The 57810-nt window shown below is 33.6% G+C and overlaps 4 protein-coding genes and 1 non-coding gene across 6 annotated transcripts; 4 read left to right on the top strand and 1 right to left on the bottom strand.

Moving 5' to 3' along the window:
• The first annotated feature begins 7731 nt into the window (after nucleotides 1-7731).
• LOC127120882 (protein EXPORTIN 1A) lies at nucleotides 7732-22555 on the top strand. Its single transcript, XM_051051464.1, has 32 exons — nucleotides 7732-8004; nucleotides 8472-8588; nucleotides 11405-11497; nucleotides 11613-11684; nucleotides 11960-12067; nucleotides 12140-12222; nucleotides 12609-12747; nucleotides 12830-12898; nucleotides 12982-13059; nucleotides 13228-13290; nucleotides 13382-13426; nucleotides 13980-14087; nucleotides 14321-14422; nucleotides 15117-15314; nucleotides 15516-15575; nucleotides 16244-16354; nucleotides 17754-17851; nucleotides 17934-18042; nucleotides 18430-18495; nucleotides 18621-18719; nucleotides 18816-18896; nucleotides 19024-19113; nucleotides 19786-19871; nucleotides 20002-20082; nucleotides 20167-20349; nucleotides 20517-20583; nucleotides 20756-20866; nucleotides 20994-21101; nucleotides 21333-21470; nucleotides 21545-21682; nucleotides 21753-21857; nucleotides 22055-22555. The coding sequence occupies exons 1-32, from the start codon at nucleotides 7906-7908 to the stop codon at nucleotides 22175-22177; spliced, it is 3228 nt and encodes a 1075-aa protein (XP_050907421.1). The 5' UTR covers nucleotides 7732-7905; the 3' UTR covers nucleotides 22178-22555.
• A 2313-nt stretch (nucleotides 22556-24868) lies between these two features.
• On the top strand, nucleotides 24869-29974 carry LOC127123922 (uncharacterized). The gene is made up of 15 exons (XM_051054097.1): nucleotides 24869-25087; nucleotides 25172-25262; nucleotides 25385-25500; nucleotides 25658-25717; nucleotides 25823-25888; nucleotides 26126-26299; nucleotides 26387-26419; nucleotides 27998-28056; nucleotides 28196-28293; nucleotides 28695-28765; nucleotides 28859-28949; nucleotides 29035-29156; nucleotides 29262-29321; nucleotides 29407-29472; nucleotides 29572-29974. The coding sequence occupies exons 1-15, from the start codon at nucleotides 25031-25033 to the stop codon at nucleotides 29734-29736; spliced, it is 1329 nt and encodes a 442-aa protein (XP_050910054.1). The 5' UTR covers nucleotides 24869-25030; the 3' UTR covers nucleotides 29737-29974.
• A 17492-nt stretch (nucleotides 29975-47466) lies between these two features.
• LOC127120880 (uncharacterized) lies at nucleotides 47467-50093 on the top strand. 2 transcript variants are annotated; one of them, XM_051051462.1, is made up of 5 exons: nucleotides 47467-47688; nucleotides 47771-47948; nucleotides 48036-48108; nucleotides 48805-48970; nucleotides 49603-50093. In XM_051051462.1, exons 2-5 carry the CDS (start codon nucleotides 47795-47797, stop codon nucleotides 49708-49710), a joined length of 501 nt encoding a protein of 166 aa, XP_050907419.1. In that variant the 5' UTR covers nucleotides 47467-47688; nucleotides 47771-47794; the 3' UTR covers nucleotides 49711-50093. The 2 variants fall into 2 exon arrangements, with proteins under 2 accessions (XP_050907419.1, XP_050907420.1); XM_051051463.1 differs by having other exon boundaries at nucleotides 47469-47628.
• Nucleotides 50094-51150: 1057 nt separating this feature from the next.
• Nucleotides 51151-51224, top strand: TRNAT-AGU (transfer RNA threonine (anticodon AGU)). Its single transcript has one exon. It is a non-coding gene; the product is annotated as a tRNA-Thr (tRNA).
• A 50-nt stretch (nucleotides 51225-51274) lies between these two features.
• LOC127120879 (hypothetical protein At1g04090) lies at nucleotides 51275-53482 on the bottom strand. The gene is made up of 2 exons (XM_051051461.1): nucleotides 53127-53482; nucleotides 51275-53022 (listed from the first exon to the last, which is right to left on the bottom strand). The coding sequence occupies exons 1-2, from the start codon at nucleotides 53305-53307 to the stop codon at nucleotides 51416-51418; spliced, it is 1788 nt and encodes a 595-aa protein (XP_050907418.1). The 5' UTR covers nucleotides 53308-53482; the 3' UTR covers nucleotides 51275-51415.
• Nucleotides 53483-57810: the final 4328 nt, after the last annotated feature.

Genomic DNA, 57810 nt, shown 5'->3' with positions numbered 1-57810 from the left:
CAATATAATTTTTTTCTCGTATATAAACATTATTTTTTAAAAATATTTATAAAATTATTTGCAACAATAGTAAAATTGTTTCGTTTAGCGAACCTGTACATAAGTACGGGGTACGTTTTAGGGAGGGATATGATATTGGATGAGCATTTGTTTGTAGATTGTAATACAAATAGAAAGTTGAAAAAAAATTAAAAATTATTGTAAATTTTAATTGAAATAGTAATACATGTAAAAGACTAAATATAAACAACAATTTTATAAATAATATGATAATACAAATTATAGAAACTTTTATTTAGTTTTTTATAAATAAGAGAATTATTTTATAAAAGAGAATACAATTTTAAAATATCAACTCAATCCTATTTAATAGACTCCCTAAATTGTTTTCACATATTTTTAAAAAATAAATAATAAATTTCTATTATTCAATATTTGAAGCAATAGTAAAGTCGTTCCCGTTTATAATAATAATATTTTTTTCCGTATATAAAATATTTTAATCAAAAACGTATTTTTTCCCACGTATAAGTATTATTTTTGTTTTGATATTATTTATAAAAATATTTGAATCAATAGTAAAATTGTTTATATAAAAATATTTGAATCAATAATGTTTTCTTCCCGTATATAATAATTATTATTATTTTAAAAATGTTTATAATTTTTTTAAATCAATAGTAAAATTGTTTTCGGTTATAACAATAACAAATTATTTGTATAAATTTGTTTCCCGTATAAAATTATTTGTATGATACGCGTAGATAAAGATGATTGAGTAAATATTGATATATCTAAAAAAACTTATAATAATTTTAATCTTTACAATGTATAATACAATAAATATTTTATGTATTATGCATTAGTCATAATCATTTGTTCTATAATAAATCAATTGTATTTTTTTTGTCTCTAGATAAGTTTATACATATATTAAGCATAAATATTTGTTCTATTTCTTATTAGATCGATCTATATGAATATTTGTTTGATATATATATTTTAGCAAACAGTGACTTTTAAAATTCACTTTAAAGTTTCAAGTTATAATATTTGATTCAAATTGAATTGTCATTATTTATTTTTCTTTGTTTTATCAAACTCGAATTTATTTATCTTTAATGCATAATAAAATGTATTGAATCCAAGGTTATGAAAATGAACCTTAAAATTCAAATATAAAAAATATTCAATGTTTCATTAAATGAAGTCATTCATTTTAATTTTCTTTTATAAATAAGTCAACTATTTTTTTTACACAATAAGTCAATAATTTTAGAATAGAGATAATACAATATTAGAATCGAGACTATCTTCCTGGTTCATTCACACAAAATTTATAAAATCATATGATTTTTCTTAAACATAATTGAATTAATTTTAATTTCAATTAAAATAATTCTACCAAAGTTCCACTTCATATTTTTTTACTTACAAATAAAAAAATAAATTTAATAATTTCAAGTTTATTTCAAATAAACTAAGACAAACGCTACATCTTCTTTATTAATAAATAATAAATTCGCAAATTATATAACAATTTTAAATTGTAACATTAATTCGACAAATAATTATTAACAAAAACAATACATCAAAGAGAGAGAAACATGCATCAAAATCAATAAATAAAAGAAATTTTAACATTAACCAATGAATCAAAAGAAAGGTTAGACCTATTGCAAAAATAGAAAAGAAATATTGTGATAAATTGTTTTATTAGTGTAGCTCAGTCTGAAATTACTATATTAGGTCTACTGCAAAAATAAAACATTAAAGTGTATTAATTGATTGACATGAGGATGGAAAAGGTACATTATTACTAACTTAACCATTAATCAAGCATAATAAAAAATACATGAAGATGAAGTTACTCTACCATCTAGTCTACCGTCATCATTAAGAAACTAATTTATAAAAAATTTGAAAAGAGGAGGGAAAATTTTGGGGTCCGACAACAACAACTCCAATCCTCTAGGAAATCTGATAGGAACCAATAAAACGAGGAGTCAACTTCTTAGACTTCAAGGCCCTTCCATTACCAATCATATGTGTGACTCTCAGAACACACATGATTGCCCTCTCAGAATTCAAGAGTCTTCCTACGCTTATTGTGATAACTCTTTTCCCTACTCTGTGATGCTTTCATCTTCTTTGGGATGACCTTCACTTTCTCTGTAGTTTGTTGCACAATCTATGGTCCAAGTATAACACTCTCTCCAGACTCATACCAGCACATAAGAGTCATACACCTCTTCCCATATAACGCTTTGAATGGTGTCATTCCGATACTTGAATGATAAATGTTATTATGTGTAAACTCGACCAATGGAAGAAAATTGTCCCAAGCACCCCTTTGCTCTAAGACGCAAGCCCTCAAAAGATCCCCTAAATATTGGATAGTCCTCTTAGTCTGACAATCGGTCTATGGATGATAAGAAGAACTCAACTTCAGCTTGATACCCAAAGCCTCATGTAAGCTCTCCCAGAATCTGAAGGTGGATCTCAAATCTCTGTCCGACACAATACTTGATGGAATACCGTGAAGCTTCACAATCACAACAATGTAAAACTCAACCAGCTTATGTAACGAAATATTGATCTTAATCGGAATGAAATGTGCCGATTTAGTCAGCCTATCCATGATCACCCAAATCACATCAAACCGTTTAGGGGTATTTGAGAACCCAGTCACAAAATCCATCGTTATATTGTCCCACTTTCATACGGGAATATCCAATGGTTGCATCAGTTCATAAAATTTTTGGTGCTCAATCTTCGACTTCTGGCAAGTCAAACATGAATAAACAAATTGTGCACGCCTCTCTTCATTCCTGGGCACCAAAACATTTTCTTGAGGTCTAGGTACATTTTAGTAGCCCCGATATGAATACTTAAACTTCTTTGGTGACTTTCCTCCAAAATGGTCTTCTTAAGTTTTGGGACATCAAGTACACAAACTATATTCTGAAACTTTAGGATCCCATTCTCGTCAACTCTAAAATCTCCATCTTCACCTTGGTTAACTGATGACAGACGATCAACTAAGGCTACATCCAATTTCTGACTTTCTTTGATCTCATAAAGAAAACTACTACTAAACTTCAACATGCCCAATCCCACACTATCTGCAGTCACCTTGCACATTAAACTGAAGTCTCTAAATTGCTTGATAAAATCCAATTGCCTAACCATCAACGTTGCCATGTGCAAGGACTTCCGACTCAAAGCATCTACTACAACATTGGCTTTGCCGATATGGGAATTTGACCCAAAGTCGTAGTCCATCAAAAACTCTAACCATCTCATATGCCTCATATTCAGCTCCTTCCGATAAAACAAATACTTTAAACTCTTATGATCGCTGAATACTTCGAATCTAGAACCATACAAATAATGTCTCCATAACTTCAGTACAAATACCCCAATTACCAAATCTAAATCATGAGATGGGCAGTTCTTCTCATGAACCTTCAATTGTCGTAAGGCATAATCTATAACTTGCCCATTCTGCATAAGCACGCCACATAATCCCATCTTGGATATATCATAATATACTACAAAAGGCTCCTTCAAACATGGCGATATTAATATTGGTGTTGTAGTAAACTTCTTCTCCAGTTCCCAGTAATTCTCTTCACATTGTATATCCCACACAAAGGCTTAACCCTTTCGAGTCAACCAAGTCAAAGGTATAGCTAACTTAGAAAAGCCTTTGATAAATCTTTGGTAGCAACCAACCAATCATAAGAAACTCCTGCTCTCGGTAACTAATTTCAGAGCCTCCCACTGTAGCATTGTATCTAGCTTAGAAGGATCAACCACTACACCACCGTTGGAAATCACATGACCGAGAAAATTCACTTCTTACAACCAGAACTCACATTTGGATAACTTGGCATACAAATTATTCTCTTTCAAAACTTGGAGTATAGTACGAAGATGCCTAACATGATCTTCACCCGATTTTGAATACACCAGGGGCATTTGACACACTAAACGACATCACTTAATACTCACAGTGATCGTATCGTTTCTTGAATGTAGTCTTCAGAATATCTTTATCTTTCACTCAGATTTGATGATAGCCCGACCTCAAGTCAATCTTACTAAAAACACAATCCCCCACTAACTAATCCATAAGCTCATTGATTATGGGAAGAGGATACTTATTCTTACTAGTTACCTTGTTTAGTTGATGATAGTCAACATACAATATCATATTGTCATCCTTCTTTTTCACTAACAACACTAGAGCTCCCCAAGGTGACACAATTAGTCTGAAAATTTTCTTTTCAAGCAGGTACCAAATGGCGCCATCGACATTGACACATACATTCTATATGGTGCCATCGACACAGGTTTAGTACCAGGTACCAAATTTATGGCGAACTCAATCTCTCTCCCGTGGTAGATCAATAATGTCATTTGGAAACATATATGGAAATTCAAACATTACAGGAAGATCAATCATTGTCGCTTTACTTTCAACTTTCAAAGAAGCAAACATCGCAAACCCTTGGGCTTCATCTTTCAAGAGTTCTTCCACTTGGCTAGCAGATATGAACTTCAATTTTTCCTCTTTGAACTCAGGAAATTGCATTGTCTCATCCAACAACCTGCATCTTACAATCAGCGGTATGCTGAATCCACCCTCCATACACGAACCATCTTAGAGAAGCAGGAGCTTCTCCACCACTTATTTCAACCCGCTCCTGTGGGAAAGTAGTAAGAAAATAAACGAGCACTGATAGTGTGTCACATGCCAGGGAACAAATAAAAAAAACTGGTCAGACGTACTAACTTGCTCAAATACCACTATGTAACACCCCAAACCCCGACTTACACTATAGAAGGAAAAATTGTATTATTTAAGAATGTTACTTCACACAAAAACAAAATAAAAACGCACTCGTTCCCAATGTTACAGACCAAAGTAGACGACAACCAACTAAAAACAATAAAAGAAAAAAGGAAGAAAACTCCACGAAGTCTCCCATTCACAAGTGACTACTCCTGCTGAGTACTTGTACATTAATTTGCACACAACCGTCAAAACAAATAAGAAATGGGTGAGAATAAAATCTTACAAATGTTAACAGTGAAATTTAGCAAGATAGTAAAAACGAGTTCATAAACACATCATTGACACTCGACAACACAATCAAAGTTAAATAATAATGTGAATGATAATGAAAATTTCACCAACTCCTCATCAAAATGCAGTTGGTACCAAGTCTTTAGGATCAGATGTATCTAACTAATTTACCCATGTCTCCAATTCCCATTGAACTGTGTCCCTCTCTAGATGTGAGACCACCATAGTCTCTCTCTGAACCAGGCCATCACTGGACCGAAGTCCTACCTAATTCCGAAATAAGTGCATACATGATCATGTACAATGTAAACATGCAACATCATCAACATCACCAACATCGTAACTTCAAAAAATCACAAACAACAAAAACATCATTAAAAAGTTCCCACTCTTGAACCTATAGATCGCCAATCATAAGCAGTCATTGTAATCCTTATGGATTATTATTCATCATAAATCGCCAATTAAGGTCATTATTGTAATCCCTCCGGATTACTATTAATCAAAATCGCCAATTTAGGTTGTCTTTGTAATCCCTCCGAATTACTATACTAAAAAATATGGTTTAAAATAATTTTAATCATTTTTCATCAAAAAGGGAAAAGTTATATCATTACCCCTAACCCTCGACTCATCAAAAAATTTCAGGGAAACTCAAAATATCTCAAACCTCACAATTCTAAAAAAACAACCCTAGAGTATCCCAAAAGTACTTTAAGGTACCCAATTGCTCGAATGGTAAAGGTTCACAAGTGATAACTCTACTAAGCATAACATCGAGTTATTTTACTCAATTTAGTCAAAAGTGACCCTAAGGTCACCAAAAGGTTTTTAACATTAAAAGTTACTAGAAAAAACCACTCACGGACTCCCAAACTCGGAAAACTACCAAAAATGCTCGAACCCGAAAAAAATGCTGAAAACGCTTGAACGCTCAAAAACCGTCATCGAAATTGATCGATCACCGCTGGCGGAGCGTGATGCGACACCCCTTGGCCTCAGCGGCGACAACGATCCTGAAAAATCTTGGGTCACCGCCCTTCCGGCGCGGTGCGACTGTCGCGCGACCCCTTCATATAGCGCGACTCCTCCGCCGCCACCACCACACCAGTGTCGCCCGACAACCTAACCTTTCTGGCGTCGCCGCGACTTTGCGGCTATCGACTTCCCCCGCCCTAGACCGATTTTTGATTTTTAAGTTTTTGTTAATGGGGTAGTATGATTTAAAATATTTTCCTATTACATATATTTAAAGAAACACTCGTAAATTATTGTTTTGATAGGTAGTAGTTTAATTTCCTTCCCACTATATTTTTAGTTCCTCAATTCTCTATTTTAAGTATTTTTACTATTAATGTATTTTTTCTTTTTGTAAATTTTAATAAAGAAACTGAAGATTCGTGGAAAAGACCAAACTATGTGTAAATCATCCTAATGAGACGAATTTCATAATATTTATTGTGAAAATTATGATAAAGACGCAAGAAGAGAGGTAAAACACAAAGAAAATAGGGAAATCAAAGAAAACTACAAAAGACATGCAAATCGCAACATACCTATATCTTAATTTTTACATTGACATAAATTCAACTTCAAATGACCAAAACGAAGTAAGCACAAAACAACGATGTGATTCAAAGTTTATTTCTGAAGTGCAAATACAATTACGATATCAAATTCATAAACCAAAATTTAACGACACAACACCATAAGAGAAAATAATATCTTTTAATAAAAACCCACAAAACCTAATATATTCTTCAATTTTCATCCCCAAAAGTTCAATATTGTATTAATCTAATTCAATAATTTTAGTTAGTTTCACGCAATGACCAAGAAATTGAAACAATGAGCGAAGTATTGAAAAATTTATATACCGAAGAAATTGTGTTTTGATTTATTTATGTAATACTTTTGATAAATTTTTTTGAAAATTTCAAACTTTAGGTATATTTTGTCTTGGTTTTGCAGTTAAAATAAGAATTCTATAATTTGAGTTTAATCATCATCAAAGAAGATGAAAAAGTTTGTGTGAAGCTTAAAAATATAGGAGTTTTTAATTTTTTTTTATCGTTCTTTAGATATGATTGGTCATTGAGAGCTTAATAATTTTTAAGATTGAATTTAAGATTTAAATTCAGTTTTGTAAATTTTTTTTTTTAGTATAAAATGTTGTTGTTGTTGGATCTAAGTTAAAATGTAGATAGAAGGAGATGAAGATTTGTTGGTATAGAATATTTTTGAGTATAAAATATTGCTGTTGGATCTAAACACAAATTAAGAAAAGAATTAAGATCTAAAAAGAAAACAAAGTTAACCAATAAAATAGTTTTTAAAATATATAAAAGATTAAAGTATAATACTATTAAATAAAGTTATGATCGCTGAAATAATAAAGCTAAAACAAAATTAAAAATACAAAAGTCAATTAAAATTAAAATAGCGAGGCGCTGGCTCGCTTAGGCTTGTGAATTGTGATAGCGTTTCACACTCAATATACCCTTTTAAATGGGCAATAAAAGTAAAAGTAAAAATAATTATTAATAGCCTTTTAAATGGGCAATAAAAGTAAAAGTAAAAATAATTATTAATAGATAAAGAAATATTACCAAAAAATTCAAACCCTGCTTCAAATTCAAGCTATTTCTTCAGTATAAAAACTCCAAAAACCTTCTCTCCCTCCTTCTCTTCTCTCTTCTCTCTTCTCTTCTTCCCTCCCATCCTTTTTCGTTTTTCTCCCTCCCACAAATCGCGTTCATCTTCCTCGCTCTTTTTCTACTGTTTAAGAATTATCACTCTCTTCCTTCGCTATGGCCGCCGAGAAACTCAGAGATTTCTCCCAACCAATTGATGTCCCCTTGCTCGATGCTACTGTCGACGCCTTCTATGGCACCGGATCTAAAGAACAGGTTTACCTCCGTTTTCACTTTCGCATATACTCAGCATTTTGTTCTATTTCACTCATTAACTATCTCGTTTACTTCACTCATCAATTTGGTTTGGTTCAGTCCGAATCCTGTTTTCGTTTCATCACTATTTGGTGTTTTCCAATGTTTGATAATAGGGAGAAGTTAAGGAAATTTTAAGAGTTAGGGTTTATTACTCTTTTCTTCTGTGTGTTTTATTATCAACGGCTATTAGGAATGTATTTATTTAATTATTTTTATTTTTAACTGTGAATTTGTTTTGGTGTCTCTAATTATACATTTTGTTGGTGATATTGTTTTCAACCACTCAATGTTTTGGAAGTATAATTCATGAGTAGAATTATCTATATCTGTTCACATTTTTTGCTTACATGCTCTTGTTTGTATTTAAATTTGAATACTGGAATTTTATTAATGGCGATTCTTTACATTCATTCTACACAATGCAGAGAACTGCTGCTGACCAGATTTTGCGGGAGTTGCAAAACAACCCAGATATGTGGCTTCAAGTCATGCATATCTTACAACACACTCAGAATCTTAATACCAAGTTCTTTGCTTTGCAGGTTAGTTTTAAGCTATGTTGTTTTATGTTTGATAACCCCAATGCACCCCAAGGAATACAAGAGTTTAGATTGTTCCCATAATATTACATAGTAATTGCATGGTTTTAAATTGCGATTGCAAAGCGGTCCTTGATATTGCAGAAAATTGCAAGTCATATTGTGCTATTGGCGAGGTCTTAAAACCGACAGACCTTGACAATTCACTGCAGTCATAATCCTAGTTGCGGATCTTTTTTGAAACCTTGACAATTATCATGCCGACTAACCTTTTTATAAATAGGCAATCAGATCGATAGGAATCATTCAATTTATTATGACCAAACTTTAACGCTTGTCACAAATTGGATGAACAAGAGTTTAAGGTTGGTGGTCATGAACAATTGAAACCCAGTTACCCAATTACTTGTGTATGATCACTATTCTAAACTTGGTTTCCTGCTTTGCCAATCGGTTGTATACGGTCACTATTCAATTGATCAACTAACTCATAAAGGTGGCAAAATCTTAACGTGCAATAAAATAAACTCAATTAAGAAAGAACACCACAACCGGCGGTGGCAGACTCATGTGTGTATGAGGGCGTGTTGTGTGTAGATGTCCCATTGAGGTTTAAAGTATTACATTTATTATCCTGAGTTCTTTATTTTTATTTTTGTCCCCCAGTTCTTATATATTTGAATCCACTACCCCACCATTCTTCCATTTTATGTGACTGCATTTCAAAAATAAATCAGTCTTCTTGATTGATCAGTCCTTGTTTACCTTATTATCTCGGCTACAGTTAGATGCATGATGCATCTCATTGAAACACTGATTTCCAGACAGTGTGTGAATGTCTTCTTTTGGCCGGTGTCCCTATCATGACATGTATGCACTATTTGAGTCCCATTACTATTTCTACAAGAATCTACTCTTCTTGCTTCAGTTCTGCCTAGCCTTGTGCTAATCTCAGATGTAGCTTGGTCATGTGACTATCCTAAAGAATCAGCATTGGCCTGTAGCAGTCTCATAGAATCAGCCTGGCTCTGACTCATGTAGTCCCAAAGAATCAGCTTGGTCCCATGACAGTCCTTGAGAATCATGTTGGCCCTTTGACGGTCCTAATGAAAACACTTTTATTTTACCAATCTACAATCTTAAATTATATTCTTTGGATCATATATACTTTTTCTAAATATTTGTAGCAATCTTAGAGTTTAGTAAACTCAAGCTTTAGAGTAAGGATTATATGAAACTATCTAATCACATCTTGTTCTTATCCCATGAGTGTCTTAGATTACATCATAATATTGACTTTCTTATTTCCTCTTATTTCATATTTTGTTTCCTTATTTGATTAGGAATATATGAGTTTAGTGATTATCATGATTATTTTCCATATTTAATATCGTTTAAGAGCTAATATTAGTATAGATAATGTTTAGTATATTAACTTTTGTGTATTGGAAATAAACCATAAACATAATTTTCATAATTCACATAATCCATATTCTTTTAATTCAATGTCGACAAACATGTTGAACGAGGAGAATTCTTTATGCTGTCACTTGGTGGTCTTACACTAAACCTTGATTCTACTCGCAACCAAATTCTGTCTAGCACTCTTGTCCCCTTATATGACATTGTTTGCGGGCAACTGCTACATTTCTGGCCCCTTTCTGCTTTTGCTCAAGCCCCTGCTTCTCTCAATGTGCCAGTTGACTCTATTGCACTTGTATCAAATTCTTATCAACGAGGTGGTAGAGGAGGAGGATGTGAAAATAGTTGTATTTGACCTCGGTGTAGCTATTGAATTTTTTTGGCCATGCTGAGGCACAATGCCGAACAAAAGCTTGTCAATTGCAACCCAAAGTTGCGAATGTTGATCAAATTCTCAAGCATTTGACACTAGTGGTCAAGTCTCCCTTTCTATCATTAAGTATAATGAGTACCTCCAACTGAATGCACAAATGCAAACTGACATTCATATATTGCTCAGACTAGTAATCCTATTGCCTTTTGCTAAAAATAAAGACAATTTGGTACCCACAGTAAGTTATTGTGAATTGATAGTGCTTGTGAATATTTGTTACGTCATTGCAATCTTTTGACTTCACAAGTTATCCTTCATCAAACCTCATGTGCTTGTAAATGTGCTGAGAGAAAGAATCGACACTTAGTTAAATTGGCTCATACCATACTCTTTCACAATAATGCACCTCCTCATTTTTGGGATATGCGATCCTTACAACTTGCTATTTAAACAATCTCTTGCTCTCCTCTGTACTCGACATTCCAGTACTACGTTCCATTTTGTTTACCCGACACCATATATATTTCTCTACTACTCTAGCCTTCAGGTGCACATGTTTTGTTCATGACCTTACTCAAGGTAAACTTGCTGGAAAATCCCTCAAGTGTCTCTGATGCTATTCTCTTTGACAATACACTATCTCTGCCAATGTCACTATCTCTACCAATGTCAGCTTCATTGAGACTCGTCTCTTCTTTCTTTTCTACTCATGAAATATCCATGGTGGACATGGAGGGAGAAATGTCAAAGTCATATATGAGCTGCGGGATCAATCTTCAATACTAATTTATGTATCACTTTGTTGGATATAACTATGAACTTCTAGTCTTACATATCATGTTTTCATTTGCTTATTTTCACTCTACATGGTTTATTTTTCCTTTTTACCTCTGCATCCATCATTGTTGTCAGTGCTGCCGAAGTAATCATTGTTAAATGTCCAATAAGTTCTCTACTTTGATACCATAATTTTATTCTCAGCTGCCTTTCTCATTATATATTTTCCCTATGCTTGTAAATATAGGTGCTAGAGGGTGTCATAAAATATAGATGGAACGCATTACCGGTTGAGCAGCGGGATGGAATGAAAAACTTCATCTCAGATGTTATTGTACAGGTATCACTTACATGAAGGAAGCTGATACATGAGCTAGTCCGACTTAGTTTGTTGTTTTATCAATGCTTGTAATAATAATGTATCCTTTATTCCATTATTTACCTATCTTGCACAGCTTTCTGGCAATGAGGCTTCATTTCGAACAGAGCGGTTGTATGTCAACAAACTCAATATCATATTAGTTCAGGTAAAGTTGACGCTGCGTTTCCCTTCTATCATTTAAATTGATCTGTTCCTGTTATTCTCAAACAGTTATTCAGCTCATTTGCTTTATCTATCTTGATGAAACTTATATAATTTCTTCAGTTTATTTCTGTTATTTATATGGAGATTTGGATTTATTTTTCCTTCGTCTTTAAAAATCTAGATTTGCAACATTTCTTTGTTATCTTTTGGTGTTTTGGTATCTATCTAAAACTTTGTAAGCTATAACATTTTATATAACGATCAATATATATGCAGATTTTGAAGCATGAGTGGCCAGCGAGATGGCGAAACTTTATTCCCGACCTTGTTTCAGCAGCTAAAACTACTGAAACTATCTGTGAGAATTGTATGGCTATATTGAAGGTAAGTTTATCTTTATTTTTGTTGAATTTTGTTCCTTCAATCAATAAGTAACATTATGCAATGTTCATTCAGCTTTTGAGTGAAGAGGTTTTTGATTTTTCAAGAGGAGAGATGACTCAGCAGAAAATTAGAGAGCTTAAACAATCATTGAATAGGTAACAGTTAATAACTTGTATCTAACATGATATTTTGGGTATTATTTCATTTCCCTTGCTTAAGCTTGGATATTTGGCAATTGTTTTTGTTCTAAGAGGAGGGTCTACCATTGAGGTGGGAAACAATGGGCCCTAGGGAAGCCCACACAGGCTGTGGGCTGGGCGATGATTTATATAATTATTGATTTCTCAATGATAGATATGTAAATTAGCTTTTCCCTGAACAAGTCTATATTGTGGTTTTATTTAGCTGAAAACACGCCAACTGTTTGGTTCAATTATTGATTCTCAAACTGGTTCTGGCTTTAGATGCTCTAGCTTGTCAGCATTTCTGTTATTTATAGAGTGACTTTACACTGCTAAGAATTACACATGGTTGTTTGCAGTGAGTTTCAGCTCATACATGAGTTATGCTTATATGTGTTGTCAGTTTCCCAACGAACTGAACTCATACGTGCAACACTGTCTACATTGCATGCTTTCCTATCCTGGATTCCCTTGGGCTATATATTTGAATCATCATTGGTAGGTAGACATGTCTGTTTAGTTCAGTATTACACTGCCATGGAGCAAATCTGAGACCTATTGGTATTTGTGTTAATCACAGCTCGAGACATTACTGAAGTTTTTCACAATGCCAGCATATCGAAACCTGACATTGCAATGTTTAACTGAGGTATGGTCCCTTTTCCTAATGCTTTTGGATTTACTTTTAACTTTCAAGGCTATTATTTCATATTTTATAATTTATATTCACAGGTGGCATCCCTTCAATTTGGGAATTTCTATGATGCACAATATGTTAAGATGTATAACATCTTCATGGTTCAGTTGCAGGTAAAGTTAATTTAAACAGCTTTTCATTTTGTTCCACATGGTCATGCATTTTTCTTTTTGTCTCTGCAGCACTGTAGTCATGTATCTATTTTGTTCTATTTTTTTATTGTAAAATAATTTTTAAATTATGTGGTTGATTTTGGGATGATAATATGTTAAATGCATCAGACCATACTCCCTCCTACTACAAATATGCCCGAGGCATATGCGCATGGTTCAAGTGAGGAACAAGTGAGTATTTGCAATTTTCTGAAAATAAGAAGCCTGATTTACTGAATTACTTGTGATCTTACATTGATTTTTTTTTGCACTGTCTGTCTAGGCATTTATACAGAATTTGGCACTGTTCTTCACCTTATTTTACAAGGTAGGGTTTATTTTCCCTGTTTGATGTCTTTCTGGGATTTTATCTTTTATAATTATATAATAATGAAACATAATGGAACCAGACGGAAGAATTAGACCTTTCTTATATCTGAGCATAACTAGCTTTATTATTGCTTAACTGTCCCTTGCCGGCTCATTGCCAGGCATCTGCTTAAACTGATTTGTAACTGTCTCATGCCAGTCATCAGTGGGTGTAGGATAAACACTGCTGTTGGTGCAGGATTTGCATGTATATAAGTAATTGTACCTCAATCTCTGATCAAGAACTCACAATATCAAATACACATGAACTTTTCTATTGTTTTCTCTAATATATCTTTCCAGTAGTTCTTATGCAGTATCAGCTATATTATGCTTGTGCTGGCATTTTTAAAAATGAACCCTTATTTTGTATCTTATACTGTGGTGCCCAAATTTCCTTTTCTATATTGTGTAGCTCCTCCTCTTCCTCTTTCTCTCTTTTGCTTCCATATTAGGTTTCCTGTATGCTTGATGGGTGTTAACACTATAAACATTTTTATCTGTTTATGCAGGTTCACATCCGAATTCTGGAATCCACTCAAGAGAATATCTCTGCTTTACTATTGGGTCTTGAATATCTTATCAACATCTCATATGTGGATGATATTGAGGTTTTCAAGGTATGAAGTTGATATGTGTTTCATTGCTCTGCATGTTTTAATCTTATGAGTACTCAGACCTTATGTGCTCATTCCTCAAGTTATGTTAATAGAGCTTTCTTCTCTCTTGTCCCCAAAAGCATCCCCATTCCAATAGCCTTTTATGACTTTATCTTGCATGCATGTTTATTTCTCTTCCTCCTGTTCTCAATATGCACTAGTCATATATTTCGTTTATTTGTTAAAAATACCAGGTCTGTCTGGACTATTGGAATATCTTGGTGTCAGAACTTTTTCAGCCAAACCGTAGCTTGGAGAATTCTGCTGTAGCAGCCACAAACATGATGGTTTCTCAGGTACTCTCTCTAATGACGCATCAAATCTTTGTTCCTTGATGGTTAGAATCCAACTATTTCTTTTACACAACCAATACACTTATATGTAGCAAAATAGGATTCTTTCCGTTAGTGTACTCGGTGTTGTAGTATATTCACATGGAACATTGAGAGTTGATGCTGCTGTTTTGTTGAATGTTCACCGTTCGTCATCATTTGCTTGTAACTTGGCAGATATTTCTGTCATCATTCACTATATTCTGATGTGTTGTTGCTTACTTCTCCCCCCTTTTTAATGAATTTTGCTTATCCTTGTATCCCTCTGTAACTCTATTCTCCCTGTCTTAACCATTGCAATTTTTCCATACTGTTTGTTTTGTATACACAATCTGTTCTGATTTGTTTTAAATTTATTTGATTACCATTGTAAGTTGAGTTTGCAAGATAGAGTTTGGATCAGTAGGTCTTAAGCCAGCAACCATGATTTTGGAATATACATTGTGTAAAAATGGTATTCAATTATGTTCTTAGGAACTCTAAACCTTGCAGTATTTTATTTTATTTCTTTGTTTTCTAGGAGCTTCAGTATATCTTGCAACATTATATTTTGGCCGAACATGTAGATATTTTAGTCTGAATATCTCTTGTGATCCCGATGTATTATTTTCATCTTTCCTAGAATGACATTGGTCTATATTTGTAATGGAATTAACAGGTGTCAGTAACGCCTCCTGGTATGGTTGATGGCCAGCCTCTTCAGCGCCGACAGCTTTATGCTGGTCCCATGTCTAAGTTGAGGATGCTTATGATCTGTCGTATGGCTAAACCAGAAGAGGTTCTCATAGTTGAAGATGAAAATGGGAATATAGTCCGTGAAACCATGAAAGACAGTGATGTTCTCGTTCAGTACAAGGTAGTAAGGCTAAATCTGACCAGTGCTAACATATAGATGGACACAGTCTTGAAGCCATTTTCATCTGAATATTGTGTTGTAGACGATGATTTATACAAATTAAATTTGAGACATTTCTAGGTTAAATAATGTTAGTTATACATATATTATGGTTCTTTCTCTCAAGCAATTTGTACTAATCCAAGTTCAATCATTATACAGATTATGAGGGAAACTCTTATTTATTTGGCACATCTGGATCATCAGGATACTGAAAAGCAGGTATGTAAATCAGAAAGAACTGATCTCATCTTGTTCTGTCAGGGGAATGAAAAGTCATGGTGATGCTTCTTTTGTATGCATTTTAAATTTTATTATATGGGGATTTATATCATTTACGAGCTATTTAATTTTTTTTCATCTAATGGCCAAATTAGGATGGAAATTGTTTCGTTACTCTTTAACAATAAAATTATTAAGCTTGACTGAGATTTAGTTAATGTTACACAAATATGTTTTCATTTTGAGTTCCTATAAATTGATATTGTTAAGAGTCCCACATCGGACAATCTATGGCTTGAACATGTGTTTATAAGTGGGGGCAATCCTCACCCTACAAGCCGGTTTTGTAGGTCTGAGGTAGGCCCAACCACACATTCTTAAGATGATATCAGAGCATCGTTTAAGATCCATTGGACCATCCACCATTTAATTCCACGCCCCAGATCCAAATCCTGGGCGTGAGAGAGGGTGTTAAGAGTCCCACATCGGACAATCTATGGCCTGAACATGTGTTTATAAGTGGGGGTAATCCTCACCCTACAAGTCGGTTTTATAGGGTTGAGTTAGGTCCAACCACACATTCTTAAGAGTTTTGAAATTGTTACATTTGTGCCTCTTTATAAATAGCATTCCTTAATGTAATGGTCTAATGTATTGTAAATGTACAGATGCTTGGAAAATTAAATAAGCAACTAAGTGGTAAAGATTTGACATGGAACACTTTGAACACATTATGCTGGGCAATAGGATCTATCTCGGGTTCCATGGTAGAAGAACAGGTATTACAAATAAACCAATTGTTCAACAAGCTCCTGTTTTCCGTTACTCCTGTTAGAATATTGGTTCTAACATATTATGAGGAATTATAGAATATTCCTAATCCATTTTTCTTTTATTGCTATGCTTGTTTTTTGTCACTTGTTCTAACATGAAGAATATGTTATAAATCCCATGTCATTATGTGTACGAATAGTAGGATGATTGGATTCTGCACATTAACATTCAACACTAGATTGTTGATTTTCTCAATATTAAGATATTCATAATTGTTAACATTTAATATTAAAATATTAATATAGGAATGGTACGATTATTTCCCTGTAGACCCACTCTTTCCCGATGAAGTTTTTCCCAAAGTTGTAGTTTAAATCTACAAACACCAACAATCTAAGATATAATCACCACGATTGTGAAGTACAATGATAAACACAAGAATAGAGTAGAAAGAAAAAGGGAAAATTATGAGTTTAAAAGAAAATACCTGAACAATTTGATTACTAACTAGGAGAATGTGAACAAAGGAGGAAGAAGAATGAGCATGACACAAGAAAATAACAGAAAACTGTGAAGAAAGGACTGAACAGAGAGAGAGGGGGGAGTGAGAAGGAGAGGAATGGGTCACTGGGTCTAATCATCATACAATAGAGTTCAATACACACGGGCCAGTTTTTTTGCAAGACTGATTGACAAAGATTTCAAACCTTATTATTTTTTGAATTCACAAATACATAGAAATATGCGGTCATCCATAAAATTGGATTGAAGACTCAGAAATTGGCGGCCAAATGTATGGATAAACCCCGGTTTAGCTAGAGAATATGGCCACGAACATTGGCTGAAGTTTTTGTTTCGACAGTTGCAGCACTCCCCAGCAGCCACCTATTGCGACATGTAGTAACAGAGATATGGTGCTGCTATTTTGATTTTTGAACTGGTGACTCTGGTGAAAGTATGACGACATGAACAGTTTTCTCAATTCTATCCTTGACCATAAAACATATTAGTTGGTGACATAGGAGCAGTCTGACACATTTGTTCCCGCTACTTTGCAAGTTAGCAGATTTCCAGGCTTTTTTGTTCAGTGAACTTGGTGCAATTATTTAATTGGTGAATTTCACATAAGGGTTTTCTAAATTTAGTTTTGGCTGAAGGTATTTCTGTTACTGACTTACTTCAGAGTCCTGATGTCTTTAATATTATTTTTCTGACTTTTAGCACGGACTATAAATGACTGTTTCCTAAACTTTAATTTGTGTGCATGAAACTCAATTTTATCCAATATTTTTTCTGATTAAATTTGTTTGACATCAGTGTTTGTCTTGTATATTCTTTTATTGGATCTAATATTTAGTTTTTAGCATCTAGAGCTTAAGTGATCAAATCTTGCTTTTGTTGCAGGAAAACAGATTCTTGGTTTTGGTCATTCGTGATTTATTAAATCTTTGTGAAATAACAAAAGGCAAAGATAACAAAGCTGTTATTGCAAGTAATATCATGTAAGATTTGTTTGTTTTCATGTGCTATTTGACGAAGTTTCTGTTTCTTTGTTGAATAATATATAGTATTGTCTGTTGGCAGGTATGTTGTAGGGCAGTATCCACGGTTTTTAAGAGCTCATTGGAAGTTTCTAAAAACTGTTGTGAATAAGTTGTTTGAGTTTATGCATGAAACACATCCTGGAGTTCAGGTTGTTATTTTCTTCCTTTAGGTTTTCTGCCAGTCTCTACATGTCTGTTATCTCAAGTGATATTTGTATAGTTTGATTAAATTAACCTAGTGTGTGGTAGTTTTTCATGTGTCATCTGATTTTTTTTGTTGTTGTTGTCAAATGACTCAATTTGAGATCTGTATTTTCAGGTTTGATTTTTAAGTATGATTACGACATCTTTTATTTCTAGTGTATTATGAATATGAATACTTCTTCATGTTTGCTTCTGAGTTGTTACTTTTATTTAAATAATTTAAACAGAGACATTCTTTGATGTTCAAAATATTTTGTTATGTATAGAAAACATCTTCTGCTTGGAATTATTTAAGCTTAATTTAGTTTTTGTTTCATGTACATCTGTATCAGGATATGGCCTGTGATACATTTTTGAAAATAGTCCAAAAGTGTAGGCGAAAGTTTGTAATTACCCAGGTAAAATGGGCCACTTCTCTTTATTTGTTATACTCCCAAGGGAGACTTTTGTTTGTCTCTTAAGTACATATTCAGCTCTTGATATTTTTTAAAAATAAACATAATAACTGCGGTCATTATTTCAGGTTGGGGAGAATGAGCCATTTGTGTCTGAACTCTTATCCGGCCTTCCAACTACAATTGCAGATCTTGAACCCCATCAAATACACACTTTCTATGAATCTGTATCCATCTTTCTCTCTTTTATCTCAATTTCTTTGATTGTAATTTTTTGTACTATACTGTACGTTAATACTTCCGTTGCACATATCCCGTTGTAGGTTGGCAGCATGATTCAAGCAGAGTCTGATTCACAAAAGAGAGATGAATATCTTCAGCGGTTGATGGTACTTCCGTATCAGGTTCTTTTCTTTCTAGAGTAGCCATATAATTATTACCAATATCCTTTTAATGTTAGTTTAATGAACACCACATTATTTGTAGTAATCCAAGTGTTATAATGTTATATATCTCAATAATCTTCTGCAGAAATGGCTGGAAATTATTGGACAGGCACGTCAAAATGTTGACTTCCTTAAGGATCAAGATGTCATCCGAACTGTGCTTAATATATTGCAGGTATAACTTCGTCGTTATATTTAGTGTGACTGTGCTATAGACTCTTTGATATATTTCATTTTTCATGTTTGAAGACCATTTGAAATATAAGTTCTACATGTTTCTGTTATCTGTAAATGTTATTTCCTTGATGTGTTGTTTGATCTTTACTCTATGAAGTTCAACATTTATGTCTATATTACTTGATGTGGGGCTCAGGCGCCCCATAATACCCAGGTCTCTATCATAGCACCGCTCTTCAGAGCCAACAACCCGGAGGTTCACTCGACTGTGATGTATTCAAATCTTTTCGGTCACCTCATTTGTGGGTAGCCCTTTTGGAGTCACTGTCAATCAGACTTAAACCAATTGATAAGTATTCAACCACTTTGAGAACCCTCTCTTAATAGCCACCTATCAAGGGAGATGGACCAAGCCACATAAATACTCCACCAGACATTCCTTACTACTCAATGTGGAACGTGAGCACCTCATAATACCAAAGTCCCTGTTTTGTAGAGACAAGTACCATGACATGAAGCAACTATTTTCAAAACTTTTAACATTTTTGGTTACATGATTAATTTTATATTTCTTCTCTAATTATTTTTATCCCCATGGTCTATAGTTTTTCTTGGTTTTATCTCCTAATATGACAATAAGCTTGTTATTGATGTCACTTCCAAACTGCAGACAAATACAAGTGTTGCATCTTCTTTAGGAACATTTTTCCTGCCCCAAATCACATTGATCTTTTTGGACATGTTGAACGTGTACAGGTATCTTCTTTTTGCTTCTAAGTCTTCATATTGTTTTGGTGTGGTACTTAGTCTTAGCAGTAAATAATTTGGCTAGGTTATATTTTGTTTCAGTGAATATTAAATCCCATGTATGTTTTCCCTGCAACAGGATGTACAGTGAGCTTATCTCAAAAAGTATTGCAGAAGGGGGACCTTTTGCATCTAGAACCTCATATGTTAAACTTCTGCGGTAAGGTTAATTATGTTAATGCTAGTATTGTTCTAACTGGATCACACATTAGTACTGATTCTGTAAGCGTTCTTCTTGATGCAGTTCGGTTAAGAGGGAGATACTTAAACTGATCGAGACATTCTTAGACAAGGCTGAAGATCAACCACAAATTGGAAAACAATTTGTGCCACCAATGATGGATCCTGTTCTGGGAGATTATGCCAGGAATGTACCAGATGCAAGGGAATCAGAGGTTTTGTCACTTTTTGCCACAATTATAAATAAGTATGTAAAATTTCTGTCCCAGTTTTTCTTTTTTCATTTATATTTAATGTAGGCACTACATTTGTTTTTGTCTTCCTGATGGTTACCCCTGACCGAAAATATCTCTGGGGTATTCTAATACTAGCTGTTTTAATTATAAGTCACTCATTTTTATCTTATACTTGTAGATATAAAGGTTCAATGATTGAAGACATCCCTCACATATTTGAAGCTGTTTTCCAGTGCACACTAGAAGTAAGTAATTGTTTGTCATTTGACTAGGTTTGAGTGATCTAGTTGACAATCATTTTAATAGTGCCCCTTGTGCTGATTTTCAGTTTTGAAAAATTTGATTGGTGTAAAATTGTTGGATTCCTGCAGTGGGATATCAACTGACCTATATTTATCCTTTTATTCTGTTGCACAGATGATTACGAAAAACTTTGAAGACTACCCAGAGCATAGGCTAAAATTTTTCTCTTTACTACGCGCCATAGCTACTCATTGTTTCCCTGCGTTGATCTGCTTGTCAAGTCAGGTTCTATTTCTTGCTCTTCTCTAACATGATAAACGAATAGCACGTAAATTTATTTGTCATCATTTGATGTTGACCATGACTATTTTAAAATTTGCTATCTCTACCTGATGTTTGTAATATATGTCAGCAACTGAAGTTTGTTATGGATTCAATTATATGGGCTTTTCGGCATACAGAAAGAAACATTGCTGAAACTGGGCTCAACCTGTTGTTGGAGATGCTGAACAAATTTCAGGTGTGATCTTCGTATATATATGTTTTTTCTCAAGAACTTTCCCTCTTAACTTTCAAAAGTTATTTTTAAATTCACATTTATCTTGTTTTTTATTTGTATGTGGCTTTTCCTGCTTTGGAAGATTTCTCGTCCTCTCCTTGATTCTACTTCTCTCATTTATTCTTAATATATTATTTATTTTTATATCTTTTGGGATGCCTGTTGAAATGTCTATTTGTGTATGAAAAACAGGCTTCGGAGTTCTGCAATCAGTTTTATCGGACATATTTTTTGACAATCGAACAAGAGATATTTGCTGTCTTGACAGACACTTTTCATAAGCCTGGGTTCAAATTGCATGTCTTGGTGCTTCAACATTTGTTTTGTCTGGTACTGTCTAAATCCTGCTTTTAATTTCTTTTACTAGTGCGAAAATATTTAATTACGAGTTTGGTGCATTTCAGGCTGAATCGGGTGCCCTGACTGAGCCTCTATGGGATGCTGCTACGAATCCATATCCATACCCAAGTAATGCTGACTTTGTACGCGAGTTCACGATAAAACTTTTAAGCACATCATTTCCCAACATGACTAATGCAGAGGTAATTGGGCAGAAACAGCGAAAATTTAACCCCTTTGCCTGAAGATGACTAATTTCAAGAATTTTTGCAGGTTACCCAATTTGTTAATGGACTCTTTAAGTCCACAAATGATCTCTCCACATTCAAAACTCACATAAGGGATTTTCTTATACAGTCAAAAGAGTTTTCAGCTCAGGTAATGCTTTTTTCTAGTGGTGTTTTTTTACATCCTTTGACCATTTAAGGAAGCAACATTAAAAAAAAAAAGAAGAGGAAGTAACATGTATTAAAACTCCTGACAATAACTCTGGTTACTTTGGCTTGCTTATATAATTGCCTTGTTAATTATATTGGAATAACAAAGATCTTTAACCTGTTCTCTCTACATGGCAGGATAACAAAGATCTTTATGCTGAAGAGGCCGCAGCTCAGAGAGAGAGAGAACGGCAAAGAATGCTTTCTATTCCAGGGCTTATCGCCCCAATTGAGTTGCAAGATGAAATGGTGGACTCGTAGTTAATAGGCAAGAATCAACATGGTAGAGTAAATAGCAGGGAGGGCATTTATACTTTAGTTGCAGGTGCAGTGGTTCAAACAGATGCAACATTCTCCTCTTTAATATATAGTAACATTATGCACTCTTCCCAATATTTCATGTTGGGACTGAGTTTGCAATAGAGATTCCTGATTTCAGAGATTATTGGGTGATGAGTGTAGTTTGTTCAGTAACTGATTTAGGGTGAGATACTAATACTAGTCTTTAGTAAGTGTTTAGTCAAGGCAACATTCCATAGAATTATTCCATTGTTGAGGCTGATTGTGCAGAAAACCCTTGTGGTTTTATTTTGTTTTTTCATCAATTTATTAATTTTAGAAAAACAAGTTTCTGTGTTTTATGGCATATTTCATAAGTTGTTTGTTCTCTGTCCCTTACTGAATACAACATTTACCGACTCTTAAACTAATATTCTGTAAACGTATATATAATTCAAATCCAATCAACTAGTTGTTCTTTTAGGTTATTATTCTCCAAACGTTAAATATAATATAAAGAAAGAAAAAAACTTTTTGAGTAACTAAGCATGTATTCACTTTATCTTTATTTATATAGATGACAAAGTATGTATAAAATTCCACTAAAATGTGAATGAAGGGGTAATAGGACAAAATAAATAAAGTTAAGTAAAATCGTTTATTTTCTAATTTTTAATAATTTCTCTAATGAGAAGTATTTTTTTAATGAAACATATAAATACGTCTACCTTGTTTAAACTAAGATTTGATTAATATTTTAATTAAAAAAATTCATCATTTTAGTCTCTTGAAAAGGTAATTCATTGTTGCTTCAATTTTTAACTTAAAAAAAAGTCCCACATCTATCGTGTATTCTTGGGAATTTCTTATCCCATTCTTTGGAGATGTATCTTTGGATTGCATCATCTTATGATGGATCAAATGAGTGTTATTTTAGAGTAAAACAAACGAAAATTATGATGTATCAAATGAGTATAATAAAACAAATTTATTTTGGAGATGCATCCAACAAATATATTATATTTGAGCAGTTCAGTGGATATTCCGGAGATGTATCTATGGAGGAGATGTATCTATGGAGGTTTGAGACGGAATTTTGAAATATCCATCACCTTTGTATGTCAGATATTTCTGTAGATGCATATCCGGAATAAGTTGATAAAACACTCACCTGCATGATCACCGACTCATACTTGTTTTCCACTCCAAATCCTTTTCAAAAATCCTTCCATTCTCAATCAACATTTTCACTAAATCTTCATTCTTGTATTTCATCACATAAAAGGGAGTAAAAGAAGTTGAAATTTCAGGTAAACATCATTTATTTCAAGCCCCGTTGCTCACATTAAACTTCATTTTAGGCTGGAAAGTATTTGTTTAATCCGAATATGCAACTTCAGTTTCCGTATGAATCCCTTAGTGATGCATAATCGAAGCCTGTCTGTTCTCATTTTTCCAGCTCTATTTACGGTATTATTAGTTTTTGAGATTTTTTTTATTGTAACTGTTTTCATTAGATATAGTGTACCCCGATGTTTTTTCCAAACATGTGTCTCCGGATGTTAAAGATGTTGTTGTGAAGGAGGTAGATGTTGACAATCAATTTAAAAATAAGCAAAAGTTTGAATTTTGTGATCACATGCTTCAATAGAATCGTATAGAGGCCTCCAAATTGTGATTTGGTGTGGTAATTCGGAATAAAATGGTTCGAATATGAGAGGTGCATTTGTGACAATGACACGTGAAAGAAGTGAGAAATATAGACCTCTCCGTAATTTTAAACAAGATGACACCGATTAAAAAAATGTAAGTGTACCTTTAATTTCGTGGTTATATGTTGGCAAATAAGAAATGGGGATTTAATGTCATATGTGGTTTACATAACCATAACTTGTGTGAAAAGTTAGTCGGTCATCCAATTTCGTGTCGCCTCATGCCAAAAGAGAAGGAATGTGTTTAAGACATGACATTGAATTTGATTCAACCGAAAAACATACTTGCAATTTTTAAAAATAAAAGATCTGAAAATATCTCAAATATCAATCAAGTGTACAATATTCAATATCAAAATAACAAGGCGCTGATGGGGAATAGAAGTGAAATGCAACAACTTTTGAAACTTTTGGATGATAACAATGAGGATGTAGTAACCGTTAGAGATATATTTTGGACTCATCCTCATTCCATCAAGTTGTTCAACACGTTTCCTATCGTGCTCATCATTGATTCAACATATAAGATCGACAAAAGTACTTTCTACTTCTTATACATTATTTTGTATGTATCATATAATAAAAAAATGTGAGAAATCAGATTAAATCCTAGATAAGGATGATACAGATAAAGACCGAAGATGAAAGTACGATAAAAACATATGTGATAATGAAAAAGTAATGGATGCATGGAAGTAAATTCTTCTACTAAAAAAATTATATGCTGATTTTGTTAAAAGAAAAAAATTAAATTTAAATTTGATTTTTAAATCATAACCAAATTTAAAACTTGTTAGAAACCGATTTAAAGAGAAGTGTAGTTTTGGTTATTATTATTATTATTATTATTATTTATTTATTTGCAAAAACCAAACCATGCACACCCTAATTGCATGTCTAAAATAGTCATTTCCGTTATCTAGTTTCTTTCTTTGTGTTTGGAACCTTTTTGTACTAAAAAAATGAATATGCTGTTGGTGAAACATAAAAGAAAGTTCTTAGAAAATAGAAAGAAAGCAACGCTACCCTATTCCGTTGGGTGTTGTTCTTTCTTGAAATTCAAACCTCCAAACTTCAATTCAATCTCTCTCTCTCTCTCTGATTCTCAACACAGAAAGCTTCCATGGGTCAAGTTTTTCGGAAGCTCTTTGACACCTTCTTTGGCAACTCTGATATGCGGGTACTTTCTTCTTCTTCTTCTTCTTCTTCTTCTTCTCTACAGACTTTGCTTAGTTAAATTGCTTGATCCTCTTGTTTGTGACAGGTTGTGATGCTTGGTCTTGATGCTGCTGGAAAAACTACTATACTCTACAAACTTCACATTGGAGAAGTTTTATCTACTGTTCCCACTATTGGTCAGTGTTTTTTGTTTTTTATTTTATATCTTAGAACCCTAATCCCCTTGTTAAGAATGTTGTTTTCTTAGGTGGGTTTATGTGTTGTTTTTCTATGCTTATAAATTTTATTTGGCTTTCAGGTTTCAATGTCGAGAAAGTTCAGTATAAGAATGTTGTTTTTACGGTTTGGGATGTTGGAGGACAAGAGAAATTAAGGCCACTTTGGAGACATTATTTTAACAACACCGATGGTCTGGTAAGAATCAATATCCTTGCTTTTGTGTCTCTTTCTTAGTCAAAATTGAAATTCTGATATGTTGGAGGTTTTGTGAAATTTTCCGTCTTTCATCCTCGCTAATATGTCCAATTGATAGTAAGGTTGATATTATATAAAGATGTGTGCATTTATGCAGATTTATGTTATTGATAGCCTCGATCGTGAGAGAATAGGTCAAGCAAAGCTGGAGTTTCAGGTTGTAGTGTAAAATTTCACTATTCGCATTATATTATATGTGATCCTAAGATGCTGAGTGTATTATCTTAAACAAACTCTAATTTGATTCATTGATTATGTGCAGGCAATCATAAATGACCCTTTTATGCTTAATAGTGTCATATTGGTGTTTGCAAACAAACAGGACCTGGTAAGTCATTGTTACTATTTTTCATTTCTATTCTTTCTACTGCATGAGCTGACATTGTAGTTATCTGCGACCGTTCGTACTGCTGTTTTTTTCGTATGCATTAAGTAATCATTAATATTCTATAATACTAGCCGGCATTTTGTTTTTTTGTTAAAAATACTCTCCTAGAATTTAAGTTTTGGTTCGTGCTCAAGTCTGATCATAACTATTTTCTATTTTTTTTTCCATCTTTTGAAGAGAGGAGCGATGACGCCAATGGAAGTATGTGAAGGACTAGGTCTCTTTGATCTAAAGAATAGGAAATGGCACATACAAGGCACCTGTGCCCTCAAGGGAGATGGCCTTTACGAGGGCTTGGACTGGTTGGCTTCAACTCTGAAGGCGATAAAAGCTGAAGGAACCTCATCCTTCTAATTGTCAAGGTTTGAACTATACTTTCTTTAGTTCACATTTTTGTGTATCATTTCATGACGTCATGTGAATTATTGTATATTGCAGGTATTTTGGTCTGCGTCATTGATGAAAGAATGTGTAGAGTTTAGCTAGTTTCATTCAAGAATGTTGTAGAGTGCAGGAAAAGTTTTAATATAAACCCAGGTTATGTAAATATACTAGACCACAACACTTCCAATCATGATATCATGATATATAGACAAAATGAAGTTGGAATTTGTGTATCTAGTATTGGAAATATAGTGGGTTAGTTATTAGTTGGTGTTTGTTATTAGTTAGTTAATTGTACTTAACTGTATCATTTGTAATATTTTCATCATCATTAATACACAAATGTTTCAAGCTTTTTTTTCTACCTTTTCCATGGATGCTATGTTTCATAACATGATATAAGAGCAAATTTGGTATCCAGCTTAAGGAAAAATTTCTGCTGCATTTTCTCAAGAAAATCCAATTTTCTCACCTCTAAGTCTCAATTACTCATCGTTCTCTTTTTCTTTGATCCCTATTAAACCAAAATTGATCCCTATTCTTCGATTCTTGCTCTTCGATTTTGCAGTTGGAAGTTCTTATTTTATTCTCCAACATGATTTCTATATTCTGTCTTTGGTGGTTAAGTGTAGATGATTCAGAAGAAGATTCTCCGCTTGAGGATCCTGGCTTATGTGTTGTTGTCTTTGATCGGTTGCATCTCAAAGATTAGAATGGTTAAGGGCTTGTCATCCTGGCTTATTGAAAGTCTCGGAGTTGGAAAACTATTGTTACTGCTACAATGATTGGAAGATAGATCCAAGTCCTTCCTTCATTGCATTTAGGTTCAAATGGAGATTGCTAATACTGATTGCTTTTGTTCATTGATTGTGGATCTCGTTTTAGCCTAGTGACTCATGTTTGCTTATGTTAATCTGTAACTGTGAAGATTGGAGAACATAGTTGAGCTCTGTGATATGTTTCATTAGCTCTTGTTGTAGCTGTTGTTGCGTATGAAGAAGAAAAAAGGCTACCGATGCAATTTTGGAAGATGCTGCTGTTGTGATTCGCTAGTATTGTTTCATTAATTTTTAATGCATTTGTTGCTATTGTTGACTTGCGTCAAGCGCTGACATTTTTTATTTGCTTCTTTGTTGCTTCCATGACAATTAGCTTTGTTAGCCAGATGTTAACTTCTGTCCGTGGGCACAATGGTGCTTCTACTTTGAAGTTTTTAAAATGTTGTGAGAGTCTAGATTGATTCTTCATGTTCCAAATTGCGTAAGACTCAACTATATGTACAGGTGCACTTAACAATCTGGTTTGTAATTCTGACAGATTGATGGAGACTATTCCACTCTGTATTCCTCTTATTTTTATTGAAATGAAGTAGTTTGATATCGTGGTAAAAATAAGCTAGCAAGTTGAAACTAGCCTGTTGGAGAGAAAACAGGAGCTAAATAAGTTATTTTATGTGGTAAAAGGAATTAAGAAAAGGGAACAAGGTTGAAACTAATTCCAACAACCAAAACTATTGAACTGAAATTGGTTCTGGAATTTTATCTTAACCAAACATGTCATGTTGACTTGGCTGGGAAATAAATAAAGTGTGTAATATTTTGAACAAGTCAATGGTTGGACCATGTGATTTCGGTAATATATTATTAGGATCATCCTTCTTAGTAGGAAGCAATTATTAAAGAAAGTAGGAAGCTACACCATCAGTTCCAATTGGATCACCCTCTGTATGTTTTTCATTTTTTTCTGTCTCCGATTTCATGATTCATTCAATTTGTAGTATTTTACATATTTATTTATTCAATCGAAAGTTCTATGGATTTTTATTGTTTCGTTTGAGTTTTGATTATGTTTGTTTTGTTGCAGCATCGTCCTTCTAGCGCTTTCAATTCTCCTTTCTGGACTACGAACTCCAGTGCTCCTGTTTGGAATAATAACTTCTTCCCTAACCGTTGGATCTAGAGGTATTTAATTGATTAATTTATCTAACTTTTTAAAATCGCTTTTCTTTTAATCTTGTTGAAATTTGTTAACTATGTTATGAGGAAATTGCTTTTTATTATAATTTGATTTCTTGCCAGTATAGTAGAATCACCGTAATTAATATGATTTCATGAATAAGCTGCATCAATATATAATATATATAAACTTTGCATAAGCCTTTTTTTGTTGTTGTGATATTATGAGCAGTTTATGAAAATAAGCTATAATCCAGTTATGAAATATCATAATCTTATTTTGTATGCTCTTACAAAAACTTTAGAAGTATCTATATCATAAGAAATCAAAGTCCAAACTTCATCCCCCTCTTTGTCTGTTTCCGATTCTTGGCACAAATTGCAAATTCCTGAGTGGTTGATTGCAGGTACAGATACAGACATGGGTCAAGCTTTTCGGAAGCTCTTTGACACCTTGTTTGGAAACTCTCAGATACGGGTATCAATCAAATATCAACTGCTTTTTCTATGAAATTTGTTTGTTTTCTTGATTGCTTACTTACTATATTGATCTGCTTCCAACTGATTACAGGTTCTGATGGTTGGTCTTGACAACGCTGGCAAAACAACTATACTCTATAAGCTTCAAATTGGAAAAGTTGTAACTACTATTCCTACTGTTGGTGGGTCTTGTTTTATAATTATCTTCATAATTAACTCTGATTTTTTATTTAGTTTTTAAAAATACTTTCTTGATTTGCCTTGCAGGTTTCAATGTGGAGAAAGTCGAGTATAAGAATGTTGATTTTACAGTTTGGGATACTGGAGGCCAAGGACTACATAAATTAAGGCCAATTTGGAAACACTATTTCAACAACAATGATTGTCTGGTAAGAATCAATTTCCTTGTTTTTATATCTCTTTTCTCATTGAAAAGAACCTTCGCGCTATACTGGCTGTTTCCTTCACATGTGTTATTTTGCGTCTTTATGCAGATTTATGTTGTTGATAGCCTGGATCGTGAGAGAATCGATCACGCAAAGGAAGAATTTCAGGTTACAAAATCAAATTTTAGTAAAGTATTTGATCATGTGTGTGTGTGATTGTTGATAACAGAATTGATTCATGGATTACTTGCAGATAACCATAAATGAGCCTTCGATGCTTAATATTATCATATTGGTGTTTGCAAACAAACAGGATCTGGTAAATCTTTGTTTTTTTTATTTCTGATATTTGTTTTGTAGTTTTGCTCTGTGCTTAAGTCATGGCCATGATTATAAAAAATTTCTTGTTTTTTTTCAGAAAGGAGCGATGACGCTGACGGAAGTATGTGAAGGACTAGGTCTGTTTGAAGTAAGGAATAGAAAATGGCACATACAAGGAACTTGTGGCCTTAACGGAGATGGCCTTTTTGAAGGCTTAGACTGGTTGGCTTCAACTCTGAAGGAGAAAAAGGCTGCTGAATAATACTCTACAATATAAACCTCATCTTTTCAATGGTTCGTTTTCATTCAAGAATGCAGTAGAAAGTAGAATGTAGGAAACTTTTACTTTTCAATGGTTCATTTTCATTCAAGAATGCAGTAGAATGTAGGAAACTTTTACTGCAATCGACTTTGCAATTGTGTGCAGAGTCTTTTTAAACAAGAGAACTGTCCTCTATGTGATAAACATGTCAACTGAAAAGGGAATTGTCTAATGTAATTCATTAATACTAAAGATATGATAAGAGAAAAGAGAAAAGACTTCTTTAGTATCTCAAAAGGTATTCACAATAAATTGAATTGATCAAGATTAGAAGACATGGAAAATAACAAAAATTGAAATTGCTAATAATTTGACTCCAAACACATCTAACAAAATAACACAGGATTCCCTTACCCTAGCAACATGTCCTTGCAAGTCGTTAATCTTTTTAACCACAAGTCAAACTCTCTAAAATTGAAAGTGAGCATTATAAACAAAAATAATGTTTTGTTTTAGATTCTATATCTAACTATTGTCAAAACTTTGAATCATTCGAAAATGCGAGTGAGGGCGGGCTAGAGCGGAAGATACGAAATTCTCCAAATCAACAAAGGTACTGCAAATCTTTTTTCTCTTCGTTCGATTTCACTTCATGATTGTTGTTGCAATCTGTTTCATCTTTATTTAAATAACCCTGAGCTTTTACCGTTTCAGACTATTGTTTTTCTATTGAGAATTGGTTATTAATATAATTATATGCTTTATTATTCAATTCAAGCTCTTCTTTGTTTTTGTGATTCCACGAACTACGAGTGCTTTGACTTTCTCATTACACGACGAGAATACGTAGGCATAAGACTTCGAATCCTTGGCGAGCACAATCCTAATTATTCCTTCTTCCGCTTTATGACACAATTCATATCTTTCATGAACCATTATCTACCTTCAATCATTGAATCATTCACTTCATGTAATATACTATATCTTTGAGTCAAATACATTATCTCTTTGAGCTCTATCTTGTGTCAGCTTGTGAATCAAGAGTTGTTTGTGCTATGAAACCAAACACTTAATTCCTTGTTTTTGATTATGGCAATACAATGGGTATGTCTAATTTCCTCCACGTCTTAGTTTGTACCAGTTTTACTCCAGGGTTCATATTTCAACCCTTTTTGGAGTTCAAATCATATTATCCTTTGGTTTAGACCATACATGTATCACAACTTCTTTTCACCTTCCACCATTAGTTCTAAGAACTACGAAGCTCTAAATTCTTTATTGCACTATAAGGATACGTATGCATGAGGGCCTTAATCCTCATCGAGCACTCTATCTATTCCATTCATTTCTCTTATTCTTTCGCGAGTAACCTTAGATATAACATCCATTCGAGCACGATCAAAACGGTTCGCGTTGAGAGTACAATGGATGTGATGGGTGCTAATACATTCCCCTTGCATAACCGGCTTTCTTACCCAAATTTCTCTTCCTCGGGGTTTTATTAATGTTTTCCCTTTCCTTCGGGAATAAATAAAATTCGATGACGACTCTATTGTATGTTTGAGCGTACGATGCGTTCGAGTATATTTCCGTTAGCTTCACACATGATATTATTATGGAAGTTAATGTAAAGCTTCAGAAAGATGATGAATAACTCCTACAAGACCAATTTTTAACAAATTTTTATAGGAAGTCTTATCTACCTAACTATCACAATAACTGATATCTCATTTTTTATTCACATAATTAATAAATTTATGCAAAACCTAAACACGGGTATCTTTCTGCAATACAATGAATCATTAGATATGTACTAACCATTTTCAGACGAGATATTTTCTTTCCCACATGTGCATTAATATACCTTTAAGCATACATTGATGTTGATTGAGAAGTATATTATTGGTTGGTGTATGATGTTAGGAGTTGTCTTTATCTTATGGAAATACAAGAAACAAGAATCAATTTCAATATATTCTATTGAAGTAAAATATTGATCCATGTATGCAACATTCTGAGATTATTTGGTTACATGTCTTCTTTAAGAACTTGATTATTCAGAAACACAATAAACTTCGTTGCGCGCTGATAACCCAAGTGTTATACAAATTGCAACAAATCATATGTCCCATAAAAAAGGAAGCATAAAGAAATATATTGTCATTAAATCATAAAAGCATAAGAAATATATTGTTATATAATGTCATGATTTTCTAATCAGCGAATTGAGGCTTCTAAACTTAGTAACATTAATTTGTGAGAATGCGTAGAATTGAATAACAAAACATTATTAATTAATGCAAATTTATTGGCATTTAAACTAATAAATTTATATATGTATTTAATTGTCATTTAAACATGAAGGTTATACATTATTGTACATTATTATGTAACTATGTGCTGATTAAATAGTTTAGATGTGTATACAAATTTCTATAACACTATAAAAAGGAGAAGAGTGTAACATAAGAGAACACAAATTTTCATCCTAAATTCTAAGTGGTTACAAATTTACACAACTTTAATTAAAATTTTGTTCAATCATATACTTAATAATAATAATTAAAATTAAAATTTATATGACATTTAACATAAATGAACAGTATATAGAATTAAGAGTTAATATTTATTTTGCTCCTTACTATTCGAGCGATTTTTGAAAACCTCTATAAAATGTTTTTATTTTTATTTTTTTCTATCTTATGAAGATTCTTTTGTTTTGTCCCTCAAATAATTCAGTCATGAAAAATAATGATGTGACATTCATTTATAAATTTGTTTTATTTTTTTATTTTTTTAAATGTGACGTGGACTACTTAGTTGACATTTTTCTTTAATTATTATTTTTTAAAATATTATACTGGCTTTTTATTTTCTTCTTACTTATTTTCAAGTATTAATATTTTAATTAAACAAAAACAAGTAAAATTTTGCAAACTAACTCCCCTTGCTATATAAAACACACTTCTTAACATTAGGCCATAGTACATTAATGACGTATATTCTCAACATTAACATAGTTATATAAAGAGAATCAACATGAAGAAATGGAGAGAGAGAAACAATGTCAAAGAAAATAATACATCAAAATGGTTATATACGTGAAGAAGTGGAGAGAAATAATATGAAAAATAAAAGTATATATAATTATAGAAGAGAGTTCTATGCGTTAATGGGTTAGTGGAATAATAATTATTAAAATATAAATTAAAAAATTAGTTTTTGAATTATCAATAGGTGTTTTATCTATAACAATATATAAAGGCAATATTTTTTTTGGGTGTAACCTATTTTTCTATCATTTTTATCCTATTTTATTATGTAATATACCTAATAATTTTCAATAAAACCATTATTATTAAGTTTCACATAACTTTTTACTAATAACTTCCATATACTATATTTTTTAAAAATTATATTTAAATAAAAAATATCACTTATATTTTTAATGATATGCATTAAAAAAATTGGACAGACGGACATATTACAATAGAATTAGTCGTAGATGTTAACTTCAAACTTTTTTAATCAATAGTGGAAGGTTTGCTAATTTTATATATGTTTAGATTTAATAAAAATGAGATTTCAACATGTTCTATGTATTAAGTGATGGAGATAGTTTATTTTTATATTTAATAAAAAAGATTAATTATTATGCATCGTTAATATAAAAAAAATTACATTGTTAATGCATCACAATCAACCATTTATATTACTTTTTAATCGGTTAAAATAAAAATCAAGTATTTTAAATAAATCAATGATTGTGATTAATTGACCGTGTAAAAATTTTTTACACCGTCAACGTATATCAATTAAATTCTTAATAAAATTAAAAAATACCAATATGTGTTGTATGTATTAAATAATAGAATTAGTTTATTTTTATATTTAATGAAAATGGAAACTACCGATACGCGTTCTATGTATTAAATAATGAAATTAGTTAGATTCTTAACACCAACCGTTTAATAAGTGGCGGAAGGTTTGCAATACATGTAGGGGTATTTTCTAACCATTTTTAATTAATTATTAATTATTATTGATTTTGAATTTCCAATACATGTTCTATGAAATTAGTGAGATATATGTAACTTTTTAAGTCATTTTTCAATCAATTAATTTATTTAATTTAGTGTGAGTTAGGAAATTTTATAAATAAAAAAGTTTAAAAAATAATGTTTAATAAAAAAAAGAAGTGGTTAATAGTGGTTACATAAAATATATAGTTAAATTAATTAGTAATAATAAAATAATTATTATATGGGAGATAATGATTAAAAATTATTTTAATATGGAAAATTAATACATTGAGTGGGTTTGTTTTAAGATTTTCATGTTTGATTCAATTTTTAAAAAAATATTTTAAGATTTAAAATTATTGTCATGGAAATGCAACATTCTCATGTTTGATTCAATTTTTAAAAAATTATTCCAAGACATATTTTATTCCGAGGACCTTTATTTATATACGGTTCTTCTGTTTTTATTCCAATGTTTAAAGGATGAGAATCCAACATTCCAATTGAAATAAAGTTCAACTAACTACAACTCTTCATTATTAAAAAAAAATCCACCAAAATCTATGGAGAAATTCAACCAATCTTGATGAACAAGATTGTTATCACCCACACAATGGCAATAAAAGAAAAGAACAATAGAGAAAGAAAGGGTGTAAAGAACGATGAAGGAGAAGAGTAATAAAATTCTGCAGAGTTTCTCTCTGCCCACAAACTGTGGAAAACTTTTTATTCACTTTGCAACTGCAAAATAATGTGAATTACAATGTTATGAATACTCTATTCACTTCATTACAAGAATAAGAGTTACTCCATTTATTTATAGATTTAGGTTAACTGGACCTCAAGACAAAGCCCAAAACTATAAAAGCCCAAAACTATAAAAGCCCAAAATAACTAACACTACTAAAATAGGCCTAAGTCGAAATCATGTATGAAGCAACCTGCTTCGACACTTCGAATCATTAACACGACTCAACACACTAGGTGGTTCGACACTTCCTTGCTTCTGTCGAGCAACATGCTTCGACATAAGAAAATATAATTCAATACACTATCTAATTCATTGTGTCTAAGTTATCTATATTCATCATAGCTCTTAGTCTTATGAACACTTCGACATGCACTCTCTTGGTCATGATGTCTGCAATCTGATTCTCAATTCTACAGTGTTACACATTCATCTTCACATCTACTACATGCTCTCGGAGATAATGGAACCTTATTTCAATGTGCTTGTTTCGACCATGTGCTATCGGATTCTTCGCCAGATTGATAGCTGACATGATGTCGATCTTCATGGTAATTGCTCCATGACTCTTCGTTGTTATCTCTCCGACCAGATTCACCATCCATGTTGCTTGACATGTACAAAGAGAAGTATCTATGTATTCTGCTTCGCACGATGATAATGCCATTACTGGCTCTTTTCTCGAGCTCCAAGCAACTGGTGTACCACCTAGCACAAACACATAGCCAACTGTGGATTTTTTATCCTCAGCATCACTACACCAACTTGAGTCGGTGTATCCCACTAATTTGCATTATTTTCCTTCATCAGCTGCAGGAAACAAAATGACATAGTCGAGAGTTCCTTTCAGATACCTTAGTATCCTCTCCGTCGCTGCTAGATGTGATACCTTTGGCTTCTGCATGAACCTACTCACCATACCTACATTGTATGTTAAGTCAGGCCTTGTGTGATAAAGATATTGAAGTGACCCAATAAGTCTTCTATATTGGGATGGATCGACATCATTTTCATTTGAATCTTTCGACAGTTGTAATCTAGGCTCAGTTGGAGTCGAAGTTAGGTTGCAATTTTTAATCTCTTGAGTATTTCTCCTGCATACCTTCTTTGGTGCATCATCAAACATCTACCACTCTTGTAGAATTCGATGCCAAGGAAGTATACCCAAATCTGACATTTCGAATTCCTTGTTGAGATCATCTTTGAAGTCTTTGATCCCCTTCTTGCAGCTACCTATTATCAACATGTCATCGACATAGAGGCATAGTATAAGCAATTCACTCTTGCTTCTTCTTACATATACTCCATGTTTAAATTTTTACTTTACAAATTCCTTCTCCCTTAGAAAGCCATTTATCTTCTTGTTCCAAGCTCTTGGAGCTTGTTTAAGTCCGTACAAGGCTTTATGCAACCTATACACTTTTCTTTCTTCGCCATGTTTCACAAACCTAGCTGGTTCTGCAACATAAACTTCTTCTTCTAAGGGTCCATTAAGGAATTCACATTTCACATCCATCTGACACATCTTCCATTTGTTCATGTTTTCTATACCAACAACCAATCTGATTGTTTCGTGATCCGCTATCGCACACGGGTCAAAAACGAGTAATAAAATATAGTAAACGGGAAGCGACACCTCGAGTATCGTATCGCCAGGATTCTTATATTATTCTTAACCTAATGAAATCGATTTAAGGGGGATTTATGTTTTAGTGGTCGATTTAGAAAACAAAGCAAAAAAAAGTGATCAGAATAAGCGATTATAAGATAAGTCAATCTACTGTTTTCGGTTTCCGGCTAATCATTGGTTTTTACCTACCAATTCCCTAAGCGACTTCGATCTCTATTTGATTCAAATTCGATTGACAAGTGCAATAGATATATGACAGATTTATATTCCTATATTCCAAGTTAAGCAAACATGATTTATAAACGTAATTTAACGACAAAGCGACGAAAACGACGATTAATAGTTAGGAACGCAATCATACGAATTTAATCAAAACCATTCCACAAAATATAGATTAAGCAAATGAAATTTCATATAATAGAATTGAAAGAGAATGAAATTAAATTGATAGAATAAAACCCTCAAAAGCAAAAAAGTTATCGTGAATAATGTATGTTTGCTATAGTACCGCGACTGCCCTTTTAAACAAAATAAGGGTTTCACTTATAATTAAAACTGGACCGGAAAACCTAAATTTGGCCCAACAAATGGCCCAAAAGAAATTATTTCCTAAAGTAGAAAACTTCAACGAATTATTTGAGACATCTTCACTCCGAATCCGCTTTTGGCTTTAACACGAAAGTTGTATCCCTTTCTCTTAGCTTTCTAGCGCATATTAAAATGCGTAAAACGGCATCCCGTAGCTCGAGTTATGATCTAAACAGTCGACAGGTATCAAATAGCCGCGAAAACTGAAAATAGCAAACGAAAATAGATTAAAGGCAAACATGAACTTAAATCTAAAAACATAATAAAATATTAAAATAAGTAAAATAAACTAGATAAATGCCTAAGTATAATTATAGAAGAATGTGCATCAAAATGCACTGATCATTTTGATCCTAACAACAGGTGCAAAAACCTCATCAAAGTCAATTCCTTCTTTTTGAAGAAATCCTTTCACCGCAAGTCTCGCCTTGTGTCGAATCACTTCTCCTATGGGATTCAACTTCACCTTGTATACCCATTTCACATCGATTGCCTTCTTGTCTTGAGGAAATTCTACAAGTGACAAAGTGTTGTTGACTTCGATTGACTTTAGCTCTTCGTCCACTGCTTTCATCCACTTTGAACCTTTCAATGCCTCAGCTGCATTGACTAGTTCGACATCTGTGTAGAAAGCATAGTGTACCATGTCATCTTCTTCATTGACCACATCATCTGATGTAATCACACATTCTTGCAACCTCACAGGCATGTGTCTTGTTCTCTGAGGCCTGCTTGGGCATGCTTCACCTCTGACTTTTTCCTATCGAACTTCTCTTTCGACTTCACTAGTTGGTTCGTCACAAAATATTCTCACTGAATCTTTCTTGACATTCTCAGTCCAATCTCACTCCTTAAGCTCATTTATGATTACGTCCCTGGTGATCACCACTTGCTTATTCACCGGGTCGAACGACTTGTATCCTCCAATCGAGTGATATCCTATCAGGATCATCAGACTCAACTTGTCATCAAGTTTTCTTCTCAACTAATTTGGCACATGTCTGTGTGCAATAGATCTAAACACCCTCGGATGACTCGAGCTAGGTTTGACACCAAACCAACATTCTTCTGGCGTGATTCCTTCTAGCTTCTTCGTCGAACGTCTGTTTAGGATATATGTCGCAGTTGACATAGCTTCTCCACATAATTCTTTGGATATATGCTTTCCTTTCAACATACTTCTAACAATATTCATAATGGTTTTATTCTTCCTTTATGCGACTCCATTATGATGTGGAGTGTAGAGTGGAACCACCTCATGTATAATCCCTTCTTTCACGCATAATGAATCAAAATCTTTCGACATTTAATCTCCACCACCATCAGTCCTCAAAATCTTGATCTTTCGATCGTTTTGTCTTTCGAACATAGATTTAAAGTTGGCAAATACCTCGATTACTTCACTTTTCCTCTTGATCATGTAAGACCATAATTTTTGACTAAAATCATCTATGAATGTAACAAAGTATTTGTTACCTCCAATTGATTTCACCTGGAGAGGACCACATACATCAGAGTATATGACTTCAAGAATTGCCTTCGACCTGCTTCTTGCATCCTTACTGAAGTTATTCTTATGATGTTCGTCTGCACGCATTCTTCACACATTTCTTTTGGAATGTCGATTTCTGGTAATCCTGAAACCATATTTCTTCTCTTCAAATCTCTGATGTCTTTGAAAGTGAGATGACCAAGTCTGAATGCCACATTCATTCATCTCTGCTAGTTGTTGTTGCAAGGCACTTATGCTCCATCACGTTAAGCTCAACCTTGAAGGTTATATTCTGAGACATTGGAGCCTTCAAGATCAACCTTCCATTTGAGTCGAGAACTCTCATCATCTTGTCTTAGATCGACACCTTGTAGTTCTTTTCGACTAACTGCTCTATGCTGAGCAAATTACTCTTCATGCTTGGTTTGTACAACATATTTAAAATTACTGACCTCTTGCCATCTTTCCTCATAATCAGAACATCACCAACACCTTCAGCTGCTAGAGTGTTGTCATTTGCAAATTTCATCATGTTCTTCATTGATGGCTTTATGTTGACAAACCAATCTTTCCTTCCAGACATGTGTGATGAGCATCATGAGTCCAAGTACCACTGGTCCTTGAATCTCTCTTCATCTCTTGTTGTAACCATCAGCAATGTCTCTTCTTCTTCATGTTTCGCTAGCTTTGCATAAGTTTCTTGATTCTTCTGCTTTTCTAGACAATCATTAGAATAGTGACCATACCTTTGACAATTGTAACATTGAATGTGACTCTTGTCTGGATTTTGACCACCACCTCTTCATCTACCTGCAACACCACCTCTTTGGTTGCCTTGATTCCAGGGTTTTCTCTGATTCAACCAGTTCCCTTCTTGCTGATTTCGACCTGTTGAATTGTTGTAGCCTCATCTGCCTTTGTTGCCATTCCAACTTCCTTTGCCTTTCCTTTCTTTTACGGATTGAGCCTGCAAAGCCATATCACTCTTCGACTTTCCTACAACTCTTCCAGGCATTCTTTGTTCATGAGATTCAAGCGTCCTTTGAAGCTCTTCCTTTGTTAGTTTTGACAAATCTTTCGACTCTTCTATGGCTACTACCACGTGGTCGGACTTTGGAGCCAACGACCTCAAGATCTTTCCAACAACAGATCTTGATGTCAACACTTCTCCACATACCTTAATTTGATTCACCTGTTTCGTAACCTTGGTGAAGAAATCAGTTATGCTTTCATTTTCTTCCATCTGAAGCAGTTCATACGTTCTTTTGTGAGTTTGTAACCTCACCTCTTTCACCTTCTTTGCGCTTCCAAACGATTTCTTCAGAATTTCTCATGCTTTTTTCGTTGACTCTACATCACTAACCTTTTCAAAGTTATCTGCATCAACACATTGATGGATTATAAAGGAAGCTTTATAATCTTTCTTCTTCAATTCTTTATGTGCAACCTTTTCTTGATTTGTCGCGACTTCTACAAGCGTTGTTACTCTTTTCTTCACAAGATCCCAACGATCTTGATAACAGAATACAACCTTTATTTGCTTGCATCAATTCTCATAATTGTTGTTCTTGAGAATCAGAAGATTTGCTGGAAAATGTCTGTTTGGATGATTCGTTGCCATGGTGATTTTCTTCCCACGTTAAACCGGAGCTCTTGATACCAGATGTTGAAAATCCACCAAAATCTATGTAGAATTTCAATCAATCTTGATAAACAAGATTGTTATCACTCATACAATGACAATAAAAGAAAAGAACAGTGGAGAAAGAAAGAGTGTAAAGAACGATGAAAGAAAAAAGTAATAAAATTTTGCAGTGTTTCTCTCTGCCCACAAACTGTGAAAAACTTCTTATTCAATTTGTAACTGTAAAATACTGTAAATTACAATGTTATGAATACTCTATTCACTTCATTACAAGAATAAGGATTACTCCCTCTATTTATAGATTTATGTTAACTTGAATCTCAGGTCAAAGCCCAAAATAGCCAACACTACTAAAAGAAGCCTAAGTCGAAATTCTGTGTGAAACAATCTGCTTCGACACTTCGACACATTAACACAACTCAACAAACTAGGTGGTTCGACACTTCTTTGTTTTTGTCGAGCAACCTGCTTCGACACAAGGAATTACAATTCAACACTCACTACTATTCACATTTATTTATTTGTTTTATTTTTATAATTTTTAAATTAAGTAAATATTATAAATATTCCTATAAAATTTAGTTTTTGTCAAACGCTTGAATAAGAATATTATTCCAAATAATAATAATGATGGGAATAAGATTTTAAGGAATGTTATTTCTAAACTTGAACCAAAGACACCCTTAATAGAATAATTATCAAAGAAATAATAATTTATTAATTAAATGAGATAGTGGAATAATAATAATAATAATAATAATAATAATAATAATAATAATAATAATAAAATTAGAGATAATGATTGAAAATTATTTTTTATATTTAAAATTATTAGTTAGTAGGATAAATATCAAACAAATAATAAGTTAATAATTAAATAAGATAATAAGATAAATAATAAATAAATAAATATAGAATAAAAAATATCCATATTTTTTACGTCAAAAATTATTAAATGACTTAACAACTTATATATATAAGATTAAATAAGATATAAATAATAATAAATAAACAAATAAATTAGTAAATATAAAAGAGAAAACTATAAAAATATTCACTCCAAAAATTATTAAATGATTAATAATTTTTATATATAAGATTTCAGATTTTAAATAAAATATAAAATTAAGGTAAAACAATTATATTTACAGTATTAAACAAATACATATTTTGAAATTTTTACTAAAATAATCCAATTTTTCAAAAATAAATCCCAAAATAATCCTATTTTCAAAAAAAAATTCAAACTACCTCACTTTTAGGAGGAGGCGCCAATCCAATTGGCGACTCCTCTTAAAAGTAGAGTGCAGACGCCAATTGGATTGGCTAGGGCACATAGTGCAGTCAATTCAATTGGCGCCCATGTGTATTTTTTGAAAGGAGACGTCAATTGGATTGACACCTCAGTGTATTTTGTAATTTTTTTGTTATAAACAGAGGTGTTGTGTGAATCATTTTTCCACATCTCATTTCATCATTTGGAAATCATGTTTGGTGTTCGTCGCCGCTATGGAAATGTGATTTATGCGAGAGACAAACCTTAGATATTGATGCTCTTCTGGAACATCACTACTTTCGATTAACTGAAGAGGGAGTTGGTTCGTTGGTTAGATGGGAAAATACCAGAAGGGAAAAATTAGAAGTATTGAGAGACTCGACAGTATCTTTGGTTGTGTGCGAATGAAAATTGGTAAGGATGTTAGGGAAATGATGTTCGGACGAGATGACATCACTTTGATTGTTGTAATCCGTTATAAATATTTTGTTTTCAGTTTGATTATGTTGTAGTGATGTTTGTTGTGAACCTCGTTGTAACAAAAACTTAATGATATATAAAAATTGAAGGTTACAAAAAGATTATGACCCAGATGATGCTCCTCGATTGGGACAGTTTGTTCTTATTGTGTCCTGGTTGACGACAGATACTACATAGTCTTATCATTTTATTTGTCGTATCCATTTCTGTCCTGATACGTGTGCTATTTGGCCGTCCTTTTTTCTTTCTACGCCTCTCGTCGTTGTGCCAAACTATGTCACCTTCGGAGGTCAGTATTCCTCCATTGGCAGCACCGAGAAGCTTTTATTATAAACATTCATGATGATGATGGCCTTGTACACATCAAATAGATGGTTGTAAGCGTTCTGATGAGTATGTGCGCATGCTGCAATGACATGGAAGCAAGGAATGCGGAAGGCTTGGAATTTTCCACAGATGCACCAACTTCTGTTTAGTTTGACAGCATAGACTAAATTTGGTTTCCCCTCGTTGTGGTCCATTGTTTCCTACACGCTGAAATTTTGCATATGACGGTCAAAGATTGTTACAACGTGTGTGCTAGTTTTGATGCTCTCTTCTTTCACGACTTTCATGCAGCACTCACTAAATACTTGCCCAAACATTAACACCGCACTCCATCTTTCACCTCTGGTTGCGAACGTAAAAGCCAACCTATAATATGTTGATCTGACCAAGGCGGTTATTGGCAGATTTCTAATGCTTTTGAATACGTCGTTCATACAATCCACAAGGTTTGTTGTCATGTGGCCCCATTGATAGCCTCCGTCAAATGCCCTTGTCCACTGCTCAACTGGTCTGTTATTCAGCCATCTTCCTGCATCTTCATTAGACAGTCTAATTTCATCACGATAATATTGAAATGACGGCTGAGTTAGAGCATATCCAGCATTCACCACCTTCTTGCGAAGATTTTTATCTTTTATTGCACGCATGGAGTTTTGTGCAATATGTCTAATGCAATAGACATGTGTAGAAGGAGGATCATGCCATCAGTTGTCATGGTTATTGTAGACACTCTCAATGGCAGCATGTCTATCAGAAATTAAACAGAGATTGACTTGTAGAGTTACATGCGTTCTGAGATGTCGAAGAAAGAAACCCCAATCACCAACAGTTTCACCTTCAACCAGAGCAGAGGCAGTGGGAAAGACATTGTTGTTGTCGTCTTGTGCAACCGCCATAAGCAAAGTACCCTTGTATTTCCCGTATAACCATGTTCCACCAATTTGAATAATAGGTTTGCAGAATGCAAAACCTTTGATGCATGGGTCAAATGCCCAAAAGAGATGGTGAAAGATTCTATTACCAGTAACACAGGTTCCGTCTGGCGTCATTCCTGGCAATGTCTCCATAATTGCCACAGTTCATGGGACATATGTTTTTAGTGCCCATAAAAACCGTGACAATTCTTTGTATGGATCCTCCATGTTGCCGAATACCTGTTCAACAACCTTTGTCCTTGCAATCCACGCTTTCTTGTAAGATGGAGTATAATTATATCTTATTTTGATATGAGATATGATTATACTCACCTTCACTTATGGGTCTTTGTTAACATCGACATAATGTCTTGACATATCAATGCAACGCTTAATTTACGGTGATCTTGTTCAACGTAGTTACAATGCAACTGTGAGGTGGGTTTATTTAAGCTATCTCCCATGAGTCGCTTTTCTTTTTGTAAAATGCAGTCAACCGAAACTTACAAAGGATGTTACAACATTCAATGACATACCTTCTCGAATCAGTGCATTTCACGGTAAAATCAGCAGAGTTGTTCATGTGGAATTTTTTGATAGCTCACATACATTCTTCTTTAGTGCGGAACATGTCTCCCACCTTTAACTCGCCTTTTGATCATGAATACGGGTTATAGAAAACACTGTTGGATGTTTCATCGTCATACATATCAATGTTTATCATATGTTAAGGTGGATTGTATACATGAATATGAGGTAATGGCTTTGGTTGATCATCATCTTCAATGTCGTTGTTCAACATATGATCGACCTATATCTCGGTCTCCCCTTTTTCTTCATCAACGACGTTGACTTCTGCTTCTGCTTCTGGGTCTACGTCATCTGAGTATTGTGAATCAATATCATCAAATTCATCCTGACTGGTTATTTGAGATTGCTGGGATGGTATACTTGGTTGAAGATTAATATACAACTTAATACAATTGCAGCCAGAATGTTCATGGCTAACAAATATGTATTAAACATCTTCATCATCCCGGACCTTAAGCGGGAAAAACTTGCATTAACTGTTCTAAAAAAATATTGGATTTTGACACGTGATCTTTGACACAATACCAGATCCTATGCAGGATTGAATTCGTTTTTTCAAATGCAAGAAATTTGCATTTCTCTTGATCGTAAGTCGAATGGTATCGGTGTTTCGAAAACAAAATCCGTATAACTCATACTCGTATGTCTCACCATTGTAGTGAACATTGACACTATATTTCGGTGAAGATGACATTGTGATATTTCTGGTGCAAATGAAAATTAATTTCTTGTTGCAGATGAAAGTGTGTTGATTGTTGGATGTTGATAGTAAGACACTTAAATTGGTAAGTGATGTGTCTAACATGCAATCTAGTCCGAAGTGATGTGTCAAACATGTAAGCTAGTCCAAAGTGATATGTCCAACGTGCAAGAAAGAGGAAAGTCATGTGTCACACATGCAAGCACTAGCTCCAAATGAATTGGCGCCTCCTTTCAATCATTGCACATGGGCGCCAATCCATTTGGCTACACCATGTCTTGCATGCATGCAAACCTCGTAACCAAGCATGTAGAGATATGTGTGTCATGCATGAGCCTATTGAGGCACTAATTTGAATGGCGACACCATGTAAAAAATGAACATGGACACCAATTCATTTGGTTACCACATGCAAACACATTTTTCTATGCTCCACACTTTTGCATATAAATAGGAAGGTAACTCTAATATTTCTTCCACACAATCACTCACTACTTCCTCTACAACATCAAATATTTCATCTCAAACAACCTCTTTCATCTTCACTAACCTCTTTCATCTCCGACAAGATGTTTATCCTCACAATGGGCGAATCGCACAGAGGAACAATTGCAAACGAGCAACTTATGTAAGCGTTTTATTATTTTGTTATCTATCTAGAGTACCTTTTAATAACATATCAACTTAGTAAAGAATTTTCTTGTTTCTTTTATAGGATGTTTCAAGGTTCCATACTCGGGTCCACGAATATGTCCACTTGGCCGATGATTCAACCGTATGTCGAACTCGCCAGTTTTGGACATATAAGCAAAATTATGTCTTGGTCGGTGGATAATAAATTCATTCTTGCGTTATGTGAAAGATGGCGTCCCGAGACACACGCATTTTGGTTTCCAACCGGTGAGTGTATCGTGACGTTAGAAGACGTCTACATGCTATTGGGACTGCCTATTGAAGGTAAAGTTGTAAATGGTAGAACCAACTATGCGAATTCAATTTGCATGGACCTCTTGGATACTGATTTGTTAGATGATAACTCAAGAGGTCAAGGTATACTCTTTTCACGCCTTAAGTCATATTATAATAGTTTACATTTAGATGAGCATTCTATTGAAGAGGCTCGAATAATACAAACTAGGTGTTACATTATGCTTTTAATTGGTTCTTTTTTATTTCCCGAAGGTAGTGGTTCTAGTATGCATGTTATGTATTTACCTTTACTAAGACATGTAGATATAATAGGAAGTTATAGTTGGGATCCGCTTGTCTGGCCTATCTTTATAGCTCTTTGTGTAAAAAATTCACACAAAGACACATCTACCTTTTCTGGATGTGCTGTTTTGCTCTAAGCATGGGGTTGGTTAAGACTACCGTCCCTAGCTCCCGTCAACCACAACCCTTTCACATTCCCGTATACACAAAAGTAAGTTGTTTAAAATGCTATATATTTACTTACTTTAATGATTATTATCTCTAACTAATATTTTTATCTTTATGGTGCAGATGGTCGACATGTGGTATAAGTTATAACAGATGTCCTAGACATTGTATTACCCAGTATCGCAATCTCTTGGATCACCTCCGACCGATAGATGTATGGATAATAACCTCATTATTTCGTTATAATTTGTTAACTTTTTCTACCATGTTTATAATCTAAGTTACTTTCACATTTCAGTTCATTTAGCGTTCATACCTAAATTTGGATAATGACCATGAAGTCAATGAAGAAGACGCAACCATATGGACTGCATGCACACCGATCATAAAATTCACAACTGTGGAGTTGCACAACAGTGATCGTGTGAAGTTGGAGAATGGCATTTGTGCAAAGTTAACGATCAATGGAACTTCAATCCATGGAAAAACTTCACTAGATCTGAGTGTTGCAAATGGAAGCACCGCCATGACCATGTCTTAACTGACGCAGTGATGGCAAATGAAGAAAAAACAAGTCGTACTTATATGGCTTGGTACAAATCGGTTGGTTTTGAATTCATCGCCGAGGATATGTACCTATATGACCCACGCCAACAAACTTACACACTAGACGCCTCAATATCTAACCTCCAACAACATTGTCAGACCGCCTACACACAATCCCCTATCCGTCAAACTTTCCGGTCCACAAACACACAAACATACAACCCTAACATGTCATACACCCAACCACAATATCAAGAGCATACCCCGTACCACCACCAACAAATAAACCATCAACTAGAGACCCAACATCGCTTCGCACCCAACACATCACCCTACCAAAGCCGCCTTAGCCAGAACACTCAACGATCATTCAACACCAACCGTCTCTCCTCCTACCATAGCCAAGAAGCTCAAACCTCACAAAACCGAAACCTTCAACAACCCTATCTCTACCAAACACCCCAACAATCTTTCCAATCTTTCTTCGACGCATCATTCATACCTATGTCTCCCTTCAACCGTCCCGGTAGCCCACCAACAAGTCAAACACAACCCAACTACTCTGGCATGAGTCATGAACTCAACTATGACGGTACACTTTCGATGCATACTCAAGACTATGCTGATTTGTATGACTATCTCAACAAGCCATCTCCTGCAGTTGGTAGTGATGTTCCTGGCCCCTCAGATGCTCAAACACTAGTGGTGAATCATCAACGCGGGTTAGGTCCACGGGTTCGGGTAGCTAGGGGATGTGGGACCGGGTGGTTAGGTGATCCCGGTCTCAACATTAGTCTTTTTTGTGTGAACGGGAATTTATATTAATATGAATTGGTCATATTTCGAAATTACGTATCACGTAGACGGTTTAACAAAAAAAGTTGCAAAATACACTGAGGTGTCAATCCAATTGACGTCTCCTTTGAAAAAATACACATGGACGCCAATTGAATTGGCTGCACCATGTGCCCTAGCCAATCCAATTGGCGCTTACACTCTAATTTTAAGAGGAGACGCCAATTGGATTGACCCTCCTTCTAAAAGTTGGGTAGGTTAGGATTTTTTTGAAAACATGATTATTTTAAAAAAATAAATTAAAAAACTGAGTTATTTTTGTAAAAAATTCATATATTTTAAGCAATTGAGGTGAAACAATTATATTTACATTATTAAGCAAATATATATAAATATTTTTAAGCAATTATATTTATTGTTCTTTTAAGTATATTTATAAACTATTTTAAGAATATTTTAAAAATATCAACTTGATAATGCGCGGTATTAAAAGAAATTAAAAAAATAAAATTACTACATGTAGTATTATTTTTGATGATTGAGTTTTTTTAAGTACCAAAATAGAAGAATCTAATCTAAATTTTTTTTTATAGTGTTTTTCAAAAACAATCCTATGACAGGGAGAAAGGTTTAGAGAGTGAAAAAAACCCAAATGAAAAATGCACAAAAGTAAAAAAGTAAAACCCTAAAAGAAACATCAACAGCTCCCTCCATCGAATAAGAAAGAGCCCAGTCGCCGCCGTTCGTCGGAAAAACCTGTACAGGCGGATCTTCCATTCCATCAATCTTTTTTGCCACAATTTTTGCTTCCGGACTGTGTAATTCTTATTTCAATTTTCATTTTTACGTTCTTCAGTGTACTTTCATTCACCATTTTCATCTTGCTTTTGTTTGGTTCAGATGGTTGATATTTGACGTACACACATGGGAACAATAAACTCTCTATGGAATTTTACTAAAAAATTCGTCACAATTGGTCTCATTACTGTCACTGTATCCGATCGTTATGTAACTGTTGTACCAGTTCGCGGTGGCTCTATGTCTCCCACTTTTAATCCCAAAACTGATTCTTTCACAGGTTTTTTTCTGATACTTTTCTTCATATACACGTTTATAGGATTTTACTTCAATTAATTGCGGTTTCATCATTGATTGTATATTGCAGATGACTATGTCTTGGTTGAGAGATTTTGCCTTCAGAAGTACAAGTTTTCACATGGTGATGTAGTTATCTTCCGGTATAAATGTCGTTTATCATCCTTTTCCATCACTTTTACTTTTTTTTTTTGTTGCAGTATTTCCTTTGTAGATGATTGTTTGTTTGGATAAACAACTTAATTATTTGCTTATAGCATTAGTGTTTATCAAATATGTGCTTATGTATGTATAAGCTATTTTTATGACAAAGTTAAAATAAAGTCAAGTTGTTTTTAGATGAGTTATGGGTTGCTTTCATAAGCTATCTTGGAGAATTTATGAGAAAAAATTGAAACCAAATTATAGACATTTCATAAGCTGATTATATAAGCTCTCCCAAATTGTCTCATTATTGCGTACTACTTGTTCAATTAAGCCAAATCCAGATAAAAAAATGTCGGAAATTTAATTTTATAAATTTAAGAGGTAATGGTAGAACTCAGTGAACTAGCCACTATGAACCTTCGTATTGTTTTAACAATGGAAGACATGTACTTGGATTAATATTGTGTTTGTTTGGAAGCTATTGACATTGGATGGTTCATTGTGTTATGTACTCTATATTATCTGATTTGGTTATAGAAATTAATGACATATTGGTTTGTATAATCATGTTCTAATTTATGATATTGAACTAACAAAAAAGATGAATTTTGTTTTATCTAATTTATAATTGAGACCTAAGTTACTGTTTTTCGAAGTCGTTAATGACGTGACTCAACCTGAAACTTTTGTAGTTCACCATTAAATTACAAGGAGACACACATAAAGAGAATACTTGCTTTACCGAACGAGTGGTTCGTTACTCGTCATAACAATGATGTACTGAAGATTCCGGAAGGACATTGTTGGGTTGAGGGAGACAATGCAGCTTCTAGCATGGATTCAAAATCATATGGATCTGTAAGTTGCTATTGCCTCTTTCAGTTTCTAGCATGACAATGTTAAGATATGCAAATTGAAGCAAGAAAATTTTAGCACTAGAAAGTTAGAAATTATAGCTCATAAGAATTACAATGAAAACATGACTAGTCAAGCTTCTATTATTTCAATAACAGTTTTGTTGACTTATTTGTTATTTCAAAGCAAAAGCAATGGAGGCTAAGAGCTTCTTTGGTTAATTTTGTATCCTTAGATTGCATTGCATAATGTATTTAAGCACAATCATGTTCACAATAGTTTCATTACTGGATCATCTTAGTAATTTTCATTCCACGTATTTCGTAGTTGTCCAAAACTAGCCAATAGTCCTGTCATTTGGCCCATCTAGACAAGGCTTAATATCAGCCTATTAATATATCACTCATTCGCTAAAATTGTTATTTTAAATTAATTTTCATAAACAGCACATAGTCGTCATTGAAGTAGTTAGGACTTAGGAGTACTAAAATGGTAGGCTTACCAGAAATTTTCTATTGATGCCCTGTTGTGGAATTTGTTAATGCTGTAATGTGGGTGATACGAATGCGATGGCATGTGATTTTTCATTGAAACCTCTAATAGTTTGGTGACAGAGATGACAAATTTATTTGCAGGTTCCCTTGGGTCTAGTTCGAGGAAGGGTTACTCATGTTGTGTGGCCTCCTCACAGAATAGGAGCTGTCAAGAATACTAAAACAGAAGGATTACTACCTTCTCTATGATTGTATCCTAATGCTATTATCTAACCTCTTCAAAGAATATGTGCCATGAAAAGAACCTCACACCAGAAGTATAATCTTTTGATCTCTAATGGTGTTCCCTCTTGTGGAAAACCATCTTTTACTCTATTGGTCCTTATGGTGAGAATTGACCAACCCATTTATTGATTGGATTAATATATACTGTGAAACTTTTCATTTTGATTACATTTTAAGCTTAGTAATCTAAGATGGTACGAATAAGATGTGAATGATATCTCAACTATTTTTTATTTTCAAGATAATAATTCAGAGGTGTCAACAAATCTTTAGTCCAAATGTGTTGTTTATCAATTATCACTGTATACAAATAATATGTACAACATTTAATTATTGTTGTTTCTCAATGGGTGGAGGGGTTATAGATACACCAATATTTTGGGATGAGGATGATTGTGGCTTGTTACAGTACAGCTAAAGATGCCATAATTAGGGAAATTGTGGGCATAATTTGTACTATCAACACTTCAAATTAAAAGTCATTTTTATAACAAAATATCATTTTGAAATATAAGTTACTTTGTAATTTTGCAATTTTAATGAAATACTAAAAAAATTTATAGTACTCTTTGATATTATTTTTTATTTTAATAATTTATTTTTTATGTTATAAATGAAGAATACTTTAATTAATTATTTATTTTTTAAACAAAATTAATTATATTTTCTTAGCTTATAAGAAACGATGAAAGGGATTTATAATTTATTACAATATGCTAGACATTCAAATGCTCAATAGTCATATCGATGATCATAAACATGCAATTATTTGATGTTTTGGTGATTCACAGTTGAAAAATTTGATCCGGATATAGAAAAAGAAATTTCAATTTCTTGTCTCCAGAACTATATTTCAATTTCCAATATCCGTAAATTCTTTATAAACGGTTTGTCTGAAATATTTTAAGAAACAAAATTCTCATATCCACTAAGTTATGGGAAGCTCAAATTTTGAGTTAACTAAAAAAATCATGAAAATATAAAATAAAAAAAGTTTCTGAAAACATTTAGTATATTTTTAAAATAAAAATAGGCTTGAGTTTTTTTTATTAAAGTGTTAATGATTTAGCTTTCTAATGATGAATAGATTAAATAATCATTTAATATCAAAGTTTGACAATAAATTAGTTTTCTATCACCATTTTTTATTTTTGAAATGAAACATGAATATAAAGCAACTAACTTACTGTTAAGAATAATCTGTGTTCATAAGTTGAGAATCAAAATATAACTAGGTAAAGTGTGTTTTTAGAGTAATAATATAACACATAAGAAAATGTGTACAAAAATTTCCATCATTTAAGGAGAAAATTATACAATGTGCTTCTATGTTAAGTAATTTCATCCAATTGAGGCAGAAATATACAATTAGTATAATTCTAATTTGAGAAGATAAAGCAACATGCTCTCATAGCTCAGTTGGTTAGAGCACCCGTTTAGTAAGCGGGAGGTCTTGAGTTCAACTCTCAATGAGAGCAAATTTAAGCTTTTTTTACTTTCCCATTTCTCTGATTTTTCAAAACTATACTCAAACACACAACCCTTTTCACTCTATATATGAAAGAAATATGAAGGTACACAAGTAGCTAGCCATACAATTACAACACTCTTAGCAAAAAAATTGCTTATTTGAATAATCTCTGTGATGGAAGCATTAACATAAATATATTCACCATCTTTCATCTCCTATCCAGTAATTTTTCTCTTTTGGCCCTGTAGGACCTTCCTCACCATACAGTTCCAGTGGAAGCTTTTTAAACAAATTACCAAATGAATTTCCAAACCTCAGAGGAAGAGCATTTAATTTCCTATCAAGCTCAGTTTTTGAATCATACACAATTTTAGGACCCCACACTCTCATATACTGCAACCACTGAGGCTCTTTCACAACATCTCCTAAATACTCAGCTGCAACAACTTCATAATGAACACTCGAATCCACACGCAAACTACTACGACTAGCGTCATTCCTAATTCCAATCCCAAGTTTCGAAGATCCTTGAATAAATGTTCCAGGATGAGGGTAACTAGCATGTCCGTTTTTCGACGCGTACACAATAGCTTTATTGCCATCAATATACTCTAACTCATGTGCATCCACCCATTTACCACCACTGTGCTGTGAGAAATATATACTCCAAAGCTCTCCACTGAAATTGCATATTCTAAGTGTGAAATGCTCCCAATCACCAACATGTGCACCAACTTTGCTAAAAGCCATGTTTGTAATTCCAAATTTCAGAGTAGAGGGTCCATTGAAAGGACAGAAAATCCACATAACAATGTCTGTGAATGTTCCGCCAAATGCTGGCTTCACGTGAACATAAAGCTTAGCACTTTCCAAGTCCCCGCGTTTGATAAACTCCCTTCTAATATCATCATTTGGCAAATCTATCCAAAATTCTCCATCATTTGTTCCTCCGCCTGGCAAATTTGATCCACCTTCATCAATAGCCTCGCCTTTAGACACGCCCTTTCGATACAAAAGGGCTCCGTTGCTGAAAAACCAATCAACCGAAGAAGGCAGGTAAACTTCCTCAGGATGAAAGAAAACAGTAGGACCATAATGCTCTATAAGTGCATGTATTTGGTGAATCCGTGGCATCGCAGGCAGCGTATGATTCAAATTCTTCAAGCACACAACAGGTAACTCTTCTCCCTTGTTCCAACAACAACTACCGCAGAAAAAAGTCCCCACCGAAACTCCTGCCCCTAATATGCCGCGATCACAGGGTCTCAAATTCCAAATCCAAAATGGAAACTCCGGAGTTATAGATCCAGCATCAAGTAATGTGCAGTAAGGTTCACATGTATCCGTTAGATCAACACGAACGCAACTGATTTTGTCTAAATTAGGCTTATCATGGCTGTTAGTAACTAAGTAACCAAGAGCCTTATAACCTTCAGGAGGTTGAGGTAGCCAAAAGTAAGCAGAATCAACAGGCATAGCAATTTTCTTTCTTCCTGAATCAGTACACCATACTAGAGTATAATCAAGAGGGTTCGTTAAAGCGGGTAATTTTTTCTGGTTGCAAATGTTATATGAGGAATTTTCCACTTGTTTAGCAACAAGTACAAAACCCCATAAAGGCTTATAGCTAGGTTGACAATAGTGACCAAGGATATGAAACCCATCTGGAATTCCCACTGGTTTATAGAACGCAACAGCTTTACTTTGCTCCACCATCACATTGCTGTTCCAAACAAACTCAAACTCAGTGACCTTACATACTTCAATTTCACCAAGATTCACAACTCCAGAAGCAAAACCCTCTCCTGTAACAGTTCAGCGAATAAGAAGAATAATGAATGATTTGTTGAGTAACGACCAAACAAAAGTTAGAAGAATTGCATAATGGATTGAAAGAGTGATTGTTTACCTTTGGGCCATTGGGGAAGAGGAGTGGGAAGAGAAAAAGCACGAAGAAGATGATCGGCGCTGGGTTTGGAAGGTAAAAAGCAGTTGAATTTGGAGCGAAGCATGTCGAGAATAAAGTAAACAAGTGTTAGAAACTGGTTCTTGAGATTGATGAGAGTTGTTGTTATCATCATCATCATCATCGTGAAGGAATAATCCAATATTGAATAATTAGTCTAAGAAAGAAGCATCGTTTTCAAGTGAAGAATTGAAGAGGGACGTTCTGTCTTTGTCAACACTGTGATGATGATGATGATTATGATGATCGACATGTTTGCGTGTTAATTAATTATTCACTCACTGTTGCTTCTCGTTTTTTCCTTTCACTTTTACTTTCCCAAATCTTTCCTTCTACTTCTTTCTTTTTTGTCTTGTTTCATAAATTAATATCTAGTCTTTATCTTTTTTTCTTTTTTTTAATTCAAAATAACCAGCATTATGAACATGCAATTTGCAAAAACAAACAAATTCCAATTCCTATCATAATTAAGATATTATTATTTAAACCACGGTGTTTAATTTTAATATAAAAATTCCAAAAAATTGTATGCGCAGTGGTGGGTGCAGGACGGGACAAATTGAAAGCTTTTTGGGAAGGATAGTGGTGCAAATTAAATTCCAAGAGATTTAAAATATAAAATGTAAAATATGTAGTGCATTTTTTTAATTTTAAATGCGTTTGTGCAATTTTTTATATTGATAATGTATAGTAATGATAATAACAACTACTAATTTATAGATAAAATTTTGAGTTGAAATAGAAATATGTAACTTAAAGTGTAAAGTTTTTTTTTCACCATCAATAAATTATAATCATTCAAACTACTATTTTAAAGTCAAAATAAATCAAATAGGTAATTATGAGTATAACACATCTAATTAAATTTTAATATTTTACACCGTCCATCTATGTTAATTAAATTATTTATTAATTGAGATATAAATTTTAAATATAATTTATAAAATATTGACAAAACATTCAATTTCTAGGTTTCTAAATGAAACTTTAGTTCAAAAATATAGTATATGTAATTAATTCAAAAACATAGTGAAATCGGAATAAATATTAAAAGTCAGTCAAATGTACGACGAATACAACGTAGAAATAAACTACTGAAGTGGACAATTATGCCATCCTTAATAAGCAATAACTATCACACCTCAATCCCAACTTGAGAACTCTGCATAAAAGTATAAGGTAGAAACACGGAGACAAGAAAGAGGTGATAATATATTCCATAATTAAAAATGTGTATAAACAACAAGAATAGTACATAACAAGCATATTCACTCAACACAAATGCACAATATACAATATCATTATGCAATGCATATTCAGTCAACACTCATGCATGTGGTATCAATCCTAACACTGGATCGAAGTCATGGATATCAAAATTATTTTACTGAGAGATCATTCACACTAGATTGAAGTCCTAGGCAAATCTTCGATATGCATGATGCATGATCAAACAATTGCAAATAATCTCCATCTGAACCTTCTACTCCAATTATCAACATTATCGGTTAAGGCTAAAATTGGTTCTTTCGAACCTAAAACACATCATACATTGGTTCTCTCGAACTTAAACATACTTCACATCGATCATTGTCTATTAGGGCTAAACATCGGTTCACCTTAAACCTAAAACCATCAACTTTCAACACGGCCTAACCACGAGGCGAGTATCAATTACATCAATAATAATCAATTATAACCATTTTCTCAATAATTAATCACTTAATATAATGAATTAAATCGAGAAATCAGAGCCTTTGCGAAAAATGATCAAAACATCACAAATAAATCAATCAACATGGCTGATGATCTAACCGTCTCGGCCATGACGATCGTCACTCCATGGGTGCGCTACCCGTCATCGCTAACAGTCTAGGGAATTTGCGCTAGTCATGAGGCGCTGATAGTCAGACCGTTTCATGGCTGATGCTCGTCATCGTTGACAGTCTGACGTCTTCTTCCCCAATGCAGTGATGGTTGGACTGTCACGCAGGTGACGTCCATCATCGCTGCAACATGCGATTTTTTGTGTTTTTTCTTTTAAAACAGGACCAGAGTTCAAAATTTCCAATTTCATGTCAGATAGAAATCTAGAACTCGGTATACAAAAATATGCAACAGTTCTCACATCAAAGAATACAAATCAGACACATATAACATCAATCATTCATGTTTTACTCATCAAAATCATCACCTAACATATGAAAATCAACAATTAAATTTTTAGCATATATTTACACGAATTTCACATCAATAATGTTAGAAGTTGTAATTCAATATTTTGTTGGATGCTAGCATTCTACTGTGCTGAAGTAGCTAGTTGAAGTTCAGGAGTCAATTGTATTCGAATGAGTCGGATATAATATATAGTTGTGTCGAAATGTAACTTGTAGTTTTGTACTTTGTATTTTGTATGTTTTAGACTTGTGGCGATTTGTAGAGGTTTTGGGCATGAGCTTTTTTCCCTTATATAAAGAGCATAGTATGTTGTAAATAAAATATAACTATACTCAATACAAATCACGACTATACAATTCAATTTCTCTCTCCTTTCTATCATTTTCTCCTTCTCTCATCTTTCTTGAAAACCTTTTGTTCCAACAAATTGGTATCAGAGCTCGAGTTATGATTCAAAGAGAATATGTAATGGCAAACGGAACAACAACATCAATGCAATTTCCAGTGAATCGTCCAATTTTTAAAGGTGAGAGCTATGAACGGTGGGTTACACAAACGAAGATCATCTTCAAATTTCAAGATGTGTATGAAATTGTGAATGATAGAGTATCGACATTGGAAGCGAATGCAAATGATTTTCGAAAAGCCGCGAACAAGGAACGAAGAAAGAAAGATGAAAAAGGTATGTTCTTGATTCACCAGTGTGTGAATTCTAACAAGTCTGAGAAGATTATTGAAGAAGAAACGAAAAAAAGGAGTGTGGGGGAAGTTGAAAAGCTTGTATATCGGAGATGAAAAGCTGAAAAGGAGGAAGTTGCAGACATTTATAAAGCAATTCGAGATGAGTCAAATTAAGGAAGATGAATCAGTCTCGAAATGCCTTTCATGTATGGTGTTGCTGATGAACTAGATGAAGTCGTGTGGTGAATCAATCAACGATTACATAAGATTGAGAAAATGTTAAGATCTCTAAATATGAAGTTTGATTACATTTTAGTGTCAATTAAAGAGTCAAAGAACCTAACTGAGATGAAGTTATAAGAACTTTAAGTTTAATTAAAGGCTCATGAGATAAGGCTCAAGTAAAGAAACTCAAAAAGGGAGAAAATGGTTGAACTACAAGCAAGATTCATCAAGAAATTTGGGAAAGAGAAGAGAAAGAGTTTTGCTAATGATGATAAGTCAATCAAGAACTCAAAGAATCACTCTGATCCGATTAAGAAAGGCATGTGCAACAAGTATTATGGGAATAAAGTTTACATGAAGGAGGTGCAGTGTTACAACGGTCAAGGATTTGGCCATTATGCTTGAGAATGTTGAAGAAAAAAGGAAGCATGAGCAGAAGATAGCAATGAAGTGCAGTATGCACATGCTGAAGATGGTGATTGTGAGGACGTGTTACTCGTCGCCAATACTTAGTCGAACACTGGGAAAACCAACATGTGGTACCTGGATTCAGGATACAGTAACCACATGACTTGTAATAAAAACTGGTTCACCAAGCTATATGAATCAGTTGAGAAAGTGATAAAATTTGCAGATGGTAGGCACATTGTAACACCCTTCTAAATACCCCAAAATATTTCAATTAAAATAACAACATATTAATCAGAGTAATTATGCACCAAGGGTGTCACACAATAATTCGCACCAAAATACTTAGTCATGCTCATTATTTAATTCAAAACGTAAAATACTTGCACAAAACGCAGCGGATAGAGGTCAACTCAATCATGCAAAACATGTAGCATATTACATGTAAAATGGTTCAACAACCAACCACAAAACAATTAAAACATTCCCTCCCGATGTTACATCTACCAGAGCATGACCCACTAAGGAGACTACACTAGACTCCATAGCACTAGCTTCTATTCAACTCACTGCTCGTTACCTGAAAAATAGTTGTAAGGGTGAGTTCCTCAATCAATATAATAAGTATTATACAACAGCATGTAATGTTAAGTAATTAACACATTAATTCACCCTAACCAGACTACACGCTCAGCAACGGCAGTATCCATTCAAACATCATATTCAACAGTAACATATAACGTATGTATAACCTCAACCATACTCAACATCAACAACACAACACACAACACACATATAATACTGGAATACATCCATTCATATTATATGCCATACATTCATTATGCAATGAGACTCTATGCATGCGGTACCGACTATTTGTGAACATATAGTTCACCTCACCGTCCAAATCCAGGCACGGCTACCAAGTCCAACTAGTCCCACTCATTTGAGACCTAGTGACTCACTCACTAATTCCTCACCACGGGAATTAGCTACCACCCCTCAAGGGCCATGCTATGCACGCTAATCACCTAGCATGCAAACAATCAACAACAGTCCAATAATGACTAACTCACTAATTCCTCACCATGGGAATTAGCTACCTAGCAAATGCAACATCAACAACAATTTCAAG

This window comes from Lathyrus oleraceus, chromosome 2, assembly GCF_024323335.1.
Source record: "Lathyrus oleraceus cultivar Zhongwan6 chromosome 2, CAAS_Psat_ZW6_1.0, whole genome shotgun sequence".
In the NCBI taxonomy this organism is placed as follows: domain Eukaryota; kingdom Viridiplantae; phylum Streptophyta; class Magnoliopsida; order Fabales; family Fabaceae; genus Lathyrus; species Lathyrus oleraceus.
The sequence above is the reverse complement of the archived record's forward strand: the minus strand, read 5'-3'. Positions and strand labels throughout refer to the sequence as shown.

Bases quoted from the DNA above. Each gene is read 5' to 3' on its own strand.
- LOC127120882 (XM_051051464.1), top strand. From the start codon at position 7,906: ATGGCCGCCGAGAAACTCAGAGATTTCTCCCAACCAATTGATGTCCCC. The intron at 12,068-12,139 runs GTAAGTTTATCT...ATGTTCATTCAG, and splicing joins ATTGTATGGCTATATTGAAG to CTTTTGAGTGAAGAGGTTTT. The intron at 21,102-21,332 runs GTGTGATCTTCG...TATGAAAAACAG, and splicing joins AGATGCTGAACAAATTTCAG to GCTTCGGAGTTCTGCAATCA.
- LOC127123922 (XM_051054097.1), top strand. From the start codon at position 25,031: ATGGGTCAAGTTTTTCGGAAGCTCTTTGACACCTTCTTTGGCAACTCT. The intron at 25,088-25,171 runs GTACTTTCTTCT...TGTTTGTGACAG, and splicing joins TTGGCAACTCTGATATGCGG to GTTGTGATGCTTGGTCTTGA. The intron at 29,473-29,571 runs GTAAATCTTTGT...GTTTTTTTTCAG, and splicing joins TTGCAAACAAACAGGATCTG to AAAGGAGCGATGACGCTGAC.
- LOC127120880 (XM_051051462.1), top strand. From the start codon at position 47,795: ATGGGAACAATAAACTCTCTATGGAATTTTACTAAAAAATTCGTCACA. The intron at 47,949-48,035 runs GTTTTTTTCTGA...TGTATATTGCAG, and splicing joins CAAAACTGATTCTTTCACAG to ATGACTATGTCTTGGTTGAG. The intron at 48,971-49,602 runs GTAAGTTGCTAT...ATTTATTTGCAG, and splicing joins ATTCAAAATCATATGGATCT to GTTCCCTTGGGTCTAGTTCG.
- LOC127120879 (XM_051051461.1), bottom strand. From the start codon at position 53,307: ATGATGATGATGATGATAACAACAACTCTCATCAATCTCAAGAACCAG. The intron at 53,023-53,126 runs GTAAACAATCAC...GAACTGTTACAG, and splicing joins TCTTCCCCAATGGCCCAAAG to GAGAGGGTTTTGCTTCTGGA.